The sequence below is a fragment of the Lolium perenne genome, chromosome 3 (assembly GCF_019359855.2).
Source record: "Lolium perenne isolate Kyuss_39 chromosome 3, Kyuss_2.0, whole genome shotgun sequence".
NCBI classification, from domain to species: Eukaryota; Viridiplantae; Streptophyta; class Magnoliopsida; order Poales; family Poaceae; genus Lolium; species Lolium perenne.
In genome coordinates this window covers 313,012,410-313,084,498 of record NC_067246.2, presented here as the reverse complement: position 1 = coordinate 313,084,498, position 72,089 = coordinate 313,012,410, and the positions used below count along the sequence as shown (strand labels likewise).

The 72,089-nt window shown below is 44.6% G+C and overlaps 1 protein-coding gene, 4 long non-coding RNA genes and 1 pseudogene across 8 annotated transcripts; 1 reads left to right on the top strand and 5 right to left on the bottom strand.

The window, feature by feature from the left end:
* Positions 1–6,014: 6,014 nt before the first annotated feature.
* LOC127345487 (uncharacterized) lies at positions 6,015–10,258 on the bottom strand. 2 transcript variants are annotated; one of them, XR_007878715.2, is made up of 4 exons: positions 9,595–10,258; positions 7,206–7,985; positions 7,006–7,110; positions 6,015–6,320 (listed from the first exon to the last, which is right to left on the bottom strand). It is a non-coding gene; the product is annotated as an uncharacterized lncRNA (long non-coding RNA). The 2 variants fall into 2 exon arrangements; XR_011756226.1 differs by having other exon boundaries at positions 7,224–7,985.
* A 3,580-nt stretch (positions 10,259–13,838) lies between these two features.
* LOC127345486 (uncharacterized) lies at positions 13,839–17,995 on the bottom strand. 2 transcript variants are annotated; one of them, XR_011756225.1, is made up of 6 exons: positions 17,599–17,995; positions 16,457–16,962; positions 15,782–15,909; positions 15,603–15,674; positions 14,407–14,458; positions 13,839–14,145 (listed from the first exon to the last, which is right to left on the bottom strand). It is a non-coding gene; the product is annotated as an uncharacterized lncRNA (long non-coding RNA). The 2 variants fall into 2 exon arrangements; XR_011756224.1 differs by lacking the exon at positions 17,599–17,995 and having other exon boundaries at positions 16,457–17,592.
* Positions 17,996–18,261: 266 nt separating this feature from the next.
* On the top strand, positions 18,262–22,613 carry LOC127345488 (uncharacterized). The gene is made up of 4 exons (XR_007878717.2): positions 18,262–18,766; positions 18,855–20,615; positions 21,724–21,801; positions 22,295–22,613. It is a non-coding gene; the product is annotated as an uncharacterized lncRNA (long non-coding RNA).
* A 4,685-nt stretch (positions 22,614–27,298) lies between these two features.
* LOC139838627 (uncharacterized) lies at positions 27,299–31,235 on the bottom strand. Of its 2 annotated transcripts, none has more exons than XR_011756222.1 (4): positions 31,139–31,235; positions 30,159–31,024; positions 27,770–28,548; positions 27,299–27,674 (listed from the first exon to the last, which is right to left on the bottom strand). It is a non-coding gene; the product is annotated as an uncharacterized lncRNA (long non-coding RNA). The 2 variants fall into 2 exon arrangements; XR_011756223.1 differs by having other exon boundaries at positions 27,788–28,548.
* A 3,949-nt stretch (positions 31,236–35,184) lies between these two features.
* LOC127340276 (scopoletin glucosyltransferase-like) lies at positions 35,185–38,034 on the bottom strand (annotated as a pseudogene).
* A 12,278-nt stretch (positions 38,035–50,312) lies between these two features.
* On the bottom strand, positions 50,313–51,019 carry LOC127338833 (defensin Ec-AMP-D1-like). The gene is made up of 2 exons (XM_051364800.2): positions 50,935–51,019; positions 50,313–50,657 (listed from the first exon to the last, which is right to left on the bottom strand). The coding sequence occupies exons 1-2, from the start codon at positions 50,987–50,989 to the stop codon at positions 50,485–50,487; spliced, it is 228 nt and encodes a 75-aa protein (XP_051220760.1). The 5' UTR covers positions 50,990–51,019; the 3' UTR covers positions 50,313–50,484.
* Positions 51,020–72,089: the final 21,070 nt, after the last annotated feature.

Genomic DNA, 72,089 nt, shown 5'->3' with positions numbered 1-72,089 from the left:
TTCTCCCGGTGCAACGCACGGGCACTTTTGCTAGTAATAATAAAAATAAGATTTCTTGTTCGTCCGTCTATTTTTGCCCTTACTTTTCGTCAGAATTACAGAAGCTGCCACCTGTTATGTAAAAAACGTTTCGCACCTTTCATCCGACGATATTGGTTACGTCATGTTGTTTTCTCGACTCCAGACCTGGCCAGCTACGCATTGGGCCTCAGCCTGTGCTCCAGCTGCTTGGCCTGCTCCACCGATACTTTCTAATCTAACCTAACAATAACCAGTTCGGTAGGAACTCGATTTCCTCCAGAGTCGAATCTCTCTCGTAGAGATCGCCCCGTGTCAACCAAATCGACAGTACGAACTCGCCGGAATTCGCTTGCCGCGAAGCTCGAAACCGAGCTTTCCGCCGGCAATGGAAATCTTGGATCGATGAATAGACTCGTCGGAGTGGCCGCCCTGTCGAAGTGTTGATCATGTCTGAGTCGCCGCCTGGGTGCAGCTCGCGGCTCATCTGCGTTTGCTACGTGGCTTTGGTTGTGCCTCGCTCAGCTCGCAGACGGGAACAGTCGCCACTGTCGTCGGAGGTCATTCAGAACGAGTCCGAACTCGTAGGCTGTTGCTCCACGTATCACCAGCCGATCGGAAATCCGAACAAACCACCCGCGCGGCTGCTGGCGAAGTGGGCGAGGCCTTCTCTCCTTGGCAAATTAGAGAATTCACGGATCCATTGGGACACTTTTTTTACGAGAGGGTGATCGATTTCTTCTGTCTGCGGCCTAAATGTGGCAGGATGTTGCGCGGCTCTATGCAGCGGAATTTTTTTCCAAACCATCCACGAGGGGATCAAATTTTCATTATCAAGGATAACGAAAATACAACAGTATTTCACAAAAGGAAAAGGCAAGAAGGGGGCGCCGCCTAATGCTAACGTTTATAGATTAGTAGATTATATTACAGACCAGGATTAAACGAAAGTTTTAAAACCAAGCCGATAGGGAGGGCTGGCAACCAGCTGGAACACAGCCAGCGAAGGAATATATAACCAAAAAACTAAGCATCAGAGCTTCTTTTCTCATCTACATCTTCCTGGAAGCAGTTTGAAAGGGATGCATCAGGTGGTGTTTCCATCATCAATGTCGTCTGGCTTCTTGTTCTCCAAGCGAAGGGGACTAGTGTGTTCAGCTTTTCCAGAGGAAGATGCTCCAGCTCCAGCCGCAGCCAATTGCATGAGGCCGTCAGCTCCAGCTCGAATGTCAGTTGCGTCTCTCTCGCCATGAAGCTCTGTCCAATAGTTCATAAAAACAAATGCATAACTAATCAACTCAAAAGGTGAATTAATCAGCTTCCTCTCGAAGCAGGCTCTGTTTCTTAGTTTCCAGATAGCCCAAAATTGGGAAACCACCAGAAGAATTGCGAAAAACTCATAGGACGAGTGGGAGATTTGATAGCAGTGGCAACCGTGCTCCATACAAACTTAGCAGCTGCACAACCAAAGAAAATGTGATTGATGGATTCTTGTCCTCTACAAAGAATCTCCAATCCAATTGCGCTTGAATAAATTGTCCTTGGTAGCAATGGCATTATGCCAAGTTAACCACAACCAAACTTTGATCTGAAGAGGAATCTTGCTTTTCCATAGGTGCCTAAAAGATCTTTCCATCCCATTTTACACAAATGTTTGTATACAGATTTCACAGTAAACTTGCCATTTTTTGACCATTTACAGCGTGGAGTATCTTTTTCCTGGGATAATCTCACTTGGTTCATCAGCTGTAGTAATTCTGCTTCTTGGATAATCAGATCAGGTGTCAGCCATCTCCTGTATGAAAAATTGCAGCCCATAGCAGCTGCACCAGCAACAATGATTTTTTGCTAATTGCAAATACAGAACAAGTCAGGAAACATATCCTTGAGGGGGCTAATACTGCACCAAGAATCTCCCCAAACACTGGTTAGGGTCCCACTTCCAACTTGCATCCTTCTGCCACAGAGGTAAATTCTATGCAGCGGAATTAAGCTGGTGTTCGATGACAACAGAGGCACGATGCAGTTAAGCAGTACTACACAATGGATACATGCGTCTGCTTGTATTCCTGCTCATATGTGACTGAAAAGACATGTGATGTGGTGATTGCTAGGTGTTTGTACACATCCTCTCTTATGAATGCTTCAGTATCACTATAATCAAACTGAAGTGGAAGAACCCTGCTTTCCTTTTTCTGTTACATCACTGTAATCAAAATAATCAGCTCCAATTCCTATAGATGGCACTGAAGATTGATTCAATAAAGTGTAAGGTGAAATTATTAAAAAGAGAAGTGGATCATGATGGAAATACTTTGAATGTGAAAATACATAATGTATCGGTCAGAACTGGAAAATAGACCATGTTCTACTCCATGGACTAGAACTTTTGGATTGAAAACTAACTAAAAAGCAATTTAGAAGTCTAATATTTATGAGCAGTGCTAAACACCTCACAATTAGCAAAAAAAAACTCAAATAGGCAATTTAGATGACTGAGATTTATGGGCAGTGTTACACACCTAGAAATTAACAAAAAAATATAATATCAAATATTCTTGATGGTAGTAAAATAATTATTAGTAAAAATCGATCGCCGCAACGCGCGGGCATATTTCCTAGTACCTAATAATAAAAGCAAAAGAACTTCTTGTTCGTCCGTTTTTTATTGCTCTTATTTTTATCCAAATTATAAGCTCTGTCACCGTGAAGTCAAGAAAACGTTTCCACGCTTCGTCAATACTTCCGTATGAGAAATCCCCTCCGTTTCAACACGAACTGGCCCGAGAGGCCCTCCCTAACCGAGCATGCCGCTGCTCTCCTCCTCGAGACCATGCTAACCACGTTCGGCGCGATCTCCGCCACTTTGGCCCCGTCAAGCCATCGATCCGTCCAGAATCTAGCCCGGTCGCCATTGCCCACCGTGAAACAAATAGCAGCGTCCGAGATCGCCGTGCAGAGGCTGGGGAGTTGAATGTTGAACTCCGCCCAAGCCTTTGACGGGTCCACCTTTTGCAGCCACGCCCAACGACATCGAAGAGCAAGATTGAGGAGGCGAAGGTTCGGAATACCTAGGCCCCCAAGCAGCTTTGGGGAAGCCACTTTGTCCCACGCGACCAAGCAGTGACCACCCGAGATCTCCCGCCGCCCTATCCAAAGGAAGGCGCGACAAATCTTCAACAACGCCTCAATGACCTTCGGAGGGATGTCTAGAGACATCCTGCCCGGCGGCCCACAGGCGGAACATGTGGACCGCGATCATCCTAGTGTTCTGGTGTATTTGGAGACACCGGAACGATGTGGTCTTCAACGGCGTGGCGGCTTCACAGTTCACTATTAGAGACAGGATTAGTGTGGAGTTCGATAGATGGCGGCTTGCCAAGCTCTTCCGTGGCACCCTTTTTGCTTTTCTCGATCCTAGTCTTCTCCCGTGGCAGGTAGGAGAGTAGGCGTGTGTGGGGAGCTGCTCCCCCTTGTGGGCAGCATCAACTTTGCCTTCTTTGAATTTCTTCTATGCGATTGATACACCTTTCCAGGGTGTATCCTGGAAAAAAAAACTCTGCTCCCAGGCGGAGTCCGCTCAGCACGCGTCCTGCTCGCACGCGAACTCCACTCTCAATGTGGAATCCTTTTGTAGTTCCCCTGCTCAATAAAAACAGACGTTGAGGAGCTCCGCCCGGGGCAGATATACTGCGTGCTCCTTGGCGAGATGTTCCGCGTAGGTTCATCCTCGCGGAAATCGTCTTCTGCTTGCCGTAGAGGTAACTCGCGAACCTTGGTTGACGACGCTCAGCACAGCCAAACAGAGATACTGGTATTGTGCTCGGATCGCACGCTATGAGGCTGCTGTGGCCGCCAGAAAATCGTTCCCTGGCGCATCCACGAAGAGCCGCTGAAATCGTTGCCTGGCGCATCTGTGAGGAGCCTCTAGAAATGATTGCCTGGCAGAGGAAGGTGGTGGCGTCCGGCGGCGTTGGGGTCGTCCAGGACAACGCGTACAAGCTGATAGCGCAGATCTTCGACCTTAAATTCACGTCAAATCGCTGCAGCGGCAGATGATGTGCGAGAGGGAATAGAGCCAGTTTTCTTGCCACGCGCTCAGGAACACACAAGCGATAAGTAGGAGATGTGCCGTGAAGGTACGCGAGTGCGATACCAGCGGCGGCGCAGCAGAAGGAGAAGCGCCGCTGGGAGGGCACATAGGAGAGAGCTCTGTTCCTCTCAGCAATGGGTGGGATTGGATGGTGCGCCCGCTCAAACTCAATTTGTGCTACAAGAGCGTCGATTTGGGACAGAGAAGGATATGCCGCAGGAATTAGCCAAATCCCCACCCCTGAACCGACTGCCAATGCCGCGGCCTCAGTCGCCCTCGCGTCGATCTGTCCTCCGCGGCGCTCGACTACGTTCTTGGTCACCGGGGAGATCCGCCACGACCCGTTCCTCGCCGCCTCGCTAAGCCCCGACACGTTCCTGGTCATCGGCTGTCTCCGCCCTGATCCGTCCCTGCCTCCCTAGATGGCCTGCTCTGACCTGATACGTCCCTGTCTATTTCTTTCTCTAAGAGAGATGGCATCCCACCAGCGATTGATGCTCTTCATGAGATTTGCAGATACACCAAAAAAAATCCACTGCTTTGACTCTTAGCTTTCGCAAAAGATGGGTTCAGTAGGCATACGCGCCTAGCTCCATCAGGGCTTCAGTAGTCCATGATTGTTGAGAAGTTAACTGATCGGATGAATGATTTCAACATCATAGACGATAAGGTCATATAAGCTTTACTTAGAGTCTAACGATGTCCGCAACTTTCCTCGAAATAGGCTTTCGCCCCGCTATATTAATATAGCAACCAACCGATATAACAAGTACGCTAGGGCTGCAGCACAACCAAGCCCAAAAGAAAACACAAGAAAAAAGAAAGACAAAATAAAGCCGACACCGGCAACTTGACAAGAACAAGAATGACTCGCAACCGCTGCGTCCTCCGGAGAATGCCACCACACTCCTAGCACGCCGAAGCGCCGCGTATCAAGCAACACCTTCAACAAGGAAAGTGACGACGACGCCACTGCTGCCCGGACTGGTCCTAGGGTTTCCCCTGATACGCGGAAGGGATTGGGGAGGAGGGACTACCGACGCCCTTCAGGAAGGCAAGGCGACACCCGCAGGCGTCACCGCGTCAGTGTCGGGCCTGCCGACAAGATTTCTCCCGTCCCCCAACCCACACACCCGGACGATTCGACGTGCTCCACCAGACTTGCCGCCCACCAGCACACGCCACCGCGATCTTGAAGCCATCCTCGCTGTCTCGCTCTGGTCGCCGGAGAAGGGCCTAGACGTAGAGATGAGAGACAGCCGAGTCGGGGTAGCAGCACCTCAGCCGAGCGGGAGGGAACTACCTCCACCGCCTTCGCGGTAGCCGACCGGACATGGCAGCGAGGTCAAACCCGCCCGGCCGGGCCCAAACAGGCCCGCAAAGACCTCACTACCATGTTACAGCAGGCCGGCCGGAGTACCGCCGCCACCCAGCCACCACCGTCGCATCAACTCCACCTCCAGGGAGTACCATGATGTCCGCAAGTTTGCACGCATGATTCTATCGTTAGACATGTGTCAAATGTTCAAAGTGGCCTCAATCTTTATTCAGATATAATTAGGGTGTGCCTGTAGTCGGTATACCATTTATGTTCTTGGATGCACCTACAGAATGAGCTACATGGCTGAATGTATTCAGCTCATGTGACCTTTTTTTTTAACTTAATCACCCCGTGTGACCTATTTCCGTTATGACCGATGTAAGAATTTGCTGATTCTCTTGTAAAAGTAACAATGCTGATTCGCTTGTAAAAGTTTGCCTGTCTGATTACACACTTAAGAAAATAGTGTGATAAGAAGGCTTAATGTGCATGCAAAATCACACCATGGCATAATACGGTGTAAAAAATGAAACGTGTTGTGCATTTAAAACCTTGCAACTTCAAAATTATGAGAGATTCGGTAAGAAGGAATACACATAATATTTGTGTATACAAAATAATGACACGTGAAGCCTAGTGTATACATAATTCAAATCAGAGATAATTATAGTTCATGCATTACGCATAAAAGGATGACTAACAAAATACACAATATCATCAGTGCCGACTTTATATCAGTTTCATTTGATGCTCAGCGGAGGAGAAGACTTGCAACAGGCAGTGTGTCAAATACAATGGTAAATATATCCCTATTTCTTCCATGCCAATAAGGCAACAAGATATCCGACAAGGAACGATCCGGACCAGAGATATACATTCCCAACAGCGCTGCACAAGGATAAAATAACACATCACGTATCTAGTGAATCTTAAAATTTGAAACTGTAACAAAAAATTGTTGTGTCGAAATTTATTTTCTTAACTACATATAAAGCAACATCTTATAATCATAGAAAGAGCAGTTGTATTTTATTAACAGAGGATAATTTTACATAGGAAGACCAAGACCAATTGGTACCAACCACAGCTGCCACTGCCAGCTTACCGTGACTATTGAAGTGATCTTACGAAGGAACTTGGTGATAAGCATACAGAGAAATAAGCTTACGACACTAACATAAACCTATTCTGGTAGCCAATCAATAAAAATATCTAAATACACTGACACATGGGAGCTAGCTACTCCTGAACCATAGGCAGTGGTTGTGTGCTGCGACAAATCCCGTAATTCAACAGGACACAATTAGGAAATTAAGGAACAGACTAACAGATCCATGTATGGCAACATATGAAGAAATTGCCAAATAAAAGGCCACCATCTAGCTAGCAGGACAATAGAAAAGATGAAACTTCTATTGCAAAGGAAAACGAAGAAAAACTGATTGAAACAGCCCCTGATTTGCATTGATAGTTAAAGCAACAACAGCTCAAATTGAACATCTACATGCAGGCTCAATGTTTGCGCTCCGAACGAATTAGATAAAGCAACCCAAGGTAATTGCCTGGAGTATACCTAAGATATTATAATGCCACCGTTCCTCGATCGTTGTTGGAGCCAGGTCCAAAAAGTTATGTTCTGCAAGCAGGTGGAGTCCAGAGGTGCTCGGTGGATCCGCCTCTGTAATTGGGGACAAAATCAAACTAAAATCCAACAAATACGCAACACAATGATGCACGATAGAGAAAACAGAAAGGATCAACGCCACACCGTACCTAGAGGTTGAAGCCTACCTGCGTGCTACGCCTGCGGCAGTGCTGGGGTTGCCCCCTCTCACCACGATGCCGCCCGCAGCAACGAGATGCCATGTTGCCCGACAGGGATGGCACACGAGGTCATCAAGCCGCAGAGTCCATGACAGCGCCGCTGAGGCAACCGGCCGCTTGCGTAGGCACCGAGGCCGCCCGTTGCTCACCACGCCTCAAACCGCCTAGATCCACAGCTGTAGCTGCTCGCGCCCGCCATGATCCCCAGATACTGCTCGCCGCCGCCATAAACACCAGCTTCAGCCGCTCTCCGGCCACCACAGGGGTCTTGCCTGTAACCCTCATCACTATGTAATGAAAAAATAGCCCTAAATAAAAGTCTCATGTAGAAGGATTATCCTAAATAAAAATTCTAGTTTGTAGAAATATTTGAATTCATAATTCATAACCAGTATGCATTAATACCAATTTATATTTTGATTTGGTACTTCCGCATATAACCTAGCATGCCGACTAGCACTAGATTGGAGATACTATTGCAGCCAACAACTAAGAAACTATGCAGAAATACTGATGTCAAGCTTCATTTTTTGACAACAAGAAAATTGCGAGTAAAAGTGAACGATTGCGAACAAAAAACAATGAACAACGGGAAAGAAAAGACCATCCCTTGCTCATCAAATGGTAGAAATGGGGTGGTACTGAAGAGTACATGGGTACTATAAAGAAATAGGCAGCGCTAATCACGGGTTGCATACCACCAAAATCACCAAGGAAGCAAGGACGCATCTGCATGATAAAAATGGAAATTACATCTCCAAAGCAGCCTCTCACCACGGTTGGGATGATTTAAATCACAAACAATAATTATGGAACAGCTGTGATGCTACATGATAACTAAATATCAATAAAAAATTGACTGAGAACAGAACCATCAGCTGTTAAGTAGCCCTGATTGATAAGCTACTGTCAGGCACCAATTACAAAAATACTCCATAAAAGGATTATGGTTTTAACCAAAAGATGGTCAACTCAAATCAATTACGTATATTAGTTTGACCAGCAAGAATAGGATTCATAATGCAACTATGCCATAAATTACAGTACTCCGTATTTATTTTGATTAAACCTACCATAAATTATAGTATTTGTTTTGATTAAAACAAGAGTCACTCGTACACCGCATGTTTACCGACATAAAACACTAATCTTTTTTTACGAATGAAAATCCTTAAATCATCCCGGCCATCGCTGGTGGAGGACGTCGGACGTGCGGGCATGCGAGCAACGACCCTTTGGGCGATGGCTGCTCTGCTCTGCCCCGACGGATCATATGCTACTGGAATATCCTCAATGATAATTTTGCCAGATCTAAAATACATTTGTGATACTGAAGCAGGGTCGGTCCTTAAATGCAAAATCTGATAAGCTAATAACACGATCAAAGGTGGACGCAAAGAAACTAACAGATCATGCTCATCTATTTTCAAGCACATGAAAATGTTATAACGAGGAAGCTGAAAAGGTGAACAGAACTTTCAAATAACCAGGTTATGTCACAGGGATAGCATAAAAAACAAGAAAGAACCGCCAAATTGATAAACGTATATTTCCAAATAACAAAAGGTATCACCACCTAGCAAACAACATGCACAAGGATCATATGCTAGCGTGGCAGCAATATACAGTAATCCATAACAGCATATCAAAAGTGCGACCTATTCTGATCAACATGAGAAAGTGAACAGAATTTTCAGCTGAAGAATTTTTCTTTGGCGAAAACTGAATCATTACGAAGGTAAAAAATACGACTACTAGTACTAAACATGGATTTATTTTATCTATATTGAACAAGTATGATCATCGAGAAGATCAAATTGACATCTAAATCTTGCAGTTGTGAAAACAAATCTCAACATGTGACTAAAGATGAATAGGAACTATATTTCTCAGTTCTCACTCCTTAACCTTCACGCCAAGGCCTGCCAAACGTAAGACGCTTTTAGTGAGAACAATGCACTACAGAGCCATGGGGCAGTCATTGTACGCCAGCTTCTAGCCGGAGTAATGCACAGCAGAGTCATGGGCAGTCGTTGTATGCAGCTTCAATAGCTAAATCTAATTTGTAATTTTCTGAAACAATTTCGTATAAACTATGTAGTTAATCCATAAACAATTTTCTGGAACAAATCGACTTTGAACGGTAACTAATTAACTATATGTGGCCGTGGTGAGATAATATCAACATCTGAGATTTACACAAAGTAAACTGTTGATGTCGGGCGGTCATTGCTATGTGCTTGCACTGCCTCAACCTTTTCACATCAAAGCTCCACACGGATTTGCAAAAATAATGATGGACCTGAGCATCTGAGGGCAAAGAGAACATGTTGCTTACCAAAGGTGTCCGGCGAAAGCTGTTGCTCGCATGGTTGCAGACCTTGGCGACCTGCCCTTTCTGAGAAAGCGATCAATATGCACGACAAGAAGATGCGACGTGGATGCAGATGCCGCCCGCCTGCAACACGCCACGCACCATGTCTCCATTGCCGCCAACGAGCACGCCGCCACCGATTGGGCCGGCCGATCACGACGCATGCGCTCGCCGGCCGCCGCTCAACCGCCCGCCGCCGCGTGCGCTCCGAGATGGGGAGGGGGGGGGGGGGGTGGGGGGATCAGGTGACGGGCGATGTGGGTAGTGGGATCAGGTGACCGAGAAGCTAAACTGTCGGGGTAAAAAAAAATTTACGACCCAGCCCAACAAAAAAGGCTCGATGGAACGGAACCGGGTGGGTACGTGGCTCTGTATATGACCAGGGTGCAGAATTACTTATTCTGCTCCCAGGGTATCAAGTGCCACAGCATACATTGAGATCGAAACGCACCTGGGTGCTACGCCCGTGGCAGTGCCGGGACAGCCCCCGCTCTCCACGACGCCGATGCAAGCGCAACGCCGCTGTCAGCCACCGCACGCCGCGCTGCCCGAAAGCAATGCAACACAAGCTCCCCACGCGGCGAAGTCCACCACGGCAATACGGCAGCCGCGCGGGAACAGCCGCAGACGGCAGCGGGGCTCCGCCAGCGGCGCTGGTGGTCGTTCCTCCAATCGCCAGGGAGGATAGGAGGCCATGCCCTTACGCCCGCGTGGTCCAGGAACCGAAGCCGACTCGACGCCGCCGAGGATAGCCGATGCCCGCCGGAATCGCAGCCGCAGCGCTCGCCGCCCGCCGCCGGCCGTCGGCCGCACGACGCCTCCGCCTGCCACAAATCAGAACCGCACGCACGATTAATTTGGCGGATGGGGGCGTAGCTCTCGACCCCACGACCGTAAAAGGCAAGAAACCGTCAATTGTAAAAAATACTCCTTACATTAGTTGGGGACTGGTAGGATCAATTCGGTTCGGCACACGCCCAACTCGCTTGGTGGAGGCTGACTGGCTCGTCCGGCTGGGTCAAACGACCGGGATGCAGACCCAGGGTATCTAATAGAGTTTCTATATATATATAGCTATGCACCACCTCATGGCCATCAGATATAGTGGGCAGAAAAATGAAGGGGTGTAGATTACCATGGCTGGCAATGGAGTGAACCTAACGGCTGCTAACTTCACGTTTGTAGACGTTGGACTGCTCAAGCGATGGTAGATGTATCTGTAATGTGGACGGTAATACATAGGGTATTTCCAAAAAATGATAGCTCATTCATATGAAGAAAAATTGTGCTACGTTTTTTACTGCAAGCGTAGTTTGCAACATGGATTGTAATACAGTTGGAAATTCGTTCAGTGTTAATAAGAAGCAAATATCTGGCAATAGAAAAATCAGTGCTAATTTTGTTTGTTCTGGTTATGTTATAATGAACTGACATGTGTTCGATAGAAGAAAAGAACTGACGAATGGTCTAGTATATTTCAACCAATTTGTCTTACGGAAGATATAAGATTTTGCTCCTTCTGTATGAGAAACAGTGACCAGTGTACGTATTCACTTCGAATTATTTAGATGCTGTCCTATCTATGTCATGGTTTGTACTCAACCATGCGTTTCGAGGTGTCATTCTGATGAAAGCTTGAGGAACACCATTTTATTTGTGCAAGGAAAAGGCAAACGAAGTGAACCATGCATGTGCACTATGCAAACTGACAATAAAAATACATAACAACTGGACATTCCTCTTTGACGTGGTTTTTTGTGTATGCTTCACGCCATCTCTCTTGTCCTTCTACCGTCCATCTTTTCAAAAATACATAACAACGGTCGGATTGCTCTTTTTGTCTATTCATTCTCATACGAACTAACTTTTTCGTAGGAAGTGAAGGTAACCTGTAGCTCAATTCTAGAAGACTAAAACTGAAAGCATGCATCTATACTTCTGAGAACCAATCCTGTCATGAACCGTGATGAACGGCTCGTCCGTTCGTGTATTTGAAATGCCATAGGCTTGTATTTGTATACTGAGTTTAGCCATGTGCAAAACTGACAGCCAGTTTAGGCAGAAGGATGTATCCCAATTCAAAAACTACAAATGCAAAAGACGTACAAGCAAGACACAATCTTCCGTTATATCCTGCTTTGTACATCAAGCAGCTAACAGACTTACACGCAACAATCACCAAGTAAAGAAAACAAAATAGAAGTTGCAACCAATCTTTATTTTGTATAGGAGCTTTTTTCTGCCACCAAGCGAGAGTGTGCCTGAAGTTTACTTGCTATGATCTGTAGCTCCGGAGGCAGCGAGAGCCGTGTCAGCTTGGCTTGGAACTTGACCATCCTACCGTCGTCTGGCAAGACAGCCTTGGCGACGTCGAGCTTGTCGAAGCGCACCATCCACGCAGGGAGAAGCATGGTCCTGGCAGGGTCAAAGATCCTGGTCCCGGACATCACTTCGGCAGCTGCAGATCTTCCAGCAGCTGAGCAAGTAGGAGGTGATCAACGCTGAGCTGCGGCATAGGAGCCGAACAGGAGACACATGGATGCAACACGACTGCACAAGTACTCGGTGATGAAGAATCCTGTCAGTGTTCCCGCCAACGCCGAAGCGACCATGCACATGGCTCCCCACATTGGCATCGTGTAGTGCAGCCATCTCAGGTAGCCGCCTCGTGGGGTGCACGCCGCGGCCTCGTCCCCGCCATCCAGACGCTGCCGCAGATAGTCCATCAGGAGCAGCACGTCTACGACGTACAGGGCGATGACGAGGAGGGAATCGCCCGAAGAAGCATTCTTCGTCACCATGGCAGCGCCAGTGCAACCGCACCTTCGTGACGGGCAGCGACGGTAATAGCCACATCATTTTCCCGTCGTCATGGACGTGGTTGGTCTTGTTGGTGGAGTCGTCGGCAGCGAGCGTGGGTACCGCCACCGAGTCAAACGTAGCCAGCGGCTCCATCCCGTGGCGCGCCGCCACTCTGTGGAGCAGCATGACGGCGAGCGTGCGTACCGCCACCGAGTTGAACGCCGCCAGCTGCTCGCTCTCGTAGCGCGCCGCTGGATGCCGACGGAGATCTCCTTGACAGTTGACTTGACACGGAGTCGGCGATCTTCTCTTTGGGTGGCAAAGTGAAATCTGGATTGGCATGTGCATGTTTTGGTGTGGCTGGCTGGCTCGTGTTGCAGCTCGCTTGGCTTGTTAAAATCTCACTAGGCGAAGTCGAGTGGATCATATGTGTGTAAATTTTATGCTGATATACTTTCTAAAACTGGTCTCCGTATAATAGCGTGTGAACAAAAAAAAAGGCTGGACGCCACACGCCAATCTGAATGCAAATCCGAATGCATGACTGGTGGTCTGGCATTTTGGTTGGTACGATGGATTTTGTGATGTGTTGATCGATGCAAATTGCAATTCAAACTGCACTCTGTTGGGCCATACATTTGGCGTTCGGACGTCTAGTAGTTCCGTTAGTTTTTTGTGCTCTCACGTAGTGGAATGGTGCTCTCTATAGGGGATCAAACGGCTGGATGAGTGTGCACAGCTAGCCACGCGGGTAGCCCACTATTTTGCATATATATATATATATATATATATATATAGAGATGCGCTATTTGACTCCCTGGGGGCAGAATATTATTCTGCACCCCATCGCACCAGGCTGCCCGCATGTCCGCACCGCACAGGCCCGCGCGCACCGCACCAGGCGACGTAAAATTACATTGCATGCTCGGTCCGCGTCCGTTCCAGGCCCCCGCACCACGATCCCTGTCCACACGGCAGGCGACGTAAAATTATGTTGGATGCTCTATCGGTCCGTGTCCGTTCCAGGCCCTGAGCATTCCCGGCCTCTGCTTTTCTCATTTGGCTGATTGACTTAATATAATATCCTACCAAGGCAAACCGTGTGTCTTGGTAACTGAGTAGAAAGCATCTATGCAAGAGAAAACAACCTACTAAGAAAATCTGCTAACGAGTATGGACGACTAATTCAATTTGCACTCCATCGCAAGAAAGTTTGGGCCAACCACTCACGTAGGAAATCTCAGAGGCTGTGTAAAAACTTGATAAAAGACACGATTACATACAACTTAATAAAGCTAAGAACGATTACAACCTGATAAAGCTAAGATATTTCAGAGGTGACATAAAAGTTTCATGCCTCTAAGAATAGCAAGGATGGCCTGATTACAAAATGCAAGTTTTACATGTACGGCTAGAGTAAGAACTCCATTTGAATAGCATATATATGTGTCCATGCACACATGTCTTTACATATTTCAGCCATAGGGTGCATATAAAAATAAAGGAATTAATATGTGAACATGTAATAAATTACATTAGTCGGTGCAAATTATTTAGTTACATCAGCTCCACTAGACAACTCGTTGATGTCATCGTACTAGTCAGCCCGACCCTGAAGACCACAACATGCGGTGTAGCTCTACATTTCATTGTGTACCTAGGAGTAAGACACATCCCCAGTTCAACTTGATTTTTTGAACATTGCCGTCTCTCCTGAAAAATGGGCAGAGAATTACCATAGGAATCAAGAAGCTGGACATAATTTGCAACCATAGAAATCCTTTGGAAAAAATTGGATCAGCGAAGAGAAAAGGAATGTCAATTGTCACACCATCACCAGTATATATAACAAGATTCAAAAGCTAGTCAGACCAGAATCTAACTAATTCATAAGCATCTAATGCTAAATAAATGAATTGATAGATTTGTAAGGATGCACGGAAACTGGAGAGAGGTGATATGGTGCAGCCTCACCTGGATCTCTACACGAACAAAAATGAGCAAAAGAATAAGCTGTGCCAATATCCTGCAACCATTTAGAATTCCGTCATATTTGAGAATGGAGGATGAAAAATAATAGATTAATAAACCAACAATGTCATCTATGTTCAAAGGCCAGCTACTGGAATATCCTCCACGGTAATTTTGCCAGATCGAAAATACATCTGTGATACTGAAGCTGTCTCGGTCCGTAAATGCAAAATCTGATAGAGCAATAAGTAATAATACGATCAAAGGTGGACGCAAAGAAACTAACAGATCACACTAATCTATTTTCAAGCACACGAAAATATTACAACTAAAGCTGAAAAGGTGATAATCACTTCCAAATAACAAAGTTATGTCACACGAGAAGCAACTGATAAATGTATATTTCTGAATAACAAAAGGTATCATCACCAAGCTGGCACTCATGAATTGGACTAGAAATTGACTAGGGGCTAACATAGAAGAAATATATGACCCATGTAGCATCAGGTGCAAGAAGAATGTATTATGCGGCCATTTAGGGTTCTGTCATGTTTCAGATTGGAGTCAAAGAAATTACCCCTTAAAAATCCTAGAATGTCACCTATTCTAGGCCAGGAAACTGAAATAAGCTCCACACGATTTTGCCATATTTAAAATACATTTGGCATACTTGGTCTATATATGTCTGGAAGGCAAAATCTACTAGGCTAGGAACATGGTCAAAGCTCGAAGCAAGCAACTAACATATCACACAAACTTCCATGAATTTTCCATTCACACTATCATCAATTTTCATGCAAATGACAATACCATAACTAGGCATCTGAAAAGTTGAGAGGTATTTATGCATAACAAAAGTCATGTATAATGACAGGAAAATCATAAAAACTGAGATGCATGCCAAACAGAAAGAGGTAAAAGATTTACTAACAGAAGGATTTACCCAAACGCATACTTCTTATTTGTACATATACCCATTTCCAAAGACCAGATACAGCTGAAATAACACTAGGGGCATTGATGTGCTTTGTAAGCATATCATTTTCTTTTGCTGTATGTGAGTAACTTTTTCATAACATTTTAAAACTTCCATGTGAAGCCAAATAGCTAGTCATTACTTATTTGGCATGTATGAAGAGACAAAGCCAACGCTTATTACGCAACAGTATTGCTATCAAAGATATCGTTATAATATCAACCTGCAACAAATTAGCCAAATGCTTATAAATGGAGTGGACATGACAAATTTGTATCTCCCAAAGACATTGTTCCTGAAAAAAAAAAGATAGAAGAGATCTAAATTGCACCAAAACTAAAGGTAGTAATTCTAAGAAAACTACATAGACCATAGTATGCTTGAGTGGCTATCAGGATCTACCTTGGCTTGGTGGCTGAAATATGATTACAGAGCTTGGATTTGTGTAAACAAACAAGTGAATATGCTAAGGTTGCAGCAACATGCATCAACACTAGACCACGATGCTCACAAGAACGGAACCAAGGTTTCTGCAAATGGGAAACGATGACATTTAGCATTCGAGTAATGATGAAAATTATCAATGCAAGATTCTAAACATCATGGTTGCAGGGTTGCGAACTGCTAGCAGTGACCGACAAAATTATATTGGGTTGCCACTCCGCTGAACTGAAATTAAATTAAATTAGGATGAAAATTACTTGACTTGTTGGTAATTGGATTATAGAGCCACGCTACAATAAGAGGAAAATAACAATCTATTTCATGATGGATCAGAAATTACACATTGGTGACATGCAAACAAAGTGAGCCAACCAGTTCTTTAACTTTTACACGAAAGACTGCATAGCTTGTCATAAGTTATTTGGTATCAACAAAAGAATAAATCCAAGGCACACTACGAGCCAGCGTTTGGTTGCAGTAAGAGCATTATGTCTTCAACAATAAATTATACAAATGCTTACAAGTTGTCTTGAACAATGCGCGTATTCCTGAACTCCAAAAAGGCAGAAGGTAATGATGCAATCTCCTATTTTTCTTAACAATGAACATTTAGACCAAAATAAAGTGCCAAACCTGAGGAGTCTAGGAACATCTGTACGGGAAGACCAAACAAGATCGGTAGCAGGACTCAGTGCAGCTGTAGGTCTGAACTGGAGAGAGATCTTTTCTGTTTGTTCCTGATATCCAGCGAAACAGAGATTACCACTCCCTGGCGTGAAACTAACCACAGAAGAGCTGAGGTCGCTGGCCCACCCGCAGCGCCGCCGGCAAAATAATCTGTTGTGCTGCCCGACCACGACGCTGCGCCGCCTGCAGTCACCACCTGGTGCGCTGCCCGACAAGGAAGCCGATACCACCGGAAGCACCGTCGGCCGGCCAATCACGACGTTGATGAGGACACGGTTGGTGCAGAGCCCTCCCGCCGCACGCCTGACCTCCGATTCCGACCGCCACTCACCCGCTCGTTGCCGGACATGCACCCGCTCGCCGCTCACCCACTCGCTTACGGACATGCATCCGCTCGCCGCCATATGTCAATTTCCTGCACTGCTCGCTGCAGGACGCCCTCGACTAGAAACCTAGAGGGGAAAACGGGTGACATGAAGGCAGACTGGCTTTCATGTTTGGAAAATAAAATTGGTTTCAAGGTGTGGAGACCATGCATGCATGTATGTATACAAATAATCTACTCCTAATCATGCCACTTGCAAATTATCACTCTATTTGCACTGGAAGAACAATTCACGGCTAATAATTAATTATTGCTAGTATCCAACAAAAAGGACAACAAAGGCTCTAGGAACTGTATATAGGCAACTGCAATTACATTATCTGTACCTAAAGATCAATCTTGAAACAATCCTACATAATCGATTATATTGTGGTGTCTAAATTAAAGAACCGCTGATCTTGCAGCGCAATTACAGAACTGATGATATTCCCGTAGCATTCAGGTCTCGCTGAAAATACAGACAAGTTACTACTAATTATCTAAACTGCTGTCCAATGGATCGATTGATGATATTGCAATATTCTAAATAAATATAGTAGTCAGAGCATGATTGTTTTGCAGGTTGTTCAAGCTAAGGAAACGTAGTGCTAGCTACCCGAAACGCACATCCTCCTGATGAGAGGATACAGCAAGCTGGATCTCGTGGCCTGGTACGCCACCCGCGTACTTTTCCCAGAGTGGCGCGGAGGTGAGGAATACTAACCTTTTGCGGATATGGCGCCGAGGATGGTGAAGAGCGGGCACGGGGACAACGGGCAAGCCAGGGGCACGGCGACGACGGGCTTTACATAGGCATGCCGCGCGCGCGACCGGGACATGGGAGACGGAGAGGAACGCGTCCTCAGCTCCGGCCACGCGCGACGCCGGAAATTCGGGACAGCCGTCGAAGGAGGGGCAGGAAGGAAATGAGCCCGGTCTCCATGGGTCGATAAAGGGCGCGGAGGCGCCGAATTTCCGTGGCGGCGGCGAGGAGCCGGAGGTCGCCGGATCTGAGGAGCTGGAGGAGAGGAGCGCGTGGGGGAGCTTGGGGACTGGCAAAGAATAACCGCGGCGAGTGGGGATTAGGCCTCCCGATGCCCACGATAGAGAGAAAACCTCCAGCGTAATTTTTTTTAGAAATTACAGCAGGCGGAGTCCATCATGATGTCAGCATGACATAAGGTGATGGGTGTCGTTGAGCCGCACCAGGAGGAGGCTTCAGGCTGGCTCGGTTCGTACGACCCGGGTGCAGAATTACTTATTCTAATAGAGTTTCTCTATATATATATATATAGAGAAACTCTATTAGACACCTGGGTGCAGAATTACTTATTCTGCACCTGGGTCGATTAGAGCGAACCAGGCACACGGTCCGTGGCACCCGGCGCGGCCCGCCCACGGTTCCATCCCAAATTGATGTAATTTCTTTTTTATTTCTTTTACATCGACGGTTAATTTGCCCACCGCTACTCTTACCTCGAGCCACAGTAGCATCGTGCACAACCGGTGGTTCTGGAATTTGGGCGAGCGGCTGCACAGGCGAATTGCTGGCTGGCGACGAGCGGCTCCACCGGCGATTGCAGCCAGCGACAAGCCTGGGATTGCGGCGGGCGGCTGCAGCTGAGGACAGCCGCCAGCGGTTTCGGGGCAAGCGCGCGACCTCGCCGGCGCGCGTCCCGGCGGTAGGCTATGTGTGCGGGCGGCCTTGTACCCGGCGGCAACGGGTGGCTCCGTGGTCTCGGCATTTCATGGGCGAGTGGCGTGATTTGGTGAGCTTGGTACCCACTATTTTGGCCACCACGGCTGGTGGGATCGGCGGTGTTCCGCGTGAGTGGATTCGTGCGAGCCGAGCGATTATTCTTATCTGCCTGCGTTCTTCTACAGCTATCACGGTATGAGGAATCCTCTCACAAAATCATACTCCGTACCTCTTTGCCCGATTTGCTTTTACCAATTTTACCTGGCAATTTTTTGGATCAGGATTTCAGCGGCAGGGGCATGCCATGGAGCTAGGGAAGATCCTTGACTCCTCGTTGTTAGTGTTCCTTACCATGGCTGAGATGGAGTCCGCAACACGCTTGGAGCCAGCGCCGCCGGCTGGAAAAGCAACGGCTCGTATGCCTTTGGGGTCTCATCGCCGCCTGAAATCGAATATGGCCATCTCACCTCGACATCCCTCTCCACCCACCGTCCCCTACCTCCATTAGCCGCTGAAATCAACCAGCAGCCTCTGTACCTGAGTTCCCCAACCTGCAGTTCACGTCCAAGATCCAGTACAACCAGATGTCCCCCAAGGTTTGGTATGAATGATTGTTTTGTCTGTAGCAGCATTCTGGATTGTGAATGACCATGACATAAAATTCTTGTTTTTTCATCTAGTTCTTCATCGATTCTTTGATATGGTGAATTAGTACTATGCAAGTTACCACAATTGCGCGATTGACATAGATGAAATAGTGGGTGATCCAGTTTCGGTAGATCCAATTGCATGTACTCTTGTTTATGTTCTTGGTTAGATCAATTGGTCAACATAAGCGAAAGAGTTCATGTGTATTTTCATGTACGGCAACCAAATTCCTGCTCGGTCCAGAGCGATGCATCACATAATTTGCTTGTTTTAGTTATCACACATGACCTGTTGTTCATGTAACTGCAAATTCGAGTTATATTTATTCCAATTAAAGCTGGTGTTTGCTTCTTAATACATGTTAAAGGCATTTCAGCATATTTTTTTGTACACAAGTTAAACTAATCGCAGAAAATAAATGCTTCCTTGCCGTTAAGTATGTGAGTGTTCCTAATTGGATAGTTTTCTGTATCAAAGGAATTTTGTTGGCTTGCCTTTTACTGGCCGTTGACAATGATTTATGTGGTTCACTGTTACTTATAAATAAAGTCACGTGACACAATCTTCCCGTTATGTGATGTCGCATACTCTGTTCAGCCTCTCAGTTATAATCTAAAGAGCTGAATGATCTTCTGCCTTTGTACTAGCCATTTTGAATTGTTTAAAAATTGCATGGCATCCTAGGCCGTCATAAGCCTTTACTTTGACATCCTCCTGATTGACCCGAAGAAGATGCACCACCTCTTTAAATGCTACATTTTGGAGAGTCATGTACATGTTTTCATTTGAAACCTGCAGTATCTATTTCAATCACCCCTTTTCTTCATTTGTCTTTTTCCTCGACAACGTTGTTGGTCGGCGGGTGGACTTGGTGGCGTTGTGGTTGGCGGTCTGAACCATTGACAATGGCGCCACGGTGAGGGGCATTTCGCTTCGGTGATAGGCAGCACGCCGGGTGGTGGCTGCAGGCGGTGTTGCGTGTCTAATCGCTTCGTGGCGAGCTGAAAAAGGGAAGTAATTCTAGGTAGAACCAAAAAAACCTGGTAGAGATTAACAACATGTGGCAGGTTAGCTGACTTCCGCTGCAGAGCATGCGTTAGGTGGTCAATATCAGGTATCCATATAAGTTGTTGCCCCAAACGTATTTACCCGCACTGCTATGTTTATCAGCTCTCCATGGCATCTAGCTGCCCTAACTGGCGGCCAACGGAATAAGGAACCTAACTTCTCCTCTTGTACTATTTTTCTGATGTCCGTGGCTAATCAGGGGCAGGAGATTCAATCCTTATTTGATGCATGCTGACACGGATCAGTGGTACATCAGAAATTCATGTACCGTACCATGAGAAATTGCTATTCTTACCTCGTCCAACTGCTTCCTCCCATTGAACAAGGTGAGCTTACTGACGGTCTACAATAGTAGTAGTTTTATTCTTATCCGTGTTAATATTCTGTCGAAAAAATATCTTGAGTTGTATTTCTGCAATGGATCTATGATACAATGCTATTTTGTATAAACATATTTGCAATTAAGGTATGCTTGGCAGATAGATTAATTAATCTCCAATTCGGATATGAAATTACTTTAGTTTTTTATGGAATTAAAAGATAATATTTGTAGTGATGATTTTGAATCAATCTCTTAGTTTCTTATACCCGTTGGAAGCATGAAGTCCTATTTATTTTACATCCTTTTGTAGTTCATATACATCTCTGAGTCTCCGTAGACCAGTCAACTGTAGCAAGTTTTTAGAATAGTTCAACTGCAGTTTGTCAGTATCTAGTTTCAAAAGGTATAAAAAATGCTACTAGCTGGTGGAGTTATATGGTCCTTGCGCCTGTGGTTTGCTAGCCAGTAATACTTATTATCATTTGATACATTAGTGGCTCTAAACATAATACATGCTTCGACAATTTATCACTGAAAGGAAATCTTATTTATCAAGTTCCCAGTTCTGCTGGGTATGCAGATTTAACATCTGTTTCGGTTCATTATTACAACAAACCTATGTTGTTAATTGGTCTTTGATTGTTCAAACACATGGACAGATAACTAGCCTCATGCTTTCCAGACTGATTGTTCAATAATATGGACATGTGACCTGAATTATGGACTAGATATGTCCAGCTAACGATATTATGCCATCCTCCTGTACTTAAGTTAATCTATTTTATCTGTTATCGCATCTGATATCTTTTTTACAAGGCTTGGTATGATGATTTACTTCTTTCTCGGAGCTTGTTCGCACTGCTAGCAGTTCCATGGCACTTTGAATCTTGCATCGTTGATTTTGGTCATTACTCCAATTATAAAAAACAATTGTTTCCTAGTGTCGGTTTACGTTGCTACAAACCTAGCATTTGCACGTGTTTGCTACGGAAATCCAAGTTCTGCCATCAGTTTTCAGCCTTTGGCAAATCCTAACAGCCGGCCATCCATACCACTTTTCAAAATAACTTTAAATCCTAATCTGAATAACTTTTCACTTTGATGACTCTCAGGGTTTGCCAAAGGCTGGTATTTGGTTGCATTTTCAGGCCCTTCTGCTGCTGGTGATGCTGCAGCTCCGTCTGATGGAGGTGAGGCCGCTATTTCTTTCTCCCAGCCATCTCAGCGAGTTCCAGTTGACATCTTAGACTCAATGTACTTTCTCAGTAGCTTCTTTTAAAAGGTTACGGAAATGCTACCTACATATAACAAGAGAACATGTATGTCCACTAGAAATTGAGTATTTTTATTTCTCGTCTTCCATCATGGGTGAAATAGAATGCAACCATGATTTTTGGAGTACTGCGTGAATGATTTTGGTCATTACTTCAGTGTTTGCACATTCTTATAATGATGCTCTTTTGACCATTGTTACTTTTTCATCGTAATATGGTTTTGGCTTTGTTATTTCATAGATGCCAACTAAGTACTAACTAACTATTTTTGTTATCCATCATTGAATGAATTGTCGATTTTTCTTTTCCTTACCGTATGATTCACTAGTCACTAACACATACATTTGGCTAATATTATTAAAGCAATAATCTTATTTGTCCAATATCTATTTTCTGATGGAGCTTGTAGATTTAACACCATTTGGCGTATTTTGTAACAAACCTGCAAGAAGAAATGTCATGATCATGATGAGGCATTCGAGTTCAAGACCGATGATTAGCAAGTGATTGGAAGGCTTGACATTATAGTGCGGGAAGTCCCTGACAAGGTGTTGCTAACTCATGAGGTGTCCTCCAAAATGCCATGCAGCGGAATGAAAACTGCAAAAAATAATTATACCGAGTCATGTAATTCACTATAAGTTTGAAGATTAATTCTTTTATTTTTATTAGCCACGCTGGTTTGTATTTTATGAGCACCTAAGACTATGTGGTAATTCTTTCTGACACATGCATCATCTACTTTACATTTCTTGAATCAGTGGCATGAGAGTTCTTAGGACGTGGCATCAGCTGTCCCTGCCACTTACGCTGGCAGGCAATGTCTTATATCGTGTAATCAAGCAATTTAATCAAGAATGGTCTTAAGTTTGGTTAATCAGGCGATGCAATAAAGTATAAATCTTATGTCAGGGCATCAGCTCTTAATGAAATAGATTCATCGATAGTTTGCAAAAAATACTTAGTGCTGCTACGTTCGCCGACGGGTTCCTACGTTGCCTGGTGTTTTTTTACGCTCGTTCGCTACTTCATTACAGCAGTCGTTTGAAAGAATAAGGCAACAGCGCTTGCAGTTTTCTTACGTAGGTAGGTATATGTGCATCGTGGCCTGGTGGGTGACGCGAGCGCCCAGGGCTGGTTCGGTCTACGCGCCGTATTTTTACATCACAGGCTGGTGGCGCGTGGTGTGTTGCGTGGTTCGGCCCGGGTGCAGAATAATATTCTGCACCCAGGGAGTCAAATAGCGCGTCTCTATATATATATATATATATAGGTCTGCTATTCTCGAACCGGTTCGAGAATAACTATTCTCGAACCCTTTCTGAACTTCCGCGTGTTTCACAAGTGAACTTCTCGACGGAATACCAGAATTGCATATTCGTGCAGACAGTATTTTCATGTTGATTTTCAAACCGCTTATCGGAATGATGCATATAATATATCGTTGGATTCGTATAGTAATTTCGCATCTTTATCTTGTGCATTGTTTTTCGAAATTCTCTACTGTTTAAAAATAATTTTGAATATACAAAACAACATTTTCGCGGATTTCAGCAATTCCGTGCAGTTTTTGAGGTCTAATTTCCAAAAGGTTCATCGGATTGATGCATATGATATGCCATTGGAAAGCTGTTGACTAGGCGCAACTTTTTCATATAGATCGTTTTCTCCAATTATTTATAGTTTAAGAGCAGATTTGAAAAAGAAACATGATTCTACTTTCCGGAACACTAGAATTACATATTTATGCGGACAGTAATTTTAATTTAATCTGTGAATCAATTATCGGAATGATTCATGTAATATACCGTTGGATTCGTACAGTAATTTATAATCTTTTTCGTGTTCATTGTTTTTCCAAATTCTCTATTGTTTAAAAATAATTTTGAATATACAAAACAGTATTTTCGCGGATTTCACTAATTTCGTGCAGTTTTTCAGGTCTAATTTCTAAACGGCTCATCGGATTGATGCATATAATATGCCATTGGAAAGCTGTTGACTAGGCACAACTTTTTCATATAGATCAATTTCCCGAATTCTTTACAGTTAAAGAGCAGATTTGAAAAAACATAATTCTACTTTCCGGAAGATTAGAATTAAATGTTTATGCGGATAGTACTTTTAATTTAATCTTTGAATCGCTTATCGGAATGATGCATATAATATACTATTGGATTCGTATTGTAATTTCGCATCTTTTTCGTGTTCATTGTTTTTCCAAATTCTTTATTGTTTAAAAATAATTTCGAATATACAAAGCAACATTTTCGCGGATTTCACTAATTTCGTGCAGTTTTTGGGTCTAATTTCCAAACGGTTTATTGGATTGATTCATATGATATGCCATTGGAAAGCTATTGACTAGGCGCAACTTTTATATTTATATATTTTTCACTAATTATTCACAGTTTAAGAGCAGATTTGAAAAAACAAGATTCTACTTTCCTTATTTCTTATTTTTATTTACTGTTTTTGGGGATTTATTTCCGAACCACTTGTCGGAATGTTCCAACTGAAATTTTGTTGAAAAGATATTGATTAGGTGCAACTTTTTCGTTTTGAATATTTTACAGCGAACTTCCTCGAGGTACAATGTGAACTTCAGGACGTTACGAAGTGAACTGTCATTTTGACGAAAGTGAATTTCAACAAAATGTAGTTGTATGACGTATTTTAAAGTGAACTTCCATGAGATGGAAAGTGTACTTCCACGCGGTACAAAGTGAAATTCATTTTTTACAAAAGTGAATTCCCACAAGAAGTAATTTTATCGGCGTGCAAAAAGGTGAACTTCTACGTGGTGCCAAGTGAACTTCCTCGTAGTGTACAAAGTGAACTACTGTTTTAACCTAAGTGAATTTTGACAAAAAAAAAGTATTTCAGCTTGTTTGACAAAACGTAATGTGAACTTTCGAAAAATGATGTGAACTTCCGGAAAAAGTAAAGTGAACTTCCGAAAAAAAGTTAAGTGAACTTCCGAAAAATGAAGTGAACTTCCCGAAAATGAAGTGAACTTCCCAAAAAAGTAAAGTGAACTTCCAAAAATAAAGTGAACTTCCCAAAAAAGAAGTGAACTTCCGGGAAAAGTAAAGTGAACTTCCAAAAAAACTAAAGTGAACTTCTGAGAAATGAAGTGAACTTCCCGAAAAATGAAGTGAACTTCCGAAAAAAGTAAAGTGAACTTCCGAAAAAAGTAAAGTGAACTTCCCAAAATATGAAGTGAACTTCCGACTAAAGTAAAGTGAACTTCCGAAAAATGAAGTGAACTTCCCAAAAAAATGAAGTGAACTTCCCAAAAAAGTAAAGTGAACTTCCGAAAAATGAAGTGAACTTCCCAAAAAAATGAAGTGAACTTCCGAAAATAGTAAAGTTAACTTCCAAAAATGAAGTGAACTTCCCAAAAAATGAAGTGAACTTCCAAAAAAGTAAAGTGAACTTCCGAAAAATGAAGTGAACTTCCCCAAAAATGAAGTGAACTTCCCAAAAAAGAAAAGTGAACTTCCGAAAAATGAAGTGAACTTCCCAAAAAAGTGAAGTGAACTTCCGAAAAATGAAGCGAACTTCCAAAAAATGAAGCGAACTTTCAAAAATGAGTTCGGCGGTATGTGGCGTGGGTTTGATAGTACGCGGGATGGAGTCGGCGGGAGGTAAGGTAGGGTGGGATCATCGAGAGGTGGTGTGGGTGGGATCTTCGGAAGTCGGAGGTGTGGGGTTGGTGGGTGGTGGTGGTGGGGTAGGGTCAACGAGATGTAGGGTGGGGTCGACGGGCGGTGGGGTTGGCGGGCGGTAGCTAGGTGGGGTGGGGTTGGCGGGAGGTGGGTGGGTTGGGGCCGGCGGAAGGTTGGATGGGATTGGGTGGTTGTGTCGGGTTTAGAAGGTCTTTAGAGATGGGTTGTAGAATACCTAGTCTATAACATCCGGGGGGGGGGGGGTTCTAGAATAGCTATTCTAGAACCACTCTTAAGGGGGGTTCGAGAATAGTCTTGCTCTATATATATATATATATATATATATATATATATATATATATATATATATATATATATATATATATATATATATATATATATCGACGCGGATTTTCTACCAAGGGTGGTAGTCGTGCATAGGGTAGCGGCCGTTGGATAGAAGGAGTTCTGATTCTACTCATGTCCAGATCAAATACCCAGGAGCACTTTCACTGAACGGCCGTTTGAGCTCCGTGATTGCATGGAGTCTAAAACGGCAGGAATAAACGTTGCCACAACTTTCCCACACCTTTTTTAACATCATTCGGACACATTGTGTCGGCTACGGTGGTGACTATCCGTCATGTGAAATTTTAGCCTTTTTTAGTCCTTTTGACAAATCACACCTATGACGTAGTTTGCAGAACCGTATGAAATGTGTCATTTTTACTAGTTTTCACACATTTTCGTCGGCACGGTATGGTTTAATAAAAATTATGTCCTACGGAAGGCCATGGTTTCGGCAACGGTCAAGGCAACCATCCATGTGCAATTTAGGTTATTTTACATGTTTTGACACATTGCAACGGTGACGGTACCTAGAGCCATACCGTATGGAATTTGTCTTTTTTACTCTTTTTCACACATTTGAGACGGAACGGTCCAATTTAAAACAATCTATGTCGTAATTAAGGACAGCCATGATCGTTGATAAGTGGTCGTTCAATTAGCCGCGACATTTTTTCCAATCGACCTGGTATAGGTTAGCTCTTATATTTTATGTGGTTCACCTAATATAAATTTTCTTCTAACGAAGAAGCTGCGGTTTTTCGATGGCAGATACTGATCACGGCTATGGTGAAGTACAAGGATAGAAAAAGGATGTGGTCGTTGGATGCTTTTCACACGTTAGCAAAAAAAAACCGTGACCGTGCTTTGTTTGTTGTTTTGGTATAATCTTTACCACGGCGTGGTTGAAATTTTGGTACGACCCATACCGTAGTATGGTTGTCGTTTTGGAATTTTTCCGTGCCCACGGTCGTTTTTCTAGGTACAAACCGTGACCATGGTCTAGTTGTGGTTTTGGTATTTAAAAAAGGTACTGTGGTGGATCGGTTGACCATGGTCTGGTTGTGCTTTTCTAACTGTGGACGATGAGGCTAAACTGAAAAAACATTACACATACATGAGCATAGTTCGTCTTCCATAGATCTAAAATTGCCAACGCAATTGTGTACAGTGTATTGCAGATCCAAAAACAATCTTGATAACTTTGTTGTTGTTTACATTGCGCTCCAACTAGATCGAGATATTAAACTAGGATAATGACTGAATTCGTGTTGTTTTAAGTGTGCTTTGCACATGGCATGATGGTCTTACAAACTTTCGCTGGATTCGTGTCGACGTGCGTGGTAGCTGTTTACACATCGCTGCAGCTCTTCCACCAGCTTCAACAGGACACAATTAGGAAATTAAGGAACAGACTAACAGATCCATGTATGGCAACATATGAAGAAATTGCCAAATAAAAGGCCACCATCTAGCTAGCAGGACAATAGAAAAGATGAAACTTCTATTGCAAAGGAAAACGAAGAAAAACTGATTGAAACAGCCCCTGATTTGCATTGATAGTTAAAGCAACAACAGCTCAAATTGAACATCTACATGCAGGCTCAATGTTTGCGCTCCGGACGAATTAGATAAAGCAACCCAAGGTAATTGCCTGGAGTATACCTAAGATATTATAATGCCACCGTTCCTCGATCGTTGTTGGAGCCAGGTCCAAAAAGTTATGTTCTGCAAGCAGGTGGAGTCCAGAGGTGCTCGGTGGATCCGCCTCTGTAATTGGGGACAAAATCAAACTAAAATCCAACAAATACGCAACACAATGATGCACGATAGAGAAAACAGAAAGGATCAACGCCACACCGTACCTAGAGGTTGAAGCCTACCTGCGTGCTACGCCTGCGGCGATCTGGGGTTGCCCCCTCTCACCACGATGCCGCCCGCAGCAACGAGATGCCATGTTGCCCGACAGGGATGGCACACGAGGTCATCAAGCCGCAGAGTCCATGACAGCGCCGCTGAGGCAACCGGCCGCTTGCGTAGGCACCGAGGCCGCCCGTTGCTCACCACGCCTCAAACCGCCTAGATCCACAGCTGTAGCTGCTCGCGCCCGCCATGATCCCCAGATACTGCTCGCCGCCGCCATAAACACCAGCTTCAGCCGCTCTCCGGCCACCGCAGGGGTCTTGCCTGTAACCCTCATCACTATGTAATGAAAAAATAGCCCTAAATAAAAGTCTCATGTAGAAGGATTATCCTAAATAAAAATTCTAGTTTGTAGAAATATTTGAATTCATAATTCATAACCAGTATGCATTAATACCAATTTATATTTTGATTTGGTACTTCCGCATATAACCTAGCATGCCGACTAGCACTAGATTGGAGATACTATTGCAGCCAACAACTAAGAAACTATGCAGAAATACTGATGTCAAGCTTCATTTTTTGACAACAAGAAAATTGCGAGTAAAAGTGAACGATTGCGAACAAAAAACAATGAACAACGGGAAAGAAAAGACCATCCCTTGCTCATCAAATGGTAGAAATGGGGTGGTACTGAAGAGTACATGGGTACTATAAAGAAATAGGCAGCGCTAATCACGGGTTGCATACCACCAAAATCACCAAGGAAGCAAGGACGCATCTGCATGATAAAAATGGAAATTACATCTCCAAAGCAGCCTCTCACCACGGTTGGGATGATTTAAATCACAAACAATAATTATGGAACAGCTGTGATGCTACATGATAACTAAATATCAATAAAAAATTGACTGAGAACAGAACCATCAGCTGTTAAGTAGCCCTGATTGATAAGCTACTGTCAGGCACCAATTACAAAAATACTCCATAAAAGGATTATGGTTTTAACCAAAAGATGGTCAACTCAAATCAATTACGTATATTAGTTTGACCAGCAAGAATAGGATTCATAATGCAACTATGCCATAAATTACAGTACTCCGTATTTATTTTGATTAAACCTACCATAAATTATAGTATTTGTTTTGATTAAAACAAGAGTCACTCGTACACCGCATGTTTACCGACATAAAACACTAATCTTTTTTTACGAATGAAAATCCTTAAATCATCCCGGCCATCGCTGGTGGAGGACGTCGGACGTGCGGGCATGCGAGCAACGACCCTTTGGGCGATGGCTGCTCTGCTCTGCCCCGACGGATCATATGCTACTGGAATATCCTCAATGATAATTTTGCCAGATCTAAAATACATTTGTGATACTGAAGCAGGGTCGGTCCTTAAATGCAAAATCTGATAAGCTAATAACACGATCAAAGGTGGACGCAAAGAAACTAACAGATCATGCTCATCTATTTTCAAGCACATGAAAATGTTATAACGAGGAAGCTGAAAAGGTGAACAGAACTTTCAAATAACCAGGTTATGTCACAGGGATAGCATAAAAAACAAGAAAGAACCGCCAAATTGATAAACGTATATTTCCAAATAACAAAAGGTATCACCACCTAGCAAACAACATGCACAAGGATCATATGCTAGCGTGGCAGCAATATACAGTAATCCATAACAGCATATCAAAAGTGCGACCTATTCTGATCAACATGAGAAAGTGAACAGAATTTTCAGCTGAAGAATTTTTCTTTGGCGAAAACTGAATCATTACGAAGGTAAAAAAGTACGACTACTAGTACTAAACATGGATTTATTTTATCTATATTGAACAAGTATGATCATCGAGAAGATCAAATTGACATCTAAATCTTGCAGTTGTGAAAACAAATCTCAACATGTGACTAAAGATGAATAGGAACTATATTTCTCAGTTCTCACTCCTTAACCTTCACGCCAAGGCCTGCCAAACGTAAGACGCTTTTAGTGAGAACAATGCACTACAGAGCCATGGGGCAGTCATTGTACGCCAGCTTCTAGCCGGAGTAATGCACAGCAGAGTCATGGGCAGTCGTTGTATGCAGCTTCAATAGCTAAATCTAATTTGTAATTTTCTGAAACAATTTCGTATAAACTATGTAGTTAATCCATAAACAATTTTCTGGAACAAATCGACTTTGAACGGTAACTAATTAACTATATGTGGCCGTGGTGAGATAATATCAACATCTGAGATTTACACAAAGTAAACTGTTGATGTCGGGCGGTCATTGCTATGTGCTTGCACTGCCTCAACCTTTTCACATCAAAGCTCCACACGGATTTGCAAAAATAATGATGGACCTGAGCATCTGAGGGCAAAGAGAACATGTTGCTTACCAAAGGTGTCCGGCGAAAGCTGTTGCTCGCATGGTTGCAGACCTTGGCGACCTGCCCTTTCTGAGAAAGCGATCAATATGCACGACAAGAAGATGCGACGTGGATGCAGATGCCGCCCGCCTGCAACACGCCACGCACCATGTCTCCATTGCCGCCAACGAGCACGCCGCCACCGATTGGGCCGGCCGATCACGACGCATGCGCTCGCCGGCCGCCGCTCAACCGCCCGCCGCCGCGTGCGCTCCGAGATGGGGAGGGGGGGGGGGGGGAGGGGGGATCAGGTGACGGGCGATGTGGGTAGTGGGATCAGGTGACCGAGAAGCTAAACTGTCGGGGTAAAAAAAAATTTACGACCCAGCCCAACAAAAAAGGCTCGATGGAACGGAACCGGGTGGGTACGTGGCTCTGTATATGACCAGGGTGCAGAATTACTTATTCTGCTCCCAGGGTATCAAGTGCCACAGCATACATTGAGATCGAAACGCACCTGGGTGCTACGCCCGTGGCAGTGCCGGGACAGCCCCCGCTCTCCACGACGCCGATGCAAGCGCAACGCCGCTGTCAGCCACCGCACGCCGCGCTGCCCGAAAGCAATGCAACACAAGCTCCCCACGCGGCGAAGTCCACCACGGCAATACGGCAGCGCGCGGGAACAGCCGCAGACGGCAGCGGGGGGGCTCCGGCCAGCGGCGCTGGTGGTCGTTCCTCCAATCGCCAGGGAGGATAGGAGGCCATGCCCCTTACGCCCGCGTGGTCCAGGAACTGAAGCCGACTCGACGCCGCCGAGGATAGCCGATGCCCGCCGGAATCAGCAGCTGCAGCCGCTCGCCGCCCGCCGCCGGCCGTCGGCCGCACGACGCCTCCGCCTGCCACAAATCAGAACCGCACGCACGATTAATTTGGCGGATGGGGGCGTAGCTCTCAGACCCCACGACCAGAAAAGGCAAGAAACCGTCAATTGTAAAAAAAATACTCCTTACATTAGTTGGGGACTGGTAGGATCAATTCGGTTCGGCACACGCCCAACTCGCTTGGTGGAGGCTGACTGGCTCGTCCGGCTGGGTCAAACGACCGGGATGCAGACCCAGGGTATCTAATAGAGTTTCTATATATATATAGCTATGCACCACCTCATGGCCATCCGATATAGTGGGCAGAAAAATGAAGGGGTGTAGATTACCATGGCTGGCAATGGAGTGAACCTAACGGCTGCTAACTTCACGTTTGTAGACGTTGGACTGCTCAAGCGATGGTAGATGTATCTGTAATGTGGACGGTAATACATAGGGTATTTCCAAAAAATGATAGCTCATTCATATGAAGAAAAATTGTGCTACGTATTTTACTGCAAGCGTAGTTTGCAACATGGATTGTAATACAGTTGGAAATTCGTTCAGTGTTAATAAGAAGCAAATATCTGGCAATAGAAAAATCAGTGCTAATTTTGTTTGTTCTGGTTATGTTATAATGAACTGACATGTGTTCGATAGAAGAAAAGAACTGACGAATGGTCTAGTATATTTCAACCAATTTGTCTTACGGAAGATATAAGATTTTGCTCCTTCTGTATGAGAAACAGTGACCAGTGTACGTATTCACTTCGAATTATTTAGATGCTGTCCTATCTATGTCATGGTTTGTACTCAACCATGCGTTTCGAGGTGTCATTCTGATGAAAGCTTGAGGAACACCATTTTATTTGTGCAAGGAAAAGGCAAACGAAGTGAACCATGCATGTGCACTATGCAAACTGACAATAAAAATACATAACAACTGGACATTCCTCTTTGACGTGGTTTTTTGTGTATGCTTCACGCCATCTCTCTTGTCCTTCTACCGTCCATCTTTTCAAAAATACATAACAACGGTCGGATTGCTCTTTTTGTCTATTCATTCTCATTCATTCTCATACGAACTAACTTTTTCGTAGGAAGTGAAGGTAACCTGTAGCTCAATTCTAGAAGACTAAAACTGAAAGCATGCATCTATACTTCTGAGAACCAATCCTGTCATGAACCGTGATGAACGGCTCGTCCGTTCGTGTATTTGAAATGCCATAGGCTTGTATTTGTATACTGAGTTTAGCCATGTGCAAAACTGACAGCCAGTTTAGGCAGAAGGATGTATCCCAATTCAAAAACTACAAATGCAAAAGACGTACAAGCAAGACACAATCTTCCGTTATATCCTGCTTTGTACATCAAGCAGCTAACAGACTTACACGCAACAATCACCAAGTAAAGAAAACAAAATAGAAGTTGCAACCAATCTTTATTTTGTATAGGAGCTTTTTTCTGCCACCAAGCGAGAGTGTGCCTGAAGTTTACTTGCTATGATCTGTAGCTCCGGAGGCAGCGAGAGCCGTGTCAGCTTGGCTTGGAACTTGACCATCCTACCGTCGTCTGGCAAGACAGCCTTGGCGACGTCGAGCTTGTCGAAGCGCACCATCCACGCAGGGAGAAGCATGGTCCTGGCAGGGTCAAAGATCCTGGTCCCGGACATCACTTCGGCAGCTGCAGATCTTCCAGCAGCTGAGCAAGTAGGAGGTGATCAACGCTGAGCTGCGGCATAGGAGCCGAACAGGAGACACATGGATGCAACACGACTGCACAAGTACTCGGTGATGAAGAATCCTGTCAGTGTTCCCGCCAACGCCGAAGCGACCATGCACATGGCTCCCCACATTGGCATCGTGTAGTGCAGCCATCTCAGGTAGCCGCCTCGTGGGGTGCACGCCGCGGCCTCGTCCCCGCCATCCAGACGCTGCCGCAGATAGTCCATCAGGAGCAGCACGTCTACGACGTACAGGGCGATGACGAGGAGGGAATCGCCCGAAGAAGCATTCTTCGTCACCATGGCAGCGCCAGTGCAACCGCACCTTCGTGACGGGCAGCGACGGTAATAGCCACATCATTTTCCCGTCGTCATGGACGTGGTTGGTCTTGTTGGTGGAGTCGTCGGCAGCGAGCGTGGGTACCGCCACCGAGTCAAACGTAGCCAGCGGCTCCATCCCGTGGCGCGCCGCCACTCTGTGGAGCAGCATGACGGCGAGCGTGCGTACCGCCACCGAGTTGAACGCCGCCAGCTGCTCGCTCTCGTAGCGCGCCGCTGGATGCCGACGGAGATCTCCTTGACAGTTGACTTGACACGGAGTCGGCGATCTTCTCTTTGGGTGGCAAAGTGAAATCTGGATTGGCATGTGCATGTTTTGGTGTGGCTGGCTGGCTCGTGTTGCAGCTCGCTTGGCTTGTTAAAATCTCACTAGGCGAAGTCGAGTGGATCATATGTGTGTAAATTTTATGCTGATATACTTTCTAAAACTGGTCTCCGTATAATAGCGTGTGAACAAAAAAAAAGGCTGGACGCCACACGCCAATCTGAATGCAAATCCGAATGCATGACTGGTGGTCTGGCATTTTGGTTGGTACGATGGATTTTGTGATGTGTTGATCGATGCAAATTGCAATTCAAACTGCACTCTGTTGGGCCATACATTTGGCGTTCGGACTGGCACAAAGGATGGCTTGAAGTCTGCTCCCGATGTGACAGCGTCTAGTAGTTCCGTTAGGTTTTTGTGCTCTCACGTAGTGGAATGGTGCTCTCTATAGGGGATCAAACGGCTGGATGAGTGTGCACAGCTAGCCACGCGGGTAGCCCACTATTTTGCATATATATATATATATATATATATATATATATATATATATATATATATATATATATATATATATATATATATATATATATATATATATATATATATATATATATATCGACGCGGATTTTCTACCAAGGGTGGTAGCTGTGCATAGGGTAGCAGCCGTTGGATAGAAGGAGTTCTGATTCTACTCATGTCCAGATCAAATACCCAGGAGCACTTTCACTGAACGGCCGTTTGAGCTCCGTGATTGCATGGAGTCTAAAACGGCAGGAATAAACGTTGCCACAACTTTCCCACACCTTTTTTAACATCATTCGGACACATTGTGTCGGCTACGGTGGTGACTATCCGTCATGTGAAATTTTAGCCTTTTTTAGTCCTTTTGACAAATCACACCAGTGACGGTAGCCGGTAACCGTATGAAATGTGTCATTTTTACTAGTTTTCACACATTTTCGTCGGCACGGTATGGTTTAATAAAAATTATGTCCTACGGAAGGCCATGGTTTCGGCAACGGTCAAGGCAACCATCCATGTGCAATTTAGGTTATTTTACATGTTTTGACACATTGCAACGGTGATGGTACCTAGAGCCATACCGTATGGAATTTGTCTTTTTTACTCTTTTTCACACATTTGAGACGGAACGGTCCAATTTAAAACAATCTATGTCGTAATTAAGGACAGCCATGATCGTTGATAAGTGGTCGTTCAATTAGCCGCGACATTTTTTCCAATCGACCTGGTATAGGTTAGCTCTTATATTTTATGTGGTTCACCTAATATAAATTTTCTTCTAACGAAGAAGCTGCGGTTTTTCGATGGCAGATACTGATCACGGCTATGGTGAAGTACAAGGATAGAAAAAGGATGTGGTCGTTGGATGCTTTTCACACGTTAGCAAAAAAAAAACCGTGACCGTGCTTTGTTTGTTGTTTTGGTATAATCTTTACCACGGCGTGGTTGAAATTTTGGTACGACCCATACCGTAGTATGGTTGTCGTTTTGGAATTTTTCCGTGCCCACGGTCGTTTTTCTAGGTACAAACCGTGACCATGGTCTAGTTGTGGTTTTGGTATTTAAAAAAGGTACTGTGGTGGATCGGTTGACCATGGTCTGGTTGTGCTTTTCTAACTGTGGACGATGAGGCTAAACTGAAAAAACATTACACATACATGAGCATAGTTCGTCTTCCATAGATCTAAAATTGCCAACACAATTGTGTACAGTGTATTGCAGATCCAAAAACAATCTTGATAACTTTGTTGTTGTTTACATTGCGCTCCAACTAGATCGAGATATTAAACTAGGATAATGACTGAATTCGTGTTGTTTTAAGTGTGCTTTGCACATGGCATGATGGTCTTACAAACTTTCGCTGGATTCGTGTCGACGTGCGTGGTAGCTGTTTACACATCGCTGCAGCTCTTCCACCAGCTTCATCAGCGCCACGCGCGACGTGCCACCGTCACTCACCGCTGCCTTCGCCGCCTGCTGAGCCCAGGAGGCCTTCTCCCGCATCTTCCGCCCTTCCTCGCCGGCGTCCATCAGCCTCCTCACCTTCCGCTCCACCGCCACCCTCTCGACGACCGTGCCCCCGGCGACCTTGACGACCATCATCCTGACACAGGCGCTGATGATGTCCGCGACGTGGTATGCGTTCAGGTGCTGCTCGGCCATAATCGGCCATGCCAACACAGGCTTCCCCGCCGCGAGGCACTCCATCACCGAGTTCCACCCGCAGTGGCTCACGAACCCTCCCACCGCGCGGTGAGCCAGCACGCTTCTCTGAGGCACCCACCCGCGGACGATCCGTCCGCGCGGCCCCACCTCCACCGGCGGTGACCACGCAGCGGACCGCACGGCCCAGAGGAAGGGGTGGCCGGACTGCACCAGCCCGCACGCCAGCTCGTCGAGCTGCTCGTCGGAAACGTAGGCATGTGTGTCGAACGACACGTAGATCGCTGTCTCTGGCCTCACCGCCCTCTCGTCGAGCCATGGTAGACAGCCCTCGCGCTCCGGCATGTCGCCGGCGGCGAGAAACATCGGGCCGACCAGCCAGGCGCGGGCGTCCGGATGGTAGAACAACATCAGGGCCGCCACGTAGTCCTCGTCCACCGTCGCGAAGCTGTTCACCAGCACGACCCAGCTGCGCTCGTCCGACTCGCCGAAGTGGTCGATGATGAACCGGCTCACCGGGTCCTCCAGGTCCAAGATCTTCGTGATCGTGTCCGGGACCTCCGCCAACGTGATCCTCACGTGCTCCGGCATGCGGGCCACGTGGAAGCTGGCGCCGTGCTCCACGCTTGGCGGCGGTGGCGGGCTCGCGATTAGCGACTTGCACATGGCCAGGGAGAAGCACGAACACGATGCGGTGGACACCAGCATCGGCCGTGACGCCGTGCGTGAACCCGAGGAAGAAGTCGGAGATGAGCACGAGCGGTGGGGACGGGAGCGACGCCATGAACTCGGCGAAGGGCTCCCGCAGCATCGCCGTCGCGTTCAGGAACGTCGGGTAGAGGGCCGGGCTTGGCAGGTTGTCCGTGGACTCGACGCCGATGCCAAATTGTTGATGTAGCCCGTGAGAGGAGCGAGACTCATGACTACGGTGTTGATGTAGCCCAATGCCAAATTGTTGATGTCGGTCATCCCTTTCGGTCCGTGAAAAGAAAAAAACCAAATCGACACATTGCTATCGGCTGCGGTGAAATACACGAATTGAAAAAGGGTGATGACGTTGGATGCTTTTCACACGTAGTCACGTTCACGGTGGCTAGCTCCATGCCGTATGAAAAAAATGTGCTTTTTTTTACTTGTTTTCACACATTTGTGTCGGCCACGGTCCTGGTTGTAGTACATGGGATTTAAAAAAAAAGGTGATGCCATGCTACATATCCACACGTGGTCAACTCCAAAAAAATGCCACACCGTGACCGTCGATTTATTGTTGTTTTGGCAAAATATTTGCTACGGTTTGTATGAACCGTGGTGTTGTTGAGATTTTTGGAAATTTACCGTCGGGCGGTTTCTTTTCCTATGGTACAACCCGTGTCCGTTGCTGGTTGTTGTTTTGGTATGGTTAACTAACGGAGGGGATTGTTTGGAATGAGAATATAACGAAAATGTCTAACACCGTGTGCTCCTTTTGTGCTCCCTATATAAGATCTAATGGTTGGATGTGTGTGCATAGCTACCACCCTTGGTAGCCCACTATTTTCCATATATATATATATATATATATATATATATATATATATATATATATATATATATATATATATATATATATATATATATATATATGTGGGAAATAGCCACCTAACATGGTGCATAGCTACACACGGCCATCCAACCGTTGGGCGAACTTTTTCCCACTCCACCTTAACCCCACGCTCCCTCTAATAAAATAAGAAAAAAATCAGCTCGGGATCCCCAGTTCCCCACCACCACTCTCCTATTTTCCTCCCCAACCACGACCTCCATCGTTGGCATCGTCGAGCTCCCCCGCCGCCGTCAGCCACCACCTGGAATCCCACCGTCACGGTCGGCTATGCGATCAGTCCGCCCCAATCTACCATCGCCGACGGGGCACTGTGCCGGGCGCCCCATCCCCCGTCCACTTCCTTCCCGGCGCCAGGTCGCGTCGCAGCTCCGCCTCCTTCCCATGCCACGACGTCAAGGCAGATCCGTGCCGCCCTCCGTACCATCTTGGAGCAGCTCCAACCCCCACCGCCCAAACCACCTACCACCGTGCCTACCACGGCCGGCGCGCCGAGCGGAGCTGGAGGCGGGCTAGTGCGCCCCCAAATCCCGCATCATGTCTATCGTGGACTTTGGCGTCGCCGGTATCCTTCCACCGCGCCGGCCCGCACTTCCCACCACGCCGCCCCAAGATTGGTCGCATGATTTTTCTCCAACTCTTTTTTTTCAATCTGGAGCTTGTTGTGCTCCTGACCAGATCCCATGTTCGAGACGCCAAGAGGGGGTGGGCAGATGCTCAACCGCGCCGTACCGCCTCCATGGGCACGGGTCTGCGGCCATCACCGGGCTGCCCGTGACTTCCGCAGCATCCTCCTCGAGCATGCCATGGACCACTACGGAAGATGACCAGGAGGGGCTCGGCTGACGGTCAACTGCGCCGTCCCGCCTCCATGGGCACGGGTCTGCGGCAATCGCCGGGCCGCCTGCGACCTCCGCACCGTCCTCCTCGAGCATGCCACGGACCACTGTGGAAGATGACCAGGAAGGGGCTCGGCACAGGGGTGGGATTCACGTCTACGAATTTTTTTTTTTTTTGGCGGATGCGTGTTCCAGTTCGTGCTTTTTTTGCGGCCTCCGAATCTGGTCAGGATTGCGTTGCAGACTATTGGAGATCGTTGTCGATGGACTATTTTTTAGACCCCACATTTTGTGCAATTGAATGAAAGATCAATGTTGCAGATCTATTTCTTCAGGCTGAATAATTTCTTTTCCGATCTGAAATTTGCATAGGAGTATCATGTTCTCCTGGTCTGGTGCTCAATGAATTAACGACGGGAATCTTTCTGTCGATCCTCAGCTAATCGTGATCTAAAATTGCGATTTGGTTCGGACTTGTCCAAAGATTTACTCTATTTTTTCCGTTTGTAAAATCCCTGTCAGTCTCTTGGAGAAACAGAATTAGCCTGTCCTCAAAGTTCATCCATGTGGAGATTATTTTTTGGGGTTTCCTTGATTAGTAGCCGTTTGGATTTCGGAGTTGCTGTCTGATCCGGTAAGATCTACGCTCGACCCTTTATTTTACTCTGGGAATAGATTAGAAAAGTAACAGGTCCCTCAAAAAATCACAGCTACTAGTATGTACTGTATGTGAATCGCCACATTCTCAGCCTTTTTCTTGAGCTAGCCATGGAGTGGGTTCAAACTTCAAACGAGAGCCGACATCCTCCTGCCATATACGTTAAAAAAATAGGCATGGGTGAGTGACGGCAATGAGTAACGGCAATAGACGGACGCACGAATCTACAGGAATCATCTAACGACAACCACCGCGTGCGCAGCTATCACCCTAGTTAGAAAATCCGCGTCGACCAGCACTATTCTGCAACCGGTTGCAGAATAATATTCTGAGCACCGACTTGTACTTCCCTGAACACAAGGTTGTACTTTCCGGATAACAGGGTTCAACTTTCTGTCGAACTTACCTGAACTTCCCGTTTTCTTCAGAGGTACTGATTATATCTCGAGTTTCTCAACCATTTGTCGGAACTATGCAAATGATATACCATTGGATAGATAATGAAAAACCGCAACTTTTTCATGTTCACACTTTTCACAGATTTTGCACGGTTTAAATTTAATTTTGAAAATACGAAAACGCTTCTATATGGCCAGAAAACGAACTTTTAGTTCAGTTTTCGAATCACTTATCGAAACTGTGCAAATGATATACCGTTGGAAAGATAATGAAATTGCGCAACTTTTTCATGTTTTATGTTTTTTCAGAATCCTCATAGTTTTTGAACAATTTTAAAAATACCGAAATTCGGACGTACTCAAAAACGAGCGGACAGTAATTTGGATGAAAATTTTCAACCGTTTGTCGGAATGATGCAAGTGATATGGCGTTGGAAAGCTATGGACTAGGCGCAACTTTCTTATTCGAATTATTTTCTCTAATTCCTTACAGTTTAAGAGAATAACTCCAATTACTGTCCGCCCGTTTTATGTGACGGGCACCGAATGATTTCCCCGCGATTTCCATTCGGAATATTTAAACAATGGAAATGATATACGGTTGGAAAGCTGTCAAAATGGCGCATCTTTTTTGTATTTACCATTTTTGCCAAATCCGAACGGTTTAAAACTAATTTTAGAAGTTTTGAAATCATGTTTTCGGTATATTTTGTGGGATAACGGTTTGAATTTGATGGCTTAGATCCATTTATTTGTTGTAAATGTTGTAGGTAATGAAATTAGACATATACTCTACCATATAAAGCTTTTGGTGACAATGATTGAAGTGGTTGGTGATCAAATCGATGAGATTTGAACAATAGATTTCCGCCCCGTAAAAACAGAGCATTGAACTTCCCTCGACACGAACTTGCACTTCTAGGGAAATGCGGTTGTACTTCTCAGCGCTGTTTCACGAAAGTGTTCATTAAAATTACTATAAGTTTCTCATACGGTGTCCGTTTGAGGTCCATGGCCACACAAAATGCTCAGCACAACCACGCGCATCTGAACTTCCCACGACATGTTCTTGTACTGCTTGGCCTTCGTGGTTGTACTTCCTGGAAATGTTTTCATACTAGTGTGTTTTACAAAAACTAGCATGTGTGCTTCAAAATGATAATGTTACATTGTCCCTATATTCTATTTTAAGAGATTATGCACTTCCCGGATCTTAATATTTGAACTTCATGATTTGCTATGTGAACTTATGTGGGGGTATTTTCTACATGTAATTACCGCTTGTACTTACTGTTGTCTCCGCCTGTACTTCTCAGAATCACTGCTCGTACTTCCTTGCAGATGACGGTATTATTTTGTTTTTTCTACATTTGGACTTTGTCGGGTTTCTTATACTTTCTATATTAAGTGGGTGTATTGCTTGTGTTGAATGGTTGTACTTCTCATTGTCAAATATATGAACTTCTTTACGGGTGATGGGATTTTTTTTTTCTATGTGAACTTAGGTGTGAGTATTTTTCTTTGAACACTTTTAATTCATGTAATTACCGCTTGTACTTCCTGTTGTCTCCGCATGTACTTCTCGGAATCACTGCACGTACTTCCTCGCAGATGACGGGATTATTTTGTTTTTTCTACATTTGGACTTTGTCGGGTTTCTTGTACTTTTCTATATTAAGTGGGTGTACTGCTCGTGCCGAATGGTTGTGCTTCTCGTTTTCAAGTAAATGAACTTCCTTGCAGGTGACGGGATTATTTTTGTTTTTTGTACTTTTGGATTTTGTCGGTTTTCTTGTACTTCCTATATTAAGCGGGTGTACTGCTCGTGTTGAATGGTTGCACTTCTCCGCATCAACTATTTGAACTTCCTCACGGATGATGGGATTTTTTTATGTTTTTTTCTAGATTTGGATTTTGTTGGTTTTCTTTTACTTCCTATAATAACTGCTTGTACTGCTCGTGTTAAATGGTTGTACTTATCTGTGTCTAGCATTTGAACTTCCTCGCGGATGACCGGATTATATTTTTTTATTCATTTGGATTTTCTCGGTTTTCTTGTACTTCATATATTAAGCAGGTGTACTGCTCGTGTCGAATACTTGTACTTCTCAGCGTCAAGTAGTTGAACTTCCTCGTGGATAACAAGATTATTTGTTTTTTCTACATTGGTTTTCTAGTACTTCCAATATAAAGTAGGTGCACTGCTCGCGCCAAATAGTTGTACTTCTCAACCACAACTATTTTACCTTCACTCCGGATGACTAGATTATTTTATTTTTTCTCCATTGGTTTTCTGGTACTTCCAATATTAAGTGGGTGCACTGCTCGCACCAAATGGTTGTACTTCTCAGCCTCAACTATTTGTACTTCCTTGCGGATGACGATATTTATTTTTAGTTTTTTCTTCATTTTGTTTTTTCTACTCTTGCCGGCGTGGAGGAGACCTGGGGAGGTCGCAGCCCTCCCGGCGATGGAGGGGACCTAGGAAGGTCGCATCCCTGCTGGCGGCGGAGAACACCTGAGAGGTCACCGGGCTGGGTCGCCGGTGGTCGGAGCACCGGGCTAGGTCCCTGCTGGCGACGGAGGAAGCAGGAGGGTCTCCGGCCGCGGGGAAGAAGAGAGGCCGACGGCCATGAGGAAGAAGGGCGGGAGGCGGCGGCACGCGAGACCTGCAGGCAGCGGCGACCCTCGTGGCGGCGGCGCAGGGACCATCCAGGCGACGGCGCGCAGATCCTCGAGGCGGTGGCCGCGCAGTGGCCCTCCAACCAGCGGCGAAGGGGGCGTCCGGGCGGAGTTGGGGTTGGGGATGGTCGTCCGGCGTGTGTACTTCTTGGACTGTGGTTATTATACTTGCTTTCATTTACTAACATGTACTCCCTCCGGTCGTCTTTAATCGACGCGGGATTAGTTTTAGATATGTACGTAGAGAGCGTAGTGGCCGCGTCGATTAAATCAGGTTAGAGGTAGTACTTTATAAGGATTAACTAGCTATACATCACAAAATATTACCATGAGCTGCCTTGATGTTTATTTGTTCTTCCAATAATTATTTGTATGTAGTTCTCAAACTTTGCTGATTGAACTTCCCGCATATTTATTTCCTTTATTTTGCGATATTTCTAAAACCTTCACATGCGTTCTGCCCTTAGTAATACGCTGAAAAACATTTGTTTAATCAGTTCTCAACAATGTCTACTGTCCGATGTGTACTTCCAAAATCCATGTGATGTGTTTTAACATTCTCTCGAAAAAATTGTTGTAAGCGAAAAGATAAAGAAAAAGTAGGACAGAGCCCAATGCCTCTCAGCGGAGCCCCTTTTCTTCTAAGGACTTCATTAGTGATAATCCAAAAATGAACAAACGGAAAAGATGAATATACAAAAAAATAGGCCGTTCAAATAGTTACAATTACATGTAAACAGAACACAACCAAAGATTACATGGTTCAACTTTCATTCATCGCTGTTTACCATGCTACTCATTTCCAAAATCCGCACAACCAAAAGCCAAGAAAAACGCACAACTAAGAAGCATCTGCGTTATGCAACACGAAAAATAAGAAATGCTAGGACAAAGTACATGCGCCTCGGTGAGGAAGATCAGTGGCTGCAGCACGGCAGTGCAGTGGTGTTGGACTCTGGGAGAGAGGCGGGTGGAGAGAGACGGTTTCTCGCTGAAGGCGTCGGTGCTGGAGGGAGGCACGGAATCTGTGGCACGGAGGGACGGTGTTCCCGTGGTCGACTGGGGCTGGCGACGAGTGTCTGCCGGCGTGCGGACTGCGGCGGCGTGTGTCCGACGACGGGAGATTGGAAAGGGGGATCGGGTGAGGTCGGGGATGAACGGGACGGCCTCCTTCGCCTCGTGCCAGTGCAGCGAGCTCGCCAGAATCCCCCCGATTCACACACACCCCGACCAGCTGGGGAGAATGGCAACGGCAGTTGCGTCGATGGAGAAAGTGGTGATGTCGCAGAGGGGTCAGGGGCCGGCTAGCGCGCGGTGTAGCGTTGGAGGCGAGATTCCATCGGAGTCGCGGGGCTGGTGGCGGAGTCGCCGGGGCGGCGCTGGAGGTGGAGAGCGGGGCCGGCCTTGGCGTTTCGAGTTGGAGGCGGGGGTCGCTGATGCGGCGTTGGAGGCGGGGACCAGGGAGCAAGGAGGGCGAGCGGCGGTGGCGCTATCTGCGCAGGTTCTGGCGGCGGGCTGCGGGCGGCGGGCTTCCCTGCGGCGGCGGCGCGCAAGCTACTGCTGGTGGCGGCGGTCACGGCAGAGACCACGAACGCCGGCAGAGGGAGGGGTGGGGGCAGGGGCACGCCGGCGGTAGATGGTTGGTGGGATCGGGGATGGGCAGTGCCTATGAGGAAAGAGGATAGGGACGATGGGATCGGGCGGTATTTTCTTTTCTCTGGATCGTTCCTTATAGGGTCGGCCGGTGCTCAGAATAATATTCTGAGCACCGGTTTCAGAATAGTGCATCCCTATATATATATATATATATATATATATATATATATATATATATATATATATATATATATATATATATTATTTTTTACGATGTATGCTGTAGGTATATATTACTTGTATTCATAAATATAACAATACAGAGTTGGTACACATATAAGCGACCGAACACAAAGAGAATACAATTGTAATACGGTTGTACACTGCCATTACCGCAACTACTAAGCACGCACGATGTTTAACCCGTAGCAACCCACGGGCATATTTCCTAGTTAAATCTCAAATTATTTATAACTATTTAGTTACCAAATATTCTCTGCATGACAACATTTTTCCGTATTTCAGCCTAAGATCTTGATCTTACGATTTCTTAAAGCATGCTTGATTGCGATGAAACATGAGGTTGTACACTACCGGACAATAGTTTTCCACGTCATTATCAATCTAGCTAGGGGCCAAAAAAGTGAAAGCATTATTACATCGTTTTATTATAGAGGCAGAAAAAATCTCAAGGTGATAGTTGTGATTCCTTTTATTCATGTATCTCAGTCGACTAGCACTTCTTTTCTTCTCATATTTATACATACATATAGATCTTCTACATGTATGCATGAAGAAATTCGGATAGGATCCTCTAGCAGTTTCTGATGCAGATACATTTGCGCCAAGGAAGGTCACCAACACACTTGGCACTGCCGAAACCCTCGACGAAGCAAACGGTTACGCAACTAGCGGTCTCCTCACACAACCCATAATACTTGTGGCTCTGTGCCTCACACTGCCTCGCCAAAGCTATATGCACTAATCCCTTGTTCTCTGCACAGAAAAATTAACTAGTTGTCTCACATAATTTTAGCAGTATTATTAGTTATATCAACTCATGTAGTTCTAATACATGATTATAGCAGTACTATCAGCTATCTCATATAGTTCTAATTGTAAGCATACCTGTTGCCAGAAAAACCAGGAAGGTGATCAGAAAAACCTTCATGGGCAGATCCATTATTGCGGATTTCTTATAAAAGGTTAAGATGTTTACATGAGGATGGGGGTTTGGTTATTATATATAGATGTAGCAACACACATATTTCCTTGTTGCTTCTAGGATAAACAAACAGTTTTGTAGGGTAGTGTAACTAACATGAGAAATAGTAGCCGCAAAATGAACATGTGAGGTTTACTTTACGTAGTTGAAGGGGTGCCCATTGCCTTGTCCACGTAGCAGGGACTAGGTTGCTTCTAGGATAAGCAAAAAGCTTTGTAGGGTAGTGTAACTGACAAGAGAAACAATAGCCGCAAAATAAACATGTGAGGTTTACTTTACTTAGTTGAAGGGATGCCCATTGCCTTGCCCACGGAGCAGGGACTAGGTTGCTTCTATGATAAGCAAACAGTTTTGTAGGATAGTGTAACTAATATGAGAAACAGTAGCCCCAAAATAAACATGTGAGGTTTAATTTACGTAGTTGAAGGGATGCCCATTGCCTTGTCTAGGTTACAAGATGGACTCTTGTGCCCTAAAACGTTCTCCTGACACAGTAAATATAATGGCTCGGCTATCAAAAAAGATAAAGTGGTCCAGCCAATCTGAATTTGCTCAATATCCCTTTGTTTAGGATGTTTTCGGTGTAACACTGAGCACACATTCACGCAACATACTGAAAAGAATTGACTCAAAAGATTGATTGACGAAATCATTACAACATGTTCGCTGCTAAATGCTAATGGATATATAACTTTGAAAAAAATAACCTACCTTAGCTGATATACATAGAACGTCACTAACATTACATTGCTAATGAATCTTCTCCAATTGGTGGCCAATCAGCACAACATACAACAGCTGAGAAGGCTACTTACCAAATCTGAAGGCAAAACTCAAGGGGGAATTCACCAAAATGGTAGCGATTTTATCTAGACCACACGCAGTTACAGTAAGAAGACACACAACTTTTTGATTCACAACTCATCTATACCTATATAAAGCTGACCCTTTTTGCTCAAACTTCAGCGTTTTGGAAACTGTTCACATTGGCGTTCTATCCAATCTAGTATCGACGCGTCAACATGTCCCTGTTTTTCGGTTACTGTGGATGCAGGCGGTTTTTTAATTGTTTGTTTTGTCTCTTTTTTCCTTCCGTGCTGAATTACATAATAACCGACACTGTTTCGGTTACCTTCCCCGTTAATATGGCTTCCTACAACGTTTCCTTCCTATACGTCTACCTCAATTCCCGGTTTTCCGCTTCCAGCGTTGACCGGTCAAAGCCTTGTGGACATTCGACCAGAGAGTTCCATGACCGCCGTTTCGATTCGCGAGAAGAAAAGGAGAAACTGCTCTCCTTCTAAACCGCCGCCCACATCCTCTCGGGGCGGCGCCCTCCACCCCTCTCTGGCCTCCTCTTCCTCATGAGATGGTTGTGGCATGGAGGTGAAAGTCGCCGGCATGGATGTGTTTCCGGAGGAGCAACACCGAGGACACCACCTCACGTCGAAAGGAGCCAAGTCAAAGGGTTCCGTCGACGCATGGAGGATGTCGTGCAGCGTCACCGACGCGACCACGCGGCCCTATCGCAGGGAGTCCGTGCCATTGGGACCGGCGGTGTGGCCGACTGTGGTTCTTCTGCTACGTAGCATGTTGGGACGTACGTTAGGGATCTGGTCGTCGGCGTGGACGCCCATCTTCCTCATCGCCTTCTCTAGCTCCACATCGGCGCCGTGGTTTGCATGATGTTATTCCTGATCTAGGTGTTGGCCGAACCCGGTTGCTGGCTCTCTACGCTCTTCACCTGGATGGAGTGCTAGGTCTTCGGATTGTGTTCTCGAACATGGCAGAGGAGGTATTGCCCGCTACAAAATCCGGCTCCTCTTTTGGCTGTTGCCCATGGTGGCTATTTGCCATCTGCTTAGGGTACTTCTGGACGTGGTCTTCCAGCCAAGTTTCTTATGCCTTGCATATGTTGTCTAATCTATAGGCTCGTAGGCAGGAGATAAGGTTAGACAAGAGTCTCGGTGTTGAAGAGAATCCTGACGCCCCCAAGTTTCTTAAGTCTTGCATATGTTGTCTGATGTATAGGCTCGGAGGCAGGAGATAAGGTTAGTCGACAATCCCGATGTTGAAGAGATTCCTAAAGCCACCGGTGGTGGTAAAATCCTCTTCTATCTCTGCTGAAGTTTCTCCTGCCTAATTTGTTAGGGCATCTCCAACGGGCGACGCAACGGACGCTGAGTGACCTTTTGCATTCGCCATGACCGAAAATGCGTCTAGACCATGCTCCGGCGGGGCGACGCAAAGTGATCAGGTCGTCTGCGGCGACGCAAACCTGGCCCAAATATGCGCCAGTTTTGCGTCTCCGCGGTCGCGCCTAGCGTCCTCCTTTTCTTACCCGGTTCCGCATGTCAGGGACTGCGAAATCGAGCGTTTCAATTTGCTTCTTTTTCCTCTTCTTTGCTTCCCTAGTGCGACGCCACCACCCCAACCCCACCCGTCGCCGTCCCGCCGCAGCGCCGCAGTACTCGTCGATGGCTCGGTTCTCGCCGCGCGGGTGAGCATGATCGTAGTCGGGGTAGGCTCCGGCGTGCACCTGTCGCCTGTTTTGGGGCCAAACGTTGCCGGTTGCGCCACCCGGCCTCGCCGTCCACGACCTGTTCGATCAATTGCGCCGGTAGGTTTCTTACTCGTGTTTTCGGCGCTATTGTGCGCATCCATTGATGCGCAGTTTGTACCCACGCATATGGACATATGGCAGATGCTGGACAAGTTCCGCGCGGAGGTCGTTGACTCCTCTTTCGACGAGGAGTCTGATTAGTCGCCGCAGACATTGGCTACTGCTGCGGCCTCCATCCTCCACGAGTTCAATTCAAACCAGGCGCCAGTGCGCCGGGGCTCTGTCAAGGGATACTCAAAAAACCTGCCGCGCAACAGAGTGGAAGGGCACCTCCGGCTCCACAGGGACTACTTCCACCGCACCGATCCGGTGTTCAAGGAAAAAATGTTCCGACGCCGGTACAAGATGTCAAGGGAGCTATTCATGGTCATTCTACGGGGCGTCAGAAACTACGACCCCTACTTCCAATGCAGTCCTGATGCAAGAGGTGCGCTAGGCTTCACCTCCTACCGAAAATGCTCCGCGGCTATTCGCATGCTATCATATGGAATGTCTGCTGATATAGTCGACGAGTATCTTCGAATGGGTGCGAGCACCTGCCTTGAGGCCATGTACAGGTTTTGTCGAGGCGTGATTGCCGTGTTCGGACATCATTAGTGTAGGGAGCCAACTGTTGAGGATACAAGGCGGCTGTTGTCTATCAACGAGTCTAGAGGGTTCCCAAGAATGATTGGCAGCATAGATTGCATGCACTGGAAGTGGAAGAATTGCCAATTTGGATGGCAGGATCAGTACAGCGGGCATGTGGAGGGACGGACTGTCATTCTTGAAGCTGTCATATCTCAAGATTTATGGATTTGACATTCATTCTTTGGCATGAAATTTTGAAATTTGAACAATTTTTTAGCTCAAACAATTTTTGAAATTGAAGATTTTTTGAATATGAACAAATTTCAAATTTGAACGATTTTCAGATTTGAATATTTTTTTAAATTTAAATGATTTCCAGATTTGAACATTTTTTGAATTTGATTTTTTTAGATTTAAATATCTTAAATTTGAACAAAGAGAAAAAAACAGATAAGAAAAAGAAAAAGAAAAAACGAAAAAGAAAAAGAAAAATAGAAAAAACGTGAAATGAGCCAACCCGGCCGGCCCATACCGCGCGCGGCGGCGCGCGATAACAGCCGACCTGGTCGGTGTATAGGAATTCCCCTGCGGCACTGCCCATCGACCGACTGCTCGATTGCCAAAGAAATCTGGCCAGCTACGTCTTTCCACGGTCTAAAAAAAAATTGCCTACATGTTTGTTCAGGGGATCTCGAAAGAATTTTGCAACTTCCGGTCACAGGTTAAATCCACTTGACATAGAACATATATATCCTTTTATTTACTCTCTTCCTTTTTTCGCTTTTTTTTTTGTTTCTCTTTCTTTCCACGAACACAACACTTCATTGAATAATATATGAAACCAGTTTTGTGAAGATAACACTATAACTAAAGCAAATAAATGTTTCCACTACCAAATTATTGTATAGAAAAATAACCATAGATAAGAAATTATTGGACTTGGTAAAACCAAACACACCAGACACAAATTGATATAGATAATAGTCATATCATTTGAAGTTCCGAGCCGATAATAAAATAGATCATTACATATGATATATCTCTTATAAAGCAAAACTTCGCTAGAGTGTCACAACACCAACCAAAAATGTGTATCATGCCGTTAATTGGTCTTCTACTTCTACACCACGAATGGGTACACTCGCTAACCAACAGTTTCAGTGATCTGTTGATACCTTTCGGGGTACGATGCCACCTTTTTATCAGCTCCTCGACTCTCATCTTCAGTGTCTGGTTCTCTTCCTCCACGCAATGCCGCCTAACGCAAGAATTATAGCTATCACGATTAAATCAACGCATGTTCAAAAGATAAGCTCCCAAGAATCAACGTCATACTACATGCTACACAATTTCCTAGTAAATTTCAAAGATAGTAGCCAGCTCCATAGCAAGAGATCGGTCGGAAAAATCGTGAAGGACGTATGGACGTGCTACGTACATGAAGCAATTGACAATCAGGATCCGGCTCAGCATGCATGCGAGAGCTAAAATCTTTGTGGGTTTCCGAGCAGCTACCCTGTCAGTATACGAAGTGATGAGCTTCCACCCAGAAGATGTGTCTCACGCTCCGCTCCGCTCCTGCCTGGGGCGACACCTACGGTGAGGGGTTCACCACGGTTCTCTCGCGCCGCCGCCGCCGTGCCTGTGCGAGGGCCTTCGGGAGTCGCGCGCACAGGGACGCTGGGAGCTCGCGGAGGAGGTGCTCACGGCTTCTTCGCCGCCGGCTGATTCCGTCTGCCCGCTTGAGGAGTTCGGCACTCTGATGCGGCCGGCGGTCCGGCGGATCTTGCCCAGCATGGGCCCATCCTCGACTCTACCTGGGGGGTAGAAGGTCTTCATCCTCTCCAGCAATCTTCGGCGGCGGGGGCCGCCGTAGAGCGCCCTTCCTCCTCCCGGCCGCCGCTGCCGCAACTCGACGATGGTGAGGCTTTTCGCCCTCTTCCGACTGTGCTGCTGCAGGGGAGTTGCCCACCGCCGGAAGCCGCCGCCCTCAGATCCTCCGCGGTGGGGGATCTGGACTAGTAATCCTCCTGCACCTCGCCGCACGCTATGCGTGTGGGAGATCTGCTCATCCCACTGTCGGCGAGCCTTGGGCCGCCCGATTCCGCCCCGCCGCCTCCGTTGCCTCGGGCGTTAGGGTTTCCCCCGAGGCCACCTCCTGTGTGGGCTGATGGGCCGGCCTAGGTGGTGGAGGCCCATTCGGCCCGGTCCAGTGCGGTCGAGTGGGGGACGGTGTGCGATGGGGGTGGGCACGTGTCCGGCTCTTCTCATCCTGCGGCTGAATCGCAGTTAGGGTTTCCAGGGGGAGGATTCCGATTTTGCCCCTTGACCGCCGCCGGTACTTAAGTGGTTTTGGTTACCACTTGGAACCCTAGATCTCGACCGTGCCTTCCCTGCCCCTCCCAGAGACATTCGACGCAACCTCTCCCATGCCAAATCGCTCGTGTTCTCCTCCTTCCCGGGCGCTGGGAACTGCGGCCGCCTCCTTCCCATGACAGCATTGCTCCGAATTTTTAGCCTAAGATATAGATCACATGTTTCTAGTAGAGCACTTGATTGGGACGAAACAGGAGGTCACACACTACCGGACAATAGTTTTCCACGTCATGATCAATCCAGGGGTGAAAAAAGTGACAACATTATTACGTCCTTTTACAATGGAGGGCAGGGAAATTCGCAAGATGATCGATATGATTCCTTTTATTCATGTATCTCCTCCGAATAGCGCTTATTTTCTTCCAATATTAATACATACATATAGATCTACATGTATGCATAAAGAAATAGGGGTCCTTTAGCAGTCCCTGGTGCAGAAACAGCGGTGCCGAAACCCATCACACTTGCCACCAGTGAAACCCTCGGTGAAGCAAACATTTCCGCAGTTAGAGTCGCTCACGCACGGCCCCTTATACTTGTGGCTCTGTGACTGGCACTGCCTTGCCAAAGCTATCGGCACTAATCCCTCCTCTGCACGGAAAAAATAACTAGATGTGTCACATAATTTTAGCAGTATTGTTTATGTCATATCGTTCTAATACATGATTTTACCAGTACTATCAGCTACTACCTCCAAGTTCAAAAAAAAAAAAAAGCTACTACCTCCGTTTCAATTTAAATGTCGCAGCTTTGCGTAGGTATGAATGTATCTAGACGTATTACAATGTATAGATACATTATAGATAAAATTGTGATACTTAGTTTAGAACGCAGGGAGTATCTCATAGTAGTTCTAATAGTAGCATACCTGTCGTCAGAAGAACAAGGAAGATGACCACAAAAACCTTCATGGGCAGATCCATTATTGCGATTTCTTATGAAAGGTTAAGGTGTTTAGATGAGGATGGGGATTCGGTTGTTAAATATATAGTTGTAGCAGCACACAGATTTCCTTGTTGCTTCTAAGATAAGCAAATAAATTTTTGTAGGGTAGTGTAACTGACATGAGAAAAGGTAGCTGCAAAACAATGTGAGGTTTATGTATTTGAAGGGGTGGCCATTGCCTTGTCCACGTAGCAGGCACTAGCATGTCAGTTGAGGTTATAAGATGGACCTCTTATGCCCTAAAATATTCCCGTGACACGTAAATATAATGGCTCAGCTGTTAAAAAAAAAATGGTCCAGCCAATCTGAATTTGCTCTCAGTATCACTTTGTTGCCGGTGCAAGAGCATCTCTACCATACATTTTAAATTAGTTAAACCCTCTAAAGATTTTTGGGGCGCGTCGGACATTTTTTCGTTCCCAGTCGTGCACCCTAAACCTCACTTCTGTCTGGCGCGGCCCAATACAGTGTCTGGCGCCTCGAGCCCGTTCCCGCTCCATAGGGGATGCTCCGGACGCGCCAGACAGAGCGAGAAGCGAGGCGGGGAGTGGCGGTCCCGGCGCGTCATTGACCCATTGAAATTTAACAAGACTCCCGCCACATCGCGCCCTCCCGCCACTTTCCGCCACCAGACACACATTTCTCTACCGTGCCTAAAGATTTCACCCCTCCTACCGATTCATTTCTCCCTCCCGCCGCCGATTTCATATCTCCCTCCCATCGCCACTACCCTCTCCCAGCCATGGCACCGACAGGCCCCAAAAAAGTGGCCAACAAATCAGCCACCAAGCCACCGGGCAAGGAGGCAGTGACGAAGGGGCCGAAGGCGCCCTTCACGAAGCCGCGGAAGGCGTCGGAGGCGAGGACGAAGCCGGACGGCTAGACCGATGAAAGGTGGCGGCAAGACTGCCTGCGGCGTAAGTTGTCGATGGCGGAGCGGAGGGGGTGGCGGGTGGTGGAGCAGGAGAATAAGACGGCGGCATCGCTTGCGCAGCAGAAGGCCGCGCTAGCTACGTGTCTCGTTGCGACCACCGCGAGCCAATGGAGTACATCGACCAGCGCGTACATTCCGGGAGTGACGTCCCCGTCGACACCCGGTTTCTTCAGCGAGGCTGTGATACGTCTCCAACGTATCTATAATTTCTTATGTTCCATGCTTGTTTTATGACAATACCTACATGTTTTATTCACACTTTATAATGTTTTTATGCATTTTCTGGGACTAACCTATTAACAAGATGCCGAAGTGCCAGTTCCTGTTTTCTGCTGTTTTTGATTTCAGAAAAGTTAGTTTACGGATATTTTCGGAATTGAACGAAACAAAAGCCCACGGCCCTATTTTCCACGGAGTGTTCTAGAAGACCGAAGGAGAGACGAAGAGGAGCCACGAGGCGTCCACACCATAGGGCGGCGCGGTGGGGCCCTAGCCACGCGGGCCTATGGGGTGGGCCCCTCGGGCGTCCCCCGACTCTGCCCCTTCGCCTATATAATCCTCCCGACGCGAAAACCCTAGCACCGAGAGCCAGAATACCAGAACAGTTCCAGAAACGACGCCGCCGTCAACCCTAACTCGGGGGGTTCAGGAGATCTCCTCCGGCACTCTGCCGGAGAGGGGAATCATCACCGGAGGGCTCTACATCACCATGCCCGCCTCCGGACTGATGCGTGAGTAGTTCATCCTTGGACTATGGGTCCATAGCAGTAGCTAGATGGTTGTCTTCTCCTCTTGTGCCATCATGTTTAGTTCTTTTGAGCTGCCTATCATGATCAAGATCACCTATTTGTAATGCTACATGTTGTGTTTGTTGGGATCCGATGAATATGGAATACTATGTCAAGTTGATTATTGATCTATCATATATGTTATTTATGATCTTGCATGCTCTCCATTGCTAGTAGAGGCTCTGGCCAAGTTGATACTTGTAACTCCAAGAGGGAGTATTTATGCTAGATAGTGGGTTCATGTCTCCATTGAATCTGGGGGAGTGACAGCAACCCCTAAGGTTGTGGATGTGTTGTTGCCACTAGGGATAATACATCAATTCTTTGTCTAACGATATTTGTATTGTTTACATTACGCACAGTACTTAATGCAATTATCTGTTGTTTGCAACTTAATACTGGAGGGGGTGCGGATGCTAACCCGAAGGTGGACTTTTTAGGCATAGATGCATGCTGGATGGCGGTCTATGTTCTTTGTCGTAATACCCTAAGTAAATCTCATAGTAGTCATCATGATATGTATGTGCATTGTTATGCCCTCCCTATTTGTCAATTGCCCAACTGTAATTCGTTCACCCAACATGCTATTTATCTTATTGGAGAGACACCACTAGTGAACTGTGGACCCCGGTCCATTCTTTTACATCTGAAATACAACCTACTGCAATCATTGTTCTCTTTTGTTTACTGCAAGTAAACATCATTCTCCACACCATACATTTAATCCTTTGTTTTCAGCAAGCCGGTGAGATTGACAACCTCACTGTTAAGTTGGGGCAAAGTAGTTTGATTGTGTTGTGCAGGTTCCACGTTGGCGCCGGAATCCCTGGTGTTGCGCGCACTACACTCCTTCACCAACAACCTTCACGTGGCCTTCATATCCTACTGGTTCGATAACCTTGGTTTCTTTCTGAGGGAAAACTCGCTGCTGTACGCATCATACCTTCCTCTTGGGGTTCCCAACGGACATGTGCTTTACCGTCACAAGCGGCTACTTTTCTGGCGCCGTTGCCGGAGAGATCAAGACACGCTGCAAGGGGAGTCTCTCACACCCAATCTCTTTACTTTGTTTATTGTCTTGCTTTATTTATTTTCTGTCTTGTTTGCTTTCTTTATATCAAAAACACAAAAAAATTAGTTACTTGTTTTACTTTATTTAATTCGGTTTGCTTTATTACTGCTATAATGAATACTCCTGAGAACACTAAGTTGTGTGACTTCACTAGCACAAATAATAATGATTTCATATGCACTCCTATTGCTCCACCTGCTACTACAGCAGAATTTTATGAAATTAAACCTGCTTTACTAAATCTTGTTATGAGAGAGCAATTTTCTGGTGTTAGTACTGATGATGCTGCTGCCCATCTTAATAATTTTGTTGAACTTTGTGAAATGCAAAAGTATAAGGATATAGATGGGGATATTATAAAACTGAAATTGTTTCCTTTCTCTTTAAGAGGAAGAGCTAAAGATTGGTTGCTATCTTTGCCTAAAAATAGTATTGATTCATGGATTAAATGTAAAGATGCTTTCATTGGAAAATATTATCCTCCTGCTAAAATTATATCTTTGAGAAGTAGCATTATGAATTTTAAGCAATTGGATAATGAACATGTTGCCCAAGCATGGGAGAGAATGAAATCTTTGGTAAAGAATTTCCCTACCCATGGACTAACTACTTGGATGATCATCCAAACCTTTTATGCAGAATTAAATTTTTCTTCAAGGAACCTATTGGATTCAGCTGCTGGAGGTACTTTTATGTCCATCACTTTGGGTGCTGCAACAAAGCTTCTTGATGATATGATGATCAACTACTCTGAATGGCACACTGAAAGAACTCCTCAAGGTAAGAAGGTAAATTTTGTTGAAGAAACCTCTTCCTTGAGTTATTAGATTGATGTTATTATGTATATGCTTGTTAATGGTAGATCTTATGTTGATCCTACTAATGTTCCTTTAGCTTCATTGGTTGCTCAAGAAGAGCATGTTGATGTGAACTTCATTAAAAATAATAATTTCAGCAACAATGCTTATAGGAATAATTTTGGTAACAACAACTATAGGCCATATCCTTCTAATAGTGGTAATGGTTATGGTAATTCTTATGGTAATTCTTACAACAATAGTAGGAGTGTACCCTCTGATCTTGAAGTCATGCTTAAAGAATTTATTAGTACACAAACTGCTTTTAACAAATCTGTTGAGGAAAAGTTTGGTAAAATTGATGTTCTTGCTTCTAAGGTTGATAGTCTTGCTCTTGATGTTGATCTTTTGAAACTGAAAGTTATGCCTAATGAAGTTAAAGATACTAAGTCATTTTCTACAGCAAATTCTATCCAAGTTCGAATTAATGACAATATTCGAATGTTGGCTGAATTGCATGCTAGGTGGGAAAGAGAGAAAAAACTTGCTAAAGAGAATAATATAGCTAGAGTTTGGACTATTACCACTGATACGTCTCCAACGTACCTATAATTTCTGATGTTCCATGCTTGTTTTATGACAATACTTACATGTTTTGCTTGCACTTTATAATGTTTTTATGCATTTTATGGAACTAACCTATTAACGAGATGCCGAAGTGCCAGTTCCTGTTTTCTGCTGTTTTTGGTTCCAGAAAGGCTGTTCGGGCAATATTCTCGGAATTCGACGAAACGAAGACCAAACATCATAATTCACCGAGACGGACCAGGACACCGAAGGAGACCCGGAGAGGAGGCCCAGGGGCCCCACACCATAGGGCCGCGCGGGCAGGCCCCTGGCCGCGCCGGCCTATGGGGAGGGCGCCCTGGTGCCCCTCCTGCGCCGCCTCTTCGCCTATAAGACCCCTTTCGACCTAAAAACGCGACACCGATTGACGAAACTCCAGAAAGACTCCAGGGGCGCCGCCACCATCGCGAAACTCCAATTCGGGGGACAGAAGTCTCTGTTCCGGCACCCTGCCGGGACGGGGAAGTGCCCTCGGAAGCCATCTCCATCGACGCCACCGCCTCCATCATGCTCCGTGAGTAGTTCCCCCATGGACTACGGGTTCTAGCTGTAGCTAGTTGGTATTCTCTCCCCCATGTACTTCAATACAATGATCTCTCATGAGCTGCCTTACATGATTGAGATTCATCTGATGTAATCGGTGTTGTGTTTGTTGGGATCCGATGGATTGTTACATTATGATTAGTCTATCTATATAAGTTTGTGAAGTTATTGTTGCTGCAATCTTGTTGTGTTTAATGCTTGTCACTAGGGCCCGAGTGGCATGATCTTAGATTTAAACTCTATACTTATTGCTTAGATTGTATCTACAAGTTGTATGCACATGTCTATGTCCGGAACCAAAGGCCCCAAAGTGACAGAAATTGGGACAACTGGAGGGGAAGGCTTAGATATGAGGATCACATGTTTTCACGGAGTGTTAATGCTTTGCTCCGGTGCTCTATTAAAAGGAGTGCCTTAATTTCCAGTAGATTCCCTAGAGGCCTGGCTGCCACCGGCTGGTAGGACAAAAGATGTTGTACAAGTTTCTCATTGCGAGCACGTATGACTATATATGGGAAACATGCCTACATGATTAATAATCTTGATGTTCTGTCTTAATGCTATTTCAATCCTATCAATTGCCCAACTGTAATTTGTTCACCCAACACTTGTTATTGGAGAGTTACCACTAGTGTAGATAGCTGGGAACCCCGGTCCATCTCTCATCATCATATACTCGTTCTACATGACATTGGAAGTAGTATCAACTATTTTATGGTGCCATTGCTCTCATATTACCGCATCTGTTATATCATATCGCTGCTGCTCTCATATTACTGCTACTTTCACATCACCCCTGTTACTAGTGCTTTTCCAGGTGCAGCTGAATTGACAACTCAGTTGTTAAGGCTTATAAGTATTCTTTACCTCCCCTTGTGTCGAATCAATAAATTTGGGTTTTACTTCCCTCGAAGACTGTTGTGATCCCCTATACTTGTGGGTTATCAACCACCACTAGTAATGTTGATGCTTCACATGTTTCTAAACCTCCTACTATCAATGGTAAAATAATTGGTGTTGGCAATGTTTCTACTTCTACTACAAAGCATGCAAAATTGCCTGAAACTGTTTGTGATAAAATTGCTGAAATTTTTCAAAGTGTTGGGGACAATGGTCCCATTGATTTAGATCGTAATGGTTTTGATTTTGATAATTGTCATATTTCTGAAGTTATTAAGTTCTTGCAAAAACTTGCTAGAAGTCCTAATGCTAGTGCTATAAACTTGGCCTTTACAAAACATATTACAAATGCTCTCATTAAAACTAGGGAAGAGGAATTAAAACTTGAAGCTTCTATCCCTAGGAAGTTGGAAGATGGTTGGGAACCCATCATTAAGATGAAGGTCAATGATTTTGATTGTAATGCTTTATGTGATCTTGGTGCAAGTATTTCTGTTATGCGTAAGAAACTTTATGATATGCTTGACTTGCCACCGTTGGAATGTTGTTATTTGGATGTTAATCTTGCTGATAATTCTATAAAGAAACCTTTGGGGAGAATTGATAATGTTCACATTACGGTTAACAATAACCTTGTCCCCGTTGATTTTGTTGTTTTGGATATTGAATGCAATGCATCTTGTCCTATTGTTTTGGGAAGACCCTTTCTTCGAACCGTTGGTGCTATTATTGATATGAAAGAAGGAAATATTTAATATCAATTCCCGCTTAAGAAAGGTATGGAACACTTCCCTAGAAAGAGAATGAAGATGCCTTTTGATTCTATTATTAGAACAAATTATGATGTTGATGCTTCTTCTCTTGATGTTACTTGATTTACACTTTCTGCGCCGAGCTGAAAGGCGTTAAAGAAAAGCGCTTATGGGAGACAACCCATTATTTTATTTCTGCAATTTGTGTTTTATATTTGAGTCAAGGTGCTTGTTACTACTGTAGCAATACCTTTGTATCTTTATTTTATTGCATTGTTGTGCCAAGTAAAGTCTTTGATAGAAAGTTGATACTAGATTTGGATTTCTGCGCAGAAACAGATTTTTAGCTGTTGATGGCGTGTACAGCACACGTCCGTTGGGAACCCCAAGAGGAAGGTATGATGCGCACAGTAGCAAGTTTTCCCTCAGAAAGAAACCAAGGTTTATCGAACCAGGAGGACCCAAGAAGCACGTTGAAGGTTGATGGCGGCAGGATGTAGTGCGGCGCAACACCAGGGATTCCGGCGCCAACGTGGAACCTGCACAACACAACCAAAGTACTTTGCCCCAACGAAACAGTGAGGTTGTCAATCTCACCGGCTTGCTGTAACAAAGGATTAGATGTATAGTGTGGATGATGATTGTTTGCGTAAAACAAGAAAACAAGTATTGCAAGAGATTGTATTCGATGTAAAAGAATGGACCGGGTCCACAGCTCACTAGAGGTGTCTCTCCCATAAGATAAATAGCATGTTGGGTGAACAAATTACAAATAGCAATTGACAAATAGAGAGAGCATGACAATGCACATACATGATACGATGAGTATTGTGAGATTTAATTGGGTATTACGACAAAGTACATAGACCGCTATCCAAAGATGCATCTATGCCTAAAAAGTCCACCTTCAAAGTTATCATCCGAACCCCTTCCAAAGATTAAGTTGCAAACAACAGACAATTGCATTAAGTATGGTGCGTAATGTAATCAATAACTACATCCTGGACATAGCATCAATGTTTTATCCCTAGTGGCAACAAGACATCCACAACCTTAGAACTTTCTCACATCGTCCTGCATTTAATGGAGGCATGAACCCACTATCGAGCATAATACACCCTCTTGGAGTTAAGAGTAAAAACTTGGCCAGAGCCTCTACTAATAACGGAGAGCATGCAAGATCATAAACAACACATAGGTAATAGATTGATATTCAACATAACATAGTATTCTCTATCCATCGGATCCCGACAAACACAACATATAGAATTACAGATAGATGATCTTGATCATGTTAGGCAGCTCACAAGATCCGACAATGAAGCACATGAGGAGAAGACAACCATCTAGCTACTGCTATGGACCCATAGTCCAGGGGTGAACTACTCACTCATCACTCCGGAGGCGACCATGGCGGTGAAGAGTCCTCCGAGAGATGTTTCCCCTCTCCGGCAGGGTGCCGGAGGCGATCTCCAGAATCCCCCGAGATGGGATTGGCGGCGGCGGCGTCTCAGTAAGGTTTTCCGTATCGTGGCTCTCCGGTACTGGGGGTTTCGCGACGAAGGCTTTAAGTAGGCGGAAGGGCAGGTCAAAGGGTGTCACAGGGGACCCACATAGCAGGGCCGCGCGGCCAGGGCCCAGGCCGCGCCGCCCTGGCGTGTCGTCGCCCCGTGGCCCCACTTCGTCTCTCCTTCGGACTTCTGGAAGCTTCGTGTAAAAATAGGCCCCTGGGCGTTGATTTCGTCCAATTCCGAGAATATTTCTTTACTAGGATTTCTGAAACCAAAAACAGCAGAAAACAAAGAATCGTTCTTCGGCATCTCGTTAATAGGTTAGTGCCGGAAAATGCATAAATACGACATAAAGTATGCATAAAACATGTAGATATCATCAATAATGTGGCATGGAACATAAGAAATTATCGATACGTCGGAGACGTATCAGCATCCCCAAGCTTAGTTCCTGCTCGTCCCGAGCAGGTAAACGATAACAAAGATAATTTCTGGAGTGACATGCCATCATAACCTTGATCATACTATTGTAAGCATATGTAATGAATGCAGCGATCAAAATAATGGTAATGACATGAGTAAACAAATGAATCATAAAGCAAAGACTTTTCATGAATAAGTCTTGCATAAGAGTTAACTCATAAAGCAATAAATCAAAGTAAAGGTATTGAAGCAACACAAAGGAAGATTAAGTTTCAGCGGTTGCTTTCAACTTATAACATGTATATCTCATGGATATTGTCAACATAGAGTAATATAACAAGTGCAATATGCAAGTATGTAGGAATCAATGCACAATTCACATAAGTGTTTGCTTCTTAAGGTGGAGAGAGATAGGTGAACTGACTCAACATAAAAGTAAAAGAAAGGTCCTTCAAAGAGGAAAGCATCGATTGCTATATTTGTGCTAGAGCTTTTATTTTGAAAACATGAAGCAATTTTGTCAACGGTAGTAATAAAGCATATGTATCATGTAAATTATATCTTACAAGTTGCAAGCCTCATACATAGTGTACTAATAGTGCCCGCACCTTGTCCTAATTAGCTTGGGTTAACACTGATCATCATTGCATAACATATGTTTCAACCAAGTGTCACAAAGGGGTACCTCTATGCCGCCTGTACAAGGGTCTAAGGAGAAAGTTCGCATTGGATTTATCGCTTTTGATCATTCTTCAACTTAGACACCCATACCGGGACAACATAGACAACAGATAATGGACTCCCCTTTTAATGCTTAAGCATTCAACAACAGTTAATATTCTCATAAGAGATTGAGGTTTTATGTCCAAACTGAAACTTCCACCATGATTCATGGCTTTAGTTAGCGGCCCAATGTTCTTCTCTAACAGTATGCATACTCAAACCATTTGATTGTGAAAACCGCCCTTACTTCAGACAAGACGAACATGCATAGCAACTCACATGATATTCAACAAAGAGTTGATGGCGTCCCCAGAAAACATGGTTATCGCACAACAAGCAACTTAATAAGAGATAAAGTGCATAAGTACATATTCAATACCACAATAGTTTTTAAGGCTATTTTGTCCCATGAGCTATATATTGCAAAGGCGAATGATGGAAATTTAAAGGTAGCACTCAAGCAATTTACTTTGGAATGGCGGAGAAATACCATGTAGTAGGTAGGTATGGTGGACACAAATGGCATAGTGGTTGGCTCAAGGATTTTGAATGCATGAGAAGTATTCCCTCTCGATACAAGGTTTAGGCTAGCAAGGTTATTTGAAACAAACACAAGGATGAACCGGTGCAGCGAAACTTACATAAAAGACATATTGTAAACATTATAAGACTCTACACCGTCTTCCTTGTTGTTCAAAGCTCAATACTAGAAATTATTTAGACTTTAGAGAGACCAAATATGCAAACCAAATTTAGCAAGCTCTAGGTGTTTCTTCATTAATGGGTGCAAAGTATATGATGCAAGAGCTTAAACATGAGCACAACAATTGCCAAGTATCAAATTATTCAAGACATTTTAGAATTACTGATACGTCTCCGACGTATCGATAATTTCTTATGTTCCATGCCACATTATTGATGATATCTACATGTTTTATACACATTATATGTCGTATTTATGCATTTTCCGGCACTAACCTATTAACAAGATGCCGAAGAGCCGATTCTGTCGTTTTCTCGCTGTTTTTGGTTTCAGAAATCCTACAAAGGAAATATTCTCGGAATTGGACGAAATCAACGCCCAGGGTCCTATTTTTGCACGAAGCTTCCAGAAGACCGAGGGGGAAAGGAAGTGGGGCCACGAGGCGCCGCCACACTAGGGCGGCGCGGCCCAGGTCTTGGCCGCGCGGCCCTAGCGTGTGGGGCCCTCGTGTGGCCCCCCGCGTTGCCCTTCCGCCTACTTAAAGCCTTCGTCGCGAAACCCTCTGTACCGAGAGCCACGATACGGAAAACCTTACTGAGACGCCGCAGCCGCCAATCCCATCTCGGGGGATTCTGGAAATCGCCTCCGGCACCCTGCCGGAGAGGGGAATCATCTCCCGGAGGACTCTTCACCGCCGTGGTCGCCTCCGGAGTGATGAGTGAGTAGTTCACCCCTGGACTATGGGTCCATAGCAGTAGCTAGATGGTCGTCTTCTCCTCATGTGCTTCATTGTCGGATCTTGTGAGCTAAGATCATCTATCTGTAATGCTATATGTTGTGTTTGTCAGGATCCGATGGATAGAGAATACTATGTTATGTTAATTATCAATCTATTACCTATGTGTTGTTTATGATCTTGCATGCTCTCCATTATTAGTAGAGGCTCTGGCCAAGTTTTTGCTCTTAACTCCAAGAGGGAGTATTTATGCTCGATAGTGGGTTCATGCCTCCATTAAATCTGGGACAAAGGATTTAAAGTTCTAAGGTTGTGGATGTGCTGTTGCCACTAGGGATAAAACATTGATGCTATGTCCAAGGATGTAATTGTTGATTACATTACGCACCATACTTAATGCAATTGTCTGTTGTTTGCAACTTAATACCGGAAGGGGTTCGGATGATAACCTGAAGGTGGACTTTTTAGGCATAGATGCATGCTGGATAGCGGTCTATGTACTTTGTCGTAATGCCCAATTAAATCTCACTATATTTATCATATCATGTATGTGCATTGTCATGCCCTCTCTATTTGTCAATTGTCCGACTGTAATTTGTTCACCCAACATGCTATTTATCTTATGGGAGAGACACCTCTAGTGAACTGTGGACCCCGGTCCTATTCTTTACATCGCATACAATCTACTGCAATTGTTCTTTACTGTTCTTCGCAAACAATCATCTTCCACACAATACGGTTAATCCTTTGTTACAGCAAGCCGGTGAGATTGACAACCTCACTATTTCGTTGGGGCAAAGTACTTTGGTTGTGTTGTGCAGGTTCCACGTTGGCGCCGGAATCCCTGGTGTTGCGCCGCACTATACTTCGCCGCCATCAACCTTCGACGTGCTTCTTGACTCCTACTGGTTCGATAAACCTTGGTTTCTTACTGAGGGAAACTTGCTGCTGTACGCATCACACCTTCCACTTGGGGTTCCCAACGAGCGTGTGCTTTACGCGTCATCAATTACTACATGTAGCATTTCCCGATTCCAACCATATAACAATTTAACGAAGAAGATTCAACCTTCGCCATGAATACTATGAGTAAAGCCTAAGGACATATTTGTCCATATGCAACAGCGGAGCGTGTCTCTCTCCCACACAATGAATGCTAGGATCCATTTTATTCAAACAAAAACAAAAACAAAAACAAACAGACGCTCCAAGCAAAGCACATAAGATGTGACTGAATAAAAATATAGTTTCAGGGGAGGAACCTGATAATGTTGTCGATGAAGAAGGGGATGCCTTGGGCATCCCCAAGCTTAGACGCTTGAGTCTTCTTAAAATATGCAGGGGTGAACCACCGGGGCATCCCCAAGCTTAGAGCTTTCACTCCTCTTGATCATAGTATATCATACTCCTCTCTTGACCCTTGAAAACTTCCTTCACACCAAACTTCAAGCAAACTCATTAGAGGGTTAGTGCATAATCAAAAATTCACATGTTTAGAGGTGACACAATCATTCTTAACACTTCTGGACATTACACAAAGCTACTGGACATTAATGGATCAAAGAAAATTCATCCAACATAGCAAAAGAGGCAATGCGAAATAAAAGGCAGAATCTGTCAAAAACAGAACAGTCCGTAAAGACAAACCTGGAAGGGGCACTTAACTTGCTCAAACGGAAAAACTCAAACCTAATGAAAGTTGCGTACATATCTGAGGATCACGCACGTAAATTTGCAGATTTTTTTGATTTTTTTACAGAGACTTCTGCGCGAATTCGTGACAGACAGCAATGCTGTTTCTGTGCAGCAATCCAAATCTAGCATCAACTTTACCATAGAGACTTTACTTGGCACAAAAACATGATAAGGAGAGGTTGCTACAGTAGTAAACAACTTCCAAGACTCAAATATAAAACAAAGTACTGTAGTAAAAACTTGGGTTGTCTCCCATAAGCGCTTTTCTTTAACGCCTTTCAGCTAGGCGCAGAAAGTGTATATCAAGTATTATCAAGAGACGAAGCATCAACATCATAACTTGTTCTAATAATAGAATCAAAAGGTAACTTCATTCTCTTTCTAGGGAAGTGTTCCATACCTTTCTTGAGAGGAAATTGATATTTAATATTACCTTCCTTCATATCAATGATAGCTCCAACAGTTCGAAGAAAAGGTCTTCCAATATAATGGGACAAGATGCATTGCATTCAATATCCAAGACAACAAAATCAACGGGGACAAGGTTATTGTTAACCATAATACGAACATTATCAACTCTCCCCAAAGGTTTCTTTTTAGCATTATCAGCGAGATTAACATCCAAATAACAATTTTTCAATGGTGGCAAGTCAAGCATATCATAGACTTTCTTAGGCATAACGGAAATACTTGCACCAAGATCACATAGAGCATTACAATCAAAGTCATTGACCTTCATCTTAATGATGGGCTCCCAACCATCTTCTAACTTTCTAGGAATAGAGGTTTCAAGTTTTAGTTTCTCTTCTCTAGCTTTTATGAGAGCATTTGTAATATGTTTTGTAAAGGCCAAATTTATAGCACTAGCATTGGGACTCTTAGCAAGTTTTTGTAAGAACTTTATAACTTCAGAGATGTGGCAATCATCAAAATCCAAACCATTATGATCTACAGCAATGGGATCATCATCCCCAATGTTGGAAAAAATTTCAGCAGTTTTATCACAGGCAGCTTTAAAGTAGCTTTAACAATTTCAGGCAGTTTTGCAGGCTTTACATTAGAAGTGGAAACATTGCCAACACCAATTCTTTCACCATTATTAGTAGGAGGTGCAGCAACATGTGGAGCATTAACATTACTAGTGGTGGTAATAGTCCAAACTTTAGCTACATTATTCTCTTTAGCTAGTTTTTCATTTTCTGCTCGTTCCCACCTAGCATGCAATTCAGCCATTAATCTTATATTCTCATTAATTCTAACTTGGATGGCATTTGCTGTAGTAACAATTTTATTTTCAATATCCTTATTAGGCATAACTTTCAATTTTAAAAGATCAACATCAGAGGCAAGTCTATCAACCTTAGAAGCAAGAATATCAATTTTATCAAGCTTTTCCTCAACAGATTTGTTAAACGCAATTTGTGTACTAATAAATTCTTTAAGCATAGCTTCAAGACCAGGGGGTACACTCCTATTATTGTTGTAAGAATTCCCATAAGAATTACCATAACCGTTACCATTATTATAAGGATATGGCCTATAGTTATTACTAGAATTGTTCCGATAAGCATTGTTGTTGAAATTATTATTTTTAATGAAGTTTACATCAACATGTTCTTCTTGAGCAACCAATGAAGCTAATGGAACATTATTAGGATCAACATTAGTCCTATCATTCACAAGCATAGACATAATCACATCAATCTTATCACTCAAGGAGGAGGTTTCTTCGACAGAATTTACCTTCTTACCTTGTGGAGCTCTTTCCGTGTGCCATTCAGAGTAATTTATCATCATATCATCAAGAAGCTTTGTAGCCGCCCCCAAGGTGATGGACATAAAGGTACCTCCAGCAGCTGAATCCAATAGGTTCCGCGAAGAAAAATTTAGTCCTGCATAGAAGGTTTGGATGATCATCCAAGTAGTCAGTCCATGGGTTGGGCAATTCTTTACCAAAGATTTCATTCTCTCCCATGCTTGAGCAACATGTTCATTATCTAATTGCTTAAAATTCATTATGCTACTCCTCAAAGATATAATTTTAGCAGGGGGATAATATCTACCAATAAAAGCATCCTTGCATTTAGTCCATGAATCAATACTATTCTTAGGCAGAGATAGCAACCAATCTTTAGCTCTTGCTCTTAATGAGAAAGGAAACAATTTTAATTTTATAATGTCACCATCTACATCTTTATACTTTTGCATTTGACACAATTCAACAAAATTATTGAGATGGGCAGCAGCATCATCAGAACTAACACCAGAAAATTGCTCTCGCATAACAAGATTCAGTAAAGCAGGTTTAATTTCAAAGAATTCTGCTGTAGTAGCAGGTGGAGCAATAGGTGTGCATAAGAAATCATTATTATTTGTGGTTGTGAAGTCACACAACTTAGTATTTTCAGGGGTAGCCATTTTAGCAGTAGTAAATAAAGCAAACTAAATAAAGTAAATGCAAGTAACTAATTTTTTTGTGTTTTCGATATAGAGTGCAAGATAGTAAATAAAGTAAAACTAGCAACTAATTTTTTGTGTTTTGTTTAAGTGCAGCAAACAAAATAGTAAATAAAGTAAAGCAAGACAAAAACAAAGTAAAGAGATTGGATTGTGGGGACTCCCCTTGCAGCGTGTCTTGATCTCCCCGGCAACGGCGCCAGAAAAAATGCTGCTAGCGTGCAGTTGACGTGGGAGTTCGAAATCTCCGTGGTGTAACTTTTCTTCAGATCCCCAGCAACGGCGCTAGAAAAAATGCTTGATGGTGTGTACAGCACACGTCCGTTGGGAACCCCAAGAGGAAGGTATGATGCGCACAGTAGCAAGTTTTCCCTCAGAAAGAAACCAAGGTTTATCGAACAAGGAGGAGCCAAGAAGCACGTTGAAGGTTGATGGCGGCGGGATGTAGTGCGGCGCAACACCAGGGATTCCGGCGCCAACGTGGAACCTGCACAACACAACCAAAGTACTTTGCCCCAACGAAACAGTGAGGTTGTCAATCTCACCGGCTTGCTGTAACAAAGGATTAGATGTATAGTGTGGATGATGATTGTTTGTAGAAAATAGTAAAACAAGTGTTGCAGTAGATTGTATTCAATGTAATAGAATGGACCGGGGTCCACAGTTCACTAGAGGTGTCTCTCCTATAAGATAAATAGCATGTTGGGTGAACAAATTACAGTCGGGCAATTGACAAATAGAGAGAGCATGACAATGCACATACATGATACGATGAGTATTGTGAGATTTAATTGGGCATTACGACAAAGTACATAGACCGCTATCCAGCATGCATCTATGCCTAAAAAGTCCACCTTCAGGTTATCATCCGAACCCCTTCCAGTATTAAGTTGAAAACAACAGACAATTGCATTAAGTATGGTGCGTAATATAATCAATAACTACATCCTCGGACATAGCATCAATGTTTTATCCCTAGTGGCAACAGCACATCCACAACCTTAGAACTTTCTTTCACTGTCCCAGATTTAATGGAGGCATGAACCCACTATCAAGCATAAATACTCCATCTTGGAGTTAAGAGTAAAAACTTGGCCAGAGCCTCTACTAATAACGGAGAGCATGCAAGATCATAAACAACACATAGGTAATAGATTGATATTCAACATAACATAGTATTCTCTATCCATCGGATCCCGACAAACACAACATATAGAATTACAGATAGATGATCTTGATCATGTTAGGCAGCTCACAAGATCCGACAATGAAGCACATGAGGAGAAGACAACCATCTAGCTACTGCTATGGACCCATAGTCCAGGGGTGAACTACTCACTCATCACTCCGGAGGCGACCATGGCGGTGAAGAGTCCTCCGGGAGATGATTCCCCTCTCCGGCAGGGTGCCAAAGGCGATCTCCAGAATCCCCCGAGATGGGATTGGCGACGGCGGCGTCTCAGTAAGGTTTTCCGTATCGTGGCTCTCCGGTACTGGGGGTTTCGCGACGAAGGCTTTAAGTAGGCGGAAGGGCAGGTCAAAGGGCGTCACGGGGGACCCACACAGCAGGGCCGCGCGGCCAGGGCCCAGGCCGCGCCGCCCTGGCGTGTCGTCGCCCCGTGGCCCCACTTCGTCTCCCCTTCGGACTTCTGGAAACTTCGTGTAAAAATAGGCCCCTGGGCGTTGATTTCGTCCAATTCCGAGAATATTTCTTTACTAGGATTTCTGAAACCAAAAACAGCAGAAAACAGCAACTGGCTCTTCGGCATCTCGTTAATAGGTTAGTGCCGGAAAATGCATAAATACGACATAAAGTATGCATAAAACATGTAGATATCATCAATAATGTGGCATGGAACATAAGAAATTATCGATACGTCGGAGACGTATCAGCTGTCACGAATTTGAGCTTTTCTCTCTGTAGGGAACTCGTAAAATCCTGAAACAATTCATGCGTGATCCTCAGATATGTACGCAACTTTCATTCAACTGGAGCTTTTTCATCTGAGCATGTTAAGTGCCTCGAAAAAATTCATCTTTACGGACTGTTCTGTTTTGACAGATTCTGCCTTTTATTTCGCATTGCCTCTTTTACTGTGTTGAGTGGATTTTTTTGCTCCATTAAATTTCAGTAGCCTTGGGTAATGTCCAGAAGTGTTGGGAATGATTGTGTCCTTGCTGAACATGTGAATTTTTGATTATGGACTAACCCTCTAATGAGATTGCTTTGAGTTTGGTGTGAAGGAAGTTTTCAAGGATCAAGAGAGGAGGATGATATAATATGATCAAGAAGAGTGAAAAGTCTAAGCTTGGGGATGCCCCCGTGGTTCATCCCTGCATATTTCAAGAAGACTCAAGCGTCTAAGCTTGGGTATGCCCAAGGCATCCCCTTCTTCATCAACAACTTATCAGGTCACCTCTAGTGAAACTATATTTTAATTCCATCACATCTTATGTGCTTTACTTGGAGCGTCTGTGTGCTTTTATTTTTGTTTGTGTTTGAATAAATCGGATCCTAGCATGCTTGTGTGGGAGAGAGACACGCTCCGCTTTTTCATTTGAACACTTGTGTTCTTAATTCATGTTCATGGCGAAAGCTGAAAGCCGCATCACTTATTGTTATTTTGTTGGAAACAGAAAATGCTTCATGTGGTAATTGGTATATTGTCTTGAATAATTTGATACTTGGCAATTGTTTTGAGCTCTCAAGTATATCATGTTTAAGCTCTTGCATCTTGTAGTTTAAACCTATTAGTGGAGAACTACCGTAGAGCTTGTTGAAATTTGGTTTGCATGATTGGTCTCTCTAAGGTCTAGATATTTTCTGGTAAAAGTGTTTGAACAACAAGGAAGACAGTGTAGAGTCTTATAATGCTTGCAATATGTTCTGATGTAACTTTTGCTGTACCGGTTTATACTTGTGTTTGCTTCAAACAACCTTGCTAGCCAAAGCCTTGTACTGAGAGGGAATACTTCTCGTGCATCCAAAACCTTGAGCCAAAACCTATGCCATTTGTGTCCACCATAACTACCTACTATGTGGTATTTTTCTGCCATTCAAGTAAATTGCTTGCGTGCTACCTTTAAAACCTTTCAAAAAAATTCATTCCTTGTTTTTGCAATACATAGCTCATGGGAAAGTAGCCTAAAAAACTATTGTGGTAAGGAATATGTCGCTTATGTATCTTAGTTCTTATAAGTTGCTAGTTGAGCGGTAACCATGTTCTCTGGGGACGCCATCAACCTGTCACACCTTTGTTGAATATCATGTGAGTTGCTATGCATGTTCGTCTTGTCTGAAGTAAAGGAGATTTTCCATGATTTGAAATGGTTTGAGTATGCATATTGTTAGAGAAGAACATTGGGCCGCCAACCAAAGCCATGCATCATGGTGGAAGTTTCAGTTTGGACATTAATCCTCGAATCTCTTATGAGAATATTATCTGTTGTTGAATGCTTAAAGCATAAAAGAGGAGTCCATTACAGGTGGCATAGAGGTACCCATTTGTGACACTTGGTTGAAACATATGTAATGCAATGATAATCTATGGAAATCCGAGCTAATTAGGACAAGGTGCGGGCACTATTGGTATTCGATGCATGAAGCTTGCAACTTATAGGAGGTTTTATGCATAACACATATGAATTATTACTACCGTTGACAAAATTGTTTCCATGTTTTCAAAATAAAAAGCTCTAGCACATGAGTAATCCATGCTTCCCTCTGCGAAGGGCCTTTCTTTTACTTTATGTTGAGTCAGTTTACCTACTTGTTTCTATCTTAGAAGCAAACACTTGTGTCAACTATGTGCACTGATTCTTACATGTTTACTTATTGCACTTATTATATTACTTTGTGTTGACAATTATCCATGAGATATGCATGTTGAAAGTTGAAAGCAATTGCTGAAACTTAAATCTTCCTTTGTGTTGCTTCAAAACCTCTTATTAAGAATCTATTGCTTTATGAGTTAACTCTTATGCAAGACTTTTTGATGCTTGTCTTGAAAGTACTATTCATGAAAAGTTTTTGCTATATGATTCAGTTGTTTAGTCATTATCTTTTTGTTAGCAAACTATAGACCATTGCTTTGGGTCACTTCATTCATCTCATATGCTTTACAATAGTGTTGATCAAGATTATGTTGGTAGCATGTCACTTCAGAAATTATTCTTTTTATCGTTTACCTACTCGAGGGCGAGTAGGAACTAAGCTTGGGGATGCTTGATACGTCTCCAACGTATCTATAATTTCTTATGTTCCATGCTTGTTTTATGACAATACCTACATGTTTTATTCACACTTTATAATGTTTTTATGCATTTTTTGGGACTAACCTATTAACAAGATGCCGAAGTGCCAGTTCCTGTTTTCTGCTGTTTTTGATTTCAGAAAAGTTAGTTTACGGATATTCTCGGAATTGTACGAAACAAAAGCCCACGGCCCTATTTTCCACGGAGTGTTCCAGAAGACCGAAGGAGAGACGAAGAGGAGCCACGAGGCGGCCACACCATAGGGAGGCGCGGTGGGGCCCCTGATCGTGCCGGCCTATGGGGTGGGCCCCTCGGGCGTCCCCCGACTCTGCCCCTTCGCCTATATAATCCTCCCGACGCGAAAACCCTAGCACCGAGAGCCAGAATACGAGAACAGTTCCAGAGACGCCGCCGCCGTCAACTCTAACTCGGGGGGTTCAGGAGATCTCCTCCGGCACTCTGCCGGAGAGGGGAATCATCACCGGAGGGCTCTACATCACCATGCCCGCCTCCGGACTGATGCGTGAGTAGTTTATCCTTGGACTATGGGTCCATAGCAGTAGCTAGATGGTTGTATTCTCCTCTTGTGCCATCATGTTTAGATCTTGTGAGCTGCCTATCATGATCAAGATCATCTATTTGTAATGCTACATGTTGTGTTTGTTGGGATCCGATGAATATGGAATACTATGTCAAGTTGATTATTGATCTATCATATATGTTATTTATGATCTTGCATGCTCTCCGTTGCTAGTAGAGGCTCTGGCCAAGTTGATACTTGTAACTCCAAGAGGGAGTATTTATGCTAGATAGTGGGTTCATGTCTCCATTGAATCTGGGGGAGTGACAGCAACCCCTAAGGTTGTGGATGTGCTGTTGCCACTAGGGATAAAACATCAATGCTTTGTCTAAGGATATTTGTATTGTTTACATTACGCACAATACTTAATGCAATTGTCTGTTGTTTGCAACTTAATACTGGAGGGGGTGCGGATGCTAACCCGAAGGTGGACTTTTTAGGCATAGATGCATGCTGGATGGCGGTCTATGTTCTTTGTCGTAATACCCTAAGTAAATCTCATAGTAGTCATCATGATATGTATGTGCATTGTTATGCCCTCTCTATTTGTCAATTGCCCAACTGTAATTCGTTCACCCAACATGCTATTTATCTTATTGGAGAGACACCACTAGTGAACTGTGGACCCCGGTCCATTCTTTTACATCTGAAATACAACCTACTGCAATCATTGTTCTCTTTTGTTTACTGCAAGTAAACATCATTCTCCACACCATACATTTAATCCTTTGTTTTCAGCAAGCCGGTGAGATTGACAACCTCACGGTTAAGTTGGGGCAAAGTAGTTTGATTGTGTTGTGCAGGTTCCACGTTGGCGCCGGAATCCCTGGTGTTGCGCGCACTACACTCCTTCACCAACAACCTTCACGTGGCCTTCATATCCTACTGGTTCGATAACATTGGTTTCTTTCTGAGGGAAAACTCGTTGTTGTACGCATCATACCTTCCTCTTGGGGTTCTGATACGTCTCCAACGTATCTATAATTTCTGATGTTCCATGCTAGTTTTATGACAATACCTACATGTTTTGCTCACACTTTATAATGATTTTATGCATTTTCCAGAACTAACCTATTAACAAGATGCCAAGGTGCCAGTTCCTGTTTTGTGCTGTTTTTGGTTCCAGAAAGGCTGTTCGGGCAATATTCTCGGAATTCGACGAAACAAAAGCCAAACATCTTATTTCACCGAGACGGACCAGAACACCGAAGGGGAGCCGGAGAGGAGGCCCAGGGCCCCCACACCATATGGCGGCGCGGGTGGCCCCCTGGCCGCGCCGACCTATGGGGAGGGAGCCCCCTGGCTCCCCCGACGCTGCCCCTTCGCCTATAAATTCCCTCGCGACGGAAAACCCTACAACAATTGACAAAACTCCAGAAAGACTCCAGGGACGCCGCCGCCATCGTGAAACTCCGTTTCGGGAGACAGAAGTCTCTGTTCTGGCACGCCGCCGGGACGGGGAATTGCCCCCGGAGTCATCTCCATCGACATCACCGCCATCTTCATCGCCGTTGCTGTCTCCCATGATGAGGAGGGAGTAGTTCTCCCCCGAGGCTGAGGGCTCTACCGGTAGCTATGTGGTT

What these genes read in the sequence shown, in the direction of transcription:
- LOC127338833 (XM_051364800.2), bottom strand. Translation starts at nt 50,989, where the DNA reads ATGGATCTGCCCATGAAGGTTTTTGTGGTCATCTTCCTTGTTCTTCTG. An exon ending in CCTTGTTCTTCTGACGACAG is followed by an intron (nt 50,658 to 50,934) that starts GTATGCTACTAT and finishes TTTTCCGTGCAG; the next exon opens with AGGAGGGATTAGTGCCGATA.